The sequence below is a fragment of the Akebia trifoliata genome, chromosome 9, assembly GCF_017979445.1.
Source record: "Akebia trifoliata isolate Shusen 1 chromosome 9, ASM1797944v1, whole genome shotgun sequence".
Classification (NCBI taxonomy): Eukaryota; Viridiplantae; Streptophyta; class Magnoliopsida; order Ranunculales; family Lardizabalaceae; genus Akebia; species Akebia trifoliata.
Genome location: NC_141383.1, coordinates 14,713,296 through 14,785,384, shown reverse-complemented (window position 1 = coordinate 14,785,384; position 72,089 = coordinate 14,713,296). Strand labels below are relative to the sequence as shown.

The following is a 72,089-nucleotide window of genomic DNA, read 5'->3' as shown; positions in this document are numbered from 1 at the left end:
ACCTAAATCACATCATCTTCTTAATCTAGTACCATTCAATTCATGACATAATCAAGTCCAACCCAACTCCTAAGCCCAATAAACCTAAATTAATTCCAATGCAACCCAACCTGAACTACTAAGCAATCCTAAGCCCAAACCCCCTACTCAAATTTAAAATCATACTTATGATAACAACCAATCACCATAAAAATCAAAGAACATTAATGAGAAACATATGTCACCAAGACAATACACCCACCATCCTACTCTACATCCTTATATCTTCTACCTATTAAAAAATTCATATATTCTTCAATTCATTACCTCATGTTCCTCATCACCCTACATTATTACATAAAAATTCAAATGTTCTTCAATCCATCATCTCATGTTCCCCATGCTTCTATCTTGTTGATGGTTATTATCTTCGTAAAGTTGTTCATCTTTAATAGATTTTTTAAATTCAGAATTCTTTTTATGAGTGAGGATTCAATCTAGTGAGTGTGAGAAAGATGGAAAAGACGAAAAAGAGAGAGAGAGATATGGTTCTCTTTTGTTGTTGTTTGAGAGAGAGGTCTGAGTTAAGAGAGAAAAGGGGTATTGTTTAAAAAAAATTATAACAAATGTTTACTTTTAATTTATTAAAATTTATGTAATAAAGTTATTTACAATTGGCTCTAGAAGAATGTGTCCATTCGATCTTGTGAGATATGATGGTCTTAAAAACTTGGTTCCTTAAATTAAAACGATTCGATGCAATCGTCTTGTTGAAGTGGCACACTCCAATCCTTAAAAAGAATTACTATAGAAAAATGGACTAGAGGGGATCTGCCTCCCTTGTTTATAGAGTATTGATTTTTTAACTCAACCTGACAAAATAACTCAAAAACTCACTAATGTGGCATATACAAGAATAATAGATTTTTTACCCTCGAGATATACAATTACACACGTTTATGGAGATCTACAATTTTTATATCTCGAAAGAAAGGTTTGCAGTTTTTACACGTATCACGTGAGTTTTTGAGTTAGTATGTGAAAGTTGAATTAGAAAATCATTACACTTGTTTATAGAATAATGATTTTCTATCTAAAAAGTCTTCACTCAGTCAATAATCGGCTACGTGTGACAAACATGGCAGCATAAATCTATTTTTTTTATACACAAATACACGAGGTGATTTGCATTTGTGTATCCCAACCAAACAGATCAATGATTCCGTGTCTGTAACATTAACATGTTAGGCGAGTATTGACTAGGTGAAGACTTTTGGTTAGAATATTATAAATCATGTCGAAGACGAGTTGTGAAAAAAAGTTCACCTGAATGACATCATACAGCTGTCGTCATCACCACTGAGAACTATTTTATCATGAGAGCCCACTTAAAGGAATGAAAAGTCTATGGTGGCTAATGCTTCTTTGAATGGACATTATTTTCGGTATACCACCTTTTTTACTTTACTTAAATAATTGCATGGAGTGGGTAATCTCCTTTTTATTTTATATTATGGGTGATTTAGACATAGGCCATTACATTGTGATAAATATGGCATGCTCCATTGATCAGGTTCTACTCGAATACTAATAAGGATGACCTAAATACCTTTGATCTTTAGTCAAAACTCCCCCAAATGCATCGATCATCTTTAACCTCCAGATATAATTTTTTTTTTTTTGTTTTTTTTAACCTTTGCTTTCAACCTTACAATACTCTATCCTTTAACATTCCAACCCTCAAGAACAAAATAGGATTTTATGAAATTGAAAAAATGAATTTTACGATAGAAAATATAGGACTTTCTAAGAGAAGCTGAAAATGAAATTGAATAGATTTAAATAATTTTAAGAGATATTAACGAAAACTTGATCAACTTTTGTTAAAATTACGATTCTAACTTTGTTCATTTTAATTACCAAAATGTGAACGATGATGATAGTGGAGGTTTTAAAGTGACAATTTCGTAAGTTTAAAGTGATCATCTCACAAGTATCAAGTGACTATCTGGTAGGTTTTATTATTTTTACCTAGATCATCACTATACAAACTAGCGAGATTGGGGGAGGGGGGAACAAGTTTGTCACTTTAAACTTGCGATCCTATCACATGAAAACCCTACAATTTCACACTTTCATGTTTTAGGAATTAAAATGGGCAATTAGCAAGAATCATAATTTCGTCAAATTTGTCTCACAAAAATGGTAATTTATCCAAGTGGTTGAAGAGCTTGAAGGTTGTTGATTTTTGGGTGAAGATTATAAATAATTTTAGGCTTAAGTGTGAAGATGAGGGCATTTAAGTCGTTGTACAAAACTATTTTAGAGGAGACTGAGATGAAGGGGGTGTTATCAATTTAAAAAAATAAAATGATTTATAAAAAATACCAAACCATGGAGGGTCATATCTTACGTCTGAATAAAAAAAAAGTAATATAAGAGATACCCACGTCCCATCAATTTAGTCTTCTAAATAGACTGCTGAAAAAGACTTAAATACCCTCATCATCAATCTTTTCCCAAAAACTCTTGATTTTTTTTTTCCATGAAACATTCATTTTCCTCAAATTGTTCAATCTATATCATATATTTTTTTAATTCTACGTATCCTTATCTTTCAATTCACTGTTTTCAAATTGACATTAACCCTTTATACAAAATCTTCTATTTTCCATCAAAAAATGTGTAGTTTTCTACTTCACCAAAATTTCTATACTTGTTTCTTCTCAAAATTACTCATCTTCAATCTATATGTTCAATTAATTTTCATCTATTCAACCACATTTTTAATCCTTCATTTCCTACCTTGCATTAACCCATTGTCGAAAATCTAGCTTTTTCTACCCAAAATTTTTTAATTTTAAACTTTTGCAAAAACTATTATCTTGCCTTAAGATTTGAAGCTTGAAGTACATAGTATTAGTCTTAAGGCTATAAATCTTACCCAAAGAGATTGAATTAAAGATCTTAGAATGTAAGTCCAAGATGAGAGAATTTAGGTCATTTTTATAAGGGAAAATGCTAGGCTCTCCTTCAACATGGTGATGTTTGGGATTCTTACGAAAAATATATCCCCTAGACTGAGGTTAGAACGATCATTTTTATTAGTCTCTCAAAGACCATCAAGATCAAAGGAGGCATATAGTTTGAAAATAGAAAAGGCATCTCAAATTGGAATAATGCTAAAGTGACCTCAAGTTGGAGCCACATATCGCACTTCTAGACATGAAAGTGTATGAGAACCATAGATGCTTTTCATAGAAATACAAGTGAAATGGTTCATATCCATAAGTACGATATGAGATTCCAGTTTGAGCTCACTCTAACATGACTCATTTGTTAACATGTGCCCTAAGGAGACACACATTACAGTACATTTAATACACCGGAGAAATTAGGGGTGTCAATGTATAGTCGAAAATCAAATTCGAATTTGAAAAATCAGATATTATCTAAACATTTCGAATATCTAATTTGATTTTGGATAGTTTTATTTGTTCGAATCCTTATCAGATACAAATTCGGATATTAACATTTCGAATCCGATAATATCCGATTTGAAATAATATATAATATATATTACTTTATTTGATTAATTTTTTATATAAATAATATAATATATATTATTTTATTCTATTTATTTATTACATAAATATTTTAACATATAATAAGTTTTTTTTAATATTGAAATATCAGTTTGACAAGGAAAAATTATGTTTTTTTATATACAAATTATTTGAATTCAAATCAGATATTATCAGATATCTGATAGGATTATCGGATTTGAATTCGGATAGAGTTTTAGAACATCCTTGATGATTTAGTGCTTTGAATTGGGTGTTCTAAGTAAAATTTGGTGCAGAAATAGAAGAATTATATATATATTTTTATATTTGTTTTCCTTCTTTCTAAGTCAAGCCAAGTCGCGTGTGAATCAACCCTTCTTCTTTGAACGTTCCAAGAAAATACAACTCAGCGCGTCTGGGTCCCTCTCTATTATGCCAATAAGAGGACCTCTCTCTCCTCTTTACATCTCACACTCACTCTCATCCTTCTCTTCATTTCTCTTCTCTTCTCTAAGTTAATTTCAAAATGAAGCTAAATCTTCCCTTTTTAACTCATCTCGTTTTCTTCTTCTTCTTCATCCATCTTCCAACATCTTTATGTGCCAATGATAATAACTGCAGTCTTTCATTCAATTGTGGAGACATCGTAGGCATCACTTATCCCTTCTGGGGAAATTTCCGACCTGATTATTGTGGCCACCCCAAGTTCCAGCTCACATGTCAAAATAATTTCACTCAGATTAAGATCATGTCGGAAACTTATCGGGTCCTAAGTATCGATCAAACCGCTAAAACTATGAGAATTGTCCGAATCGATTTCTTATATGGTTTTTGTCCTTTAAAATTTGATAATGACAGTCTCGATTTCACTCACTTCGATTATACTGCCAATGATGGGAATCTCACCTTGTTCTACCATTGCACTTCTGCGATTAACAATTTCCGTTACCGTTGTCAGGAAAATAAAATGGGTGCTGTTTACGCTTTTATCGGGTCGGATCCTATGAGTCTGCCCCAAAACCTTCCATGTGAGAAAAGCATAGTTTCGGTTCTGCGATCAGCTGTGGATGATAATTCTTCTACTCTCAATACAGTTTTGAAGGAAGGGTTCGATATAGAGTATGTGGTGGACGATGCAATCTGTAAGAGATGTGTGGATTCGGGTGGGGGATGCGGATATAATTCGACTTCGCTTAAACCCATTTGCTTTTGCTCTGATCCAAAGAGCTGTACTACTACTTATGCAATCCTTCCTCCTCCTAATTCCATCAACAATCGATCAGGTATGGATCTAAGCACAACTCATCTTAAGTTAATTTCCTTCAACTACCATGCATGGCATGGTTTTTAAACTCGGTATTACGTCTCGTCTCGTTCAGCTCCAATAACGAGTTGACTCGGACGATACGTTTTGTCTCGTTCGACATTGAGACAATGGTTTTTAACCATTTAAAAAATCTGAAAAATTCTCAAAAAATTTAGAAATAATTTCTATAAAAATTAATCCAAAAAAATATATAATTAAAAAAAAAATCGATTTGGGAGTGAAAGAATTGAGGGTTGAGGCTTTAACTCGTTTGTATCGATTAACTCAGACAAGATTTTGAAAATCTCGTCCGATACATCTCGTTTAACTCGCGAGTTAAACCATTATTGCACTGTCTCGTTCGTATCACCCGAGATAATTGAAAATATCGTCTGAGATAACTCTCTTATCTCACGATATACGGTTGTCTCATAACACTTTGTGAGTTGGTTTCATTGGGCTCCGATACCGACTTAACTCAGACGATACATCTTGATCTTGAATGAGTTTAAAAATCATGATGCATGATTTCAAATCTCGTTAAAGACCGAGCCATGTCCTAGATGACTCACTTGAGTCATCTTAGTATCTTTCATGAAGGAGACGAATATAGACCATGGTTTTTAAACTCGTCCGAGACCAAGACGTATCGCCCGAGTTAACTCGGTATCAGAGCTGAACGAGACCAACTCACAAAGTTTTTTGACCGATTTTTACGTCTCACGTACAATTTTTTCGGGTTATCTCACGAGACGTCTCAAATGTATCGAAAAACTCGTCCGAGACAACTCGATATCAGAGCTGAACGAGGCGAGACGCGATACCGAGTTTAAAAACCATGATATAGACAAACATGGTGTCTCAAATGTGCCATTTCTCGTGAGATTAACGAGATGCTTTGGATGAGATTTTGAAACTCTGATTTCAGTCATTTGGAATTTTCTATATTTTTCTTAAAATAATTTTTTTTCTTTTTAGCATTTAAATTATATTTACTAAATAAAATATGATTTTTTGACAAAATATTTTCTAATCTAACTTACTTTTATACAAACAATTTATAATTATTTTCATATAAATATATTTGAATAAATAATTGTAAATTGGGTTAAATGGTTTATCTCATCTAAGATGAGTTCTGAGACAACTCGATCTCGTTTATGGACGATACGAAACATCAAACGAGGGGTATCAATGGGGTTGGGTTTGGGTCGATTTCATGTAAACTCAGAATCAAACTCGAACTTAAACATCGATGTCGATTTCGGGTATGAGATCTTTGGAACCATAATCGACCCAACAAATACCCAATACCAATTAGGTACTTGTGAAGATAAAAATAAAAATAATAACAATTTAACTTAATTACTAAGGGTTGTTTTCCTTAAATGGATTACAACATTAGCAATCCAACACCGTAGTCCTCTAAATGTCATCTTAAAACTCAGATTAAAAAAGAATAAAATTAAAAACATTTTTACTGTCTTGATCCAAGATTTTAAGAATGGACAACTACTGAACTTCAATCTAACTTGTTTTAAAATTAAACGGTGAAAAATAATTTTTTTTAAATATTTTTTTTCTAAGTAAATAGAAATTTGTTCTCTACAACTCTAAATCATTGAATCATGCTGTTTTATATCTCAAGGTGAGTCCAAGGACCCTTAGTAATGGTAAAATCCTTTCTCACTTAGTAAGACTAGTCGGATTCTTCTATTTGTTTCTATTGTTTGAAGTTCGAATGACGTGTTTTAATCTTTAAAAGAATTAAAGATGATTTTTAAAAAAAAAAAAATCTGACTTAGAAAATAGAAAGTGTTGAGATTAGAATTAAGTTAAGTTTTTTTTTTTTTTTTTTTTTTAAGATATTGAATATTGAAATATTTCTCCATAATTGGATAATCGGGTAATTGGGTACCATTAACACCCTACACCAATCCGAGTTTAGAAACCATGCTACCAAGATGGATGGAGTGAGTCATCTTGTTATCATACTATTGAAACAGATGGCAACACCTTCTCAGGCTATATTCTCACGTGACGAGATGCAGGGGCGGATTTAGAGTGGGGGCAGTGGGGGCACTTGCCCACACAAGAGTTTTCAAATTCCATGGAATAATGTGCTATTACGACAGATTTCATTAGCGGATAAAGAAATTTATCACTATTACCCCCACAAATTTTTTTTCCACTCTTAATTACCCCCCACAACTATTTTTTTTCACTCTTAATTGTCCCTACAATTTTTCTTTTCTACTCTTGGTTGCCCCCACATGAGGAAAATCCTGGCTCCGCCCCCGACGAGATGACTTGAACAATATTTTAAAAATCTTGGCCGAAATAGCTAAAATGTGACTAGAATTAAAAGAACTATAATTTTTTCCACATAAAGTTATAATCGTAAAATCAAATTAATGATTTATCTCGTCTATCGAGATGAATCATCGGGAGACAATTCGATCTCCTCCACGAACGAGACCTTCCAAAGCGCACCCAAATAAAAGTAATAAAATACTATTAAATAAAAATAAAAAAAATTAAAAAAACACTTTCCTAAGTCAAAAAGGTTTACTGACCACATCTCCTTTTGGAATCCAGAATCATGCTTGAATTCTTTAGTCTTTAATTTTTTTTGGGTGGGGGTACTTACGAGAGAATAAACTTTACATCGATTCACACAGTGACGATGTGGATGTATGTAAGGAGTTATAAATGATTTTCATCGAGATATGAGTAAATAATATTTATAGTTCTTTGCTCACCTCCACGTCAACGATGTGGGAATCGATGTCAATTTTAATGTTATTCCAGCACGACTCAAATATTTTTCAACCCAAAGTGGAAAATCTCTCAGGACTAAAATTTATTATGTGAAAATGTGAAATAGTACAATTGAAAATCACATTCGTTGAGCCACTTGAAAATTACCCAAAGGACCCTTGGAGAGGGACATCTTTCTCAATAGCCCCTAAGTTTTCAGTAGTTGCTTGGCAGGACATGTAGTTAACTTTTTTTTTTTTCTAAATGGTCCTTAGACCTCATCTCCAATGGTTCTCACGATAGAATGTTCTAACCATTCGAACTCATCGTTTTCATTCAAAAATTGAATTTTTGACATCTTAATCGAGTTTTGAACACTCTATTCTATCATAAAGGATTTTTTCAAACATTTAGAAGATGTATGTGAAAAACTATGATCTTTTCACTTATTTTTTTCTTAATTTTTATATGAAAATCGACAAATAATCATTTTTTTGGTTGAAATCATTTAAATTAGTCGTTATCTCAAGTTTTTAGTCAATCTTTCCATGTATTTTAATCGAAAAAACTCAAAAATTGAAAATGAGTGGATTTTACCAATGTCAAGTTTACCACTTTTTTTATTTTAAAAAATGGTGAACTCGACAATAATTAAAAAAAAGCGTCGAGTTCAATGATAAATAAAAAGTAGTGAACTCGACAGTAAATAGTGGTAAGTTTGACAGTAAAAAATGTGAATTAGACACTAAATAAAAAAAACGTCGAGTCCAACAGTAAAAATTATGAACTCGATAGCACGAGAAGCCATTAAGAAAGAAAAAGTTTATTAAATATCCTGTCAAGTTAACACGCAAAACTGAAGGACTATTTAGAAAGAAACCCTTTCACGAGAGTCCTCTAAGTAATTTTTCCAATTTTGAATTACTAATCATATTGCATGAACATATAAGTTTGAATTTAACTTATTCATGCTTGAACTAACCCTATGTCTTCTTAATTGTTTTGCAGAAGATGTACAAAAGAAGGCCTCCAAAGGTAATATATCTGTTAAAGTCATTTCTTTTATGTTGATTCTCTTTCACCTTATTTTCTTACTATCTTTTTACTTCCATAATAATATATAACACCCAAAGAAAAAAAATATTTAATTTTTGTGGTCGTTTCTTTTGCCTATAGGTTCATCGAAGCATGTAACAGTTGCTGTAGCTACAATCGTAGGTGTATTATTTTTTATAGCTACAATCGTAGTTATATTCTGTTGTTTGAGAAGGGAATGTTCTTTAGTTAAATTGGTATTCGGGAAGAAGACGGGTTTAGAGGATTTGGGTCCAAAAAGTTACAAATATTCAGAAATCAAGAAAATGACCAACAACTTCACTGAAAAATTGGGCGAAGGAGGTTATGGTGATGTCTACAAAGGAAAAATAAATGATGATACGGTAGCTGTGAAGGTGTTGAAAGAAATGAAAGGAGGTTTTAAAAATGAGATTGATACCATTCGTAGGACTAGTCATGTTAATATTGTCACTCTGAGAGGTTACTGTATTGGAAAGGAAAAAAGCGCTCTTATCTATGAGTACATGCCCAATGGATCTCTTGAAAAATTCATATTTGGTGAGGAATCATTACAGGAACGTTCTCAACTCGGATGGAAGAAACTATATGATATTGCAGTCGGCATTGCTCGGGGATTAGAATACTTGCATAATGGTTGTAACTCTCAGATTCTACATTTTGACATAAAACCTCATAACATTCTCTTGGATCAAGATTTCCATCCAAAAATCTCTGACTTTGGGCACTCGAAACTATGCCATGAAAAGAAGAATACAGTGTCAGTAGAGCATGCTAGAGGAACTCCAGGGTATATTGCGCCAGAATTGCGAGATCCAAAATATGGAAAAGTCACTCGTAAGTTGGATGTATATAGCTATGGAACGATGGTGCTTGAAATGGTCGGAGGAACAAAGAACCTTTACTTAGAAGCAAACGCTAGTGATACATATATATCAACATGGATCCAGAAGCGTGTTGTTCAATCTGGGAATCAAAGATTGCTTCAAGTTATGACTGAAGAAGATACAGAAATTGTAATAAAGATGAGTGTAGTTGGTTTTCGGTGCATAGAAGAAGATCCTTCTAATCGACCTGAAATGAGAAAAGTATTGGAGATGTTGGAAGGAAACCTTGCAACATTGCAAACTCCGATATTGAAGATGTTGGAAAGTAACCTTGCAGCAGTGCAAACTCCACCAATGCCTCCGAAATAAGATCATTCTTCTATAATGTATCTCTACTTTCCTTCTTGTGCCAGCAAGTTTATATCTTTTTTTCTTCTTTGTCCTTTGTTTTTTTTTTTTAGTGGCAGGGAGTGGTTTGTCTATGCTTGTTTTGGTAATTCAAATAAACTACTATAATATCGTCTTGTAGAACCTTTTATCGTCTCTCCAGTTTCTTGTTTTAGGGAGAACAACATATCGAAATCTCAATGTTGCTTCCAATTACAATCAATTGGCGCTACCAACGAGCTAACTGAAGTTGACAATAACGCCTTTGGTTAGTTGAACTTAGGAGACCACATCAGAGCATTTCTATGAAATAGGTAATGTGAGAAAAAAAATGACACATCAAAGTGTCATTCCCTTCCCAAGAGTTGTGAATTGCTCCTAAAGTAATAGATGCTCTAAGAGATCGATAATTTGACCCATTGAACTCTTAGAATTTGAGGGAATTGGAGCTTCTTTGACGACTCATACTCTACGTCGGAGTCATTTGTTGGTAGTTTTGAATTTTAGCTTTCCATCTCTTTCTTACTTAGTTTCTGATTTTGCATTGCAAATGAATGTTTCCGTTTTCCACGCTTGGCATTGTTGGAATCGTCATTGCAAAAATTATAGCTGTCTAATAAGCTCTTAATTCATGCAAGCATATTTGCAACGGTTCGTTTCTCCTGCTTGGCATTGTTGGAATTGTCATTACAAATATTCTAGCTCTCTAATACGCTCTTAACTCATACAAGCACACATACGTACGAGGTTGCTATCTTAAAAAGAGACGAGGATAAGAAGAAGTATAATTTTAATATTTTCATGAAAAATGAGAGACGAAAAAAATATCCACATGACTTCAATGAAAAAAAAAAAAAAAAAACCCCATGCCTCTAGTAAATGTGAAAGGGGAGACTCAAAGCAGTATCTTGAATGATTTTGAAGCTTTTTTTTTTCGGTACATTTTCTAAAACCCTTACACTAATCCATAATATTAAACTTCAACATATTTCTAGGAAATATTTCCATTTTCATAAGTTCCAACACGAAATTTAACCAACAGTTTTTTTTTTTTATACATTTTGATGGAAATCACTATTCATTTCACAAAATATTTAAACGAAGAGTGAATTTCAACCGAAATATCAAACTTTAAGTATTAAATGCAATATTTTAAGTTATAGTAAACATCGACCGAAATATTCTTTTTTGAAAAAAATCATAATTTCCTTTAGAAAGAACTTGGAAATTACACATTGCATTTACTAATAAAATATTACACATAACATTCATCCGTTGGTATAAATTAATTATGATTAGTTAGTTATCTTATCTATTTTATCTTAATTTAATATATTCTAAGCATATTAGTACGTCTATATAAGCACGTAAATAATTAGCCATGTTTTAGTTAATTGGATTCATTAGCAACTCATGCATACTTATTTAAAAAAATATGATATATAATGTAGGAAAGAATTTCTCACTATAACCGTACCTTGGCTGCCTTTCAGGATTAATTTTGAATTGGCGACACCTTCCTCTTGACTTCCGTTCTTTTGCTTGACCTTCTTTCTTGAAAAGAAAAATCTCCGATGCCAAAGTTAGATTATACAGAAAATCTCAGGCTTTTTTCTCTTCCCTTCTCTAGGTTCGAGGTCATACCTCCACTACATGTTGTTTCCCCCTTTCATAGAGCCTTTTTCCCCTTTCTTCTCCACGTCCTTGTCAACTTTCCTTCTTTGAAAAGTTAAACGTACAATCCCTTAAAATTAGGGATATCTCTAAAATCTCGCATTCAAAACCCCATGATTCCAGGGATCCTCACGCCTTATCCTCTAGCGTTGTTATTATCCTTTTTTAGTTTTGACCCGACTTATACTGACTTGGGAATAGGGATAGCCGAACCACAAGTGTACTTCCTACCTATAATGCATTCTCCTATTATTAGGGATTTTACTCCTCCACATATAACAACAACGCAATTTAATAGTTTATTCATTTCAATAGTTTATACATTAAGTTGTATGTTGTTAATTTATAATTCTTATTTCCATGTAACAAAATATTGTTGTTCTTCAGTTTCAGACTCCATATGGTTTTTTAATGTATCTTGATGACTTAATGGGTGTGTTTTAATGCCCATTTTATCACTCACTTCTTATAGGGTCAACAAACATTTCTTCAATATTGCCATCATTTCCAAAAATTGTATTAATTTTCACACTAATCGAAATATTTTCATGAAATATGTCCATTTCCATACTAACCAAAATAGACAGCATCCATTTAGGCAACTTTCAAATTAAGAGAGATACTATTGACACCCCAACTTTAATTTATTACATCCCATTTATAAAATTAAAAATAAATAAGTGAATGGCTTAGACTAAGTAAAACTTGGGGTGCCAATAGAAACTCTTGGTTCCTTTGCTAGATCTTTATTTTTTGGGCTTAGGATTTTATATGAGCCTGATCATAATTGTAAACCAGTAAATGTGCTTGAACGAATGTTATAAAGTTGAGATTACAATTTAAGCCAAACATTCTTAATATTTGAACAATATGTTAACTGGGATGTGATAAATAATTTAAGAAATTGGTGTAAAAAGTAAAAGTTGGGGCACCGATAGTAGCTCTCTAAATTAAATATAGTTATAGTTTAGTGATGGATAAGGGAATGCAGTAATTACCATACAACAGCACTCCTAGTCTCTTTTGGATTTTAGTGCTTAACATTGTAACTTTGGTATCTTTTTCTTCTAAAAATATATATATATGAAATGTTCAGCACCCTAAGCTTTACCTTACACTTTAACAAGTGTGTTTTGTCCTACATGGGTCGAAGTTTTGGATTAGGCTGATTTTTGGTGAGGATGCCTCATAACCCCATAAAAAATGGTTTCCAAAAAATGGATGGTCCACGAGTTTTCAACTCATAACCATGGGACTAAAAATTTCGGAATGGGCTGATTTTTGGTGAGGACGATCTACTAATCATAGAGATCATCCTCACCAAAAATCAGCCTATTTCAAAACTTCTAACCCATGTAGGACAAAACACGTTTGTTAAAGTGTAAGGTAAAGTTTAGGGTGCTAAACATTTCCTATATATATATTATAGAAAAAAATGATACCAAAGTTACAATTTTAAGCACTAAAATCCAAGAGAGACTAGGAGTGCTGTTGTATGGTAATTACTGCATTCCCTTATATACATACATATGGGTAGTGTTCAATGGCAAACTTTTTGGCAAAACATTTTTCAAAACATGAGTTAGAGGTCTTGAAATGAGCTGATTTTTTGTGAAGATGATCTCTACGGTGAGGAGATCATTCTCACCAAAAATCAGCCCATTCCAAAACTTCTAACCCATGTTTACAAGCTGAAAAATCGTGGACCGTCCATTCTTTGTAAATTGTTTTTTATGGGGTTAGAAGTTTTGGAATGGGCTGATCTTTGGTGATGATGATCTCCTCACCATAGAGATCATCCTCACCAAAAATCAGCCCATTCCAAAACCTCTAACTCATGTTTTGAAAAATGTTTTGCCAAAAAGTTGACCATTGAACACCCCCTATGTATATATATATATAGGGTCCTGTTCAGCACCCTAAGCTTTTCCTATATATATAGGTCCCGTTCAGCACCCTAAATTTTACCTTACACTTTAACAAACGTGTTTTGTCCTACATGGGTTAGAAGTTTTGGAATAGGCTGATTTTTAGTGATGATGATCTCTATGGTGAGGAGATCATCCTCACCAAAAATCAGCCCATTTCAAAACTTCTAACCTCATAAAAATGGTTTACAAAAAATGGACGATCCACAATTTTTCAACTTATAAACATGGGGCTAGAAATTTTGGAATGAGCTGATTTTTGGCGAGGAAGATCTTCTAACAGTAGAGATCATCCTCATCAAAAATCAACCCATTCCAAAACTTCTAACCCATGTAGGATAAAACAAGTTAGTAAATTGTTGGTAAATGGTTGGGTGCTGAACATTTCCCATACGTATATGGGTCCCACTCAATGGCTAACTTTTTGGCAAAACATATTTCAAAACATGAGTTAGAAGTTTTGGAATGAGCTGATTTTTGGTGAGGAGATCATCATCACCAAAAACCAGCCCATTCCAAAACTTCTAACCCCATCAAAAATAGTTTACAAAAAATGGACGGTCCACGATTTTTCAACTTGTAAACATGGGTTAGAAGTTTTGGAATGAGCTGATTTTTGGTGAGGATGATCTCCTCACCGTAGAGATCATCCTCACCAAAAATCAGCCCATTCCAAAACTTCTAACTCATGTTTTGAAAAATGTTTTGCTAAAAAGTTAGCCATTGAGCACTACCCTATATATATATATAGGGTCAAACATTTTGGCAAAACATTTTTCAAAACATGGGTTAGAGGTTTTGAATGGGCTGATTTTTGGTCAGGATGATCTCTACGATGAGGAGATCATCCTCATCAAAAATCAGCCCATTCCAAAACTTCTAGCCCCATGTTTACAAGTTGAAAAATCGTGGACCATCCATTTTTTGTAAACCATTTTTGATGGGGTTAGAAGTTTTGGAATTGGCTGATTTTTGGTGATGATAATCTCCTCACCGTAGAGATCATCCTCACCAAAAATCAGCCCATTCCAAAACTTCTAACTCATGTTTTGAAAAATGTTTTGCTAAAAAGTTTGCCATTGAACGTGACCCATATAGGGTAGCGTTCAATGGCTAACTTTTTGGCAAAATATTTTTCAAAATATGAGTTAGAAGTTTTGGAATGGGCTGATTTTTTTGTGAGGATGATCTCAATGATGAGGAGATCATCCTCATCAAAAATCAGCCTATTCCAAAACTTCTAATCCCATCAAAAGTGATTTACAAAAATTGGACGGTCCATGATTCTTCAACTTGTAAACTAGGGTTAGAAGTTTCAAAATGAGCTGATTTTTTATGAGGATGATCTCTTCACCATAGGGATCATCCTCACAAAAAATCAGCCTATTTCAAAACTTATAACCCCATCAAAAGTGATTTACAAAAAATGTTTGGCACCAAACTTGGCAAACTTTAGGGCTGCCGAACCGCTCCCATATATATATAGGTCCCGTTCACCACCCTAAGCTTTACCCTACACTTTAACAAACATGTTTTATCTTACATGGATTGGAAGTTTTGAAATGGACTAATTTTTGGTGAGGATGATCTCTATGGTGAGGAGATCATCCTCACCAAAAATCAGCTCATTCTAAAACTTCTAACCCCATAAAAAATGATTTACAAAAAATGGACGGTCCACGATTTTTCAACTTGTAAACATGGGGTTAAAAATTTCGGAATGGACTGATTTTTGGTGAGAATGATCTTCTAATCATAGAAATCATCCTCACCAAAAATCAGCCCATTCCAAAACTTCTAACCCATGTAAGACAAAACACGTTTGTTAAAGTGTAGGGTAAAGCTTAGGGTGTTGAACATTTCCCAATATATATATATATATATATATATATATATATGAATTCAATGTAATAGTAGGACAGTAATTACATATGACCTAGCTAAAAGACTGAATTTAATTATTATTTCAAGATAGTTACTATTGCCACACCAAGATGTGTGATAATATTTGGTGATTTAAATATGAATTGGGGTGGCATTAGCAGAAGTTGGTATGGCAATAATATCTCTCTATCTAAACATGAAATAACCCTACATCAGATACCACAACTCATCTTGCATTATTTGCAAATATTACACATACATGGGGTGCAGCAGCATCACGTTGTGATTCAAATAATTGCATTTTTTTTTCCTAAAAAATGGGGGCCTAGTAAAACAAAAAAGAAACGGAATTAAGAACATTTATACCACTTTAACTCCGCTTGGGCGTTTTCCTTCCATGGCATCCTTCTTATTACGGCAATCTATACAAAGAAAGGGGCCTTCCCAAGGCTTCGAACTGGTGGAGAAGATGGAACCAGCGTGAACAGAGATACCCTCACTTGGGGCGAGGTCTACTTGGCAAACAGCACACGTGAACAGACCAGATGTTGACTGCCCCACAGACGAGTCGTTTCCCAGTCTGCACCACATAATCAAAATATGAATTTAGAATATATAAAAAGTTTTAGCTTAAATTAATTAGAAAACAAATGTTGGTCCTCGATACTGTCTCTTTACAAGTTTGAACAAATTATAATAATTTATATGGATGACCGAGCAATCGCTAACAATCTTCAAACATGTGTAAAACTTAAAATAAAAAACCAAGTTGAGGGTCATGTGCATCTAGTAAGCTTTCCATATCATATATAAAATTATAGAACATAGAGAAATATAGGTGAAACAGTTGATGAAAAATATATAAGACCAAAGAACTATGTATAATTCACCAACCAGGAAAATAATCTTAACATCAAAAAGAAATCATAGACGCAATATTTCAATTATATTATATCTTCAAACATAGATTAAAACTTAAGATAAAAAATCAAGATAAGCATATAGTTTGCAATCTACATTTGGAGACAAGAGTCTGCCTTGAATAAGTTTGTTGTTCTGTTATCTCAGGGCTGCGAGTTCTAAGTGCTCCTCCCGACCAAAACCATAGAAGCATGGTTCTAGAGTGGAAGCGTCATATTAGTAGAATTGGTAAAAAATTTCCCTAACTTTTATTTGGTTTGACCATCCAAATAAGTGTTTTGACTTTGAAGTTAATATACTTCTCAAGTCTTCACCTTCCAAAACGGTTCATAAATAAAGAAGCTCTTTAAAAATAAAAAGACTATATTTTGTAATGTATCACCTCAGTTGAGAGACCCCTATTCCTTAGCATCACATGATGCTTTTTCACTAAATTGTACACAAGTACTTAGAAAATGGGAGAACAATGAAAAAAAATCTCTGAAATGGGAATCCCAGAGAAAAAAAGATGAGTTTTGAAATCTCTATCTAAAGAAAGGTACAAAATGTTAAATCTTCTTTTACATTGGATTTTACGATACAAACACGATTAGGAACATATTATGTAAAAGAATTGAAAGAGAAAGAAAGCAAGGCTCAGTCAGCCCTACTACAGAACATAATCGAGGCATACACTTCTAGACTCAGTATGGCTTGAGCAACATATTTTCCAATCAAAGCTTAAGCCTCAAAATTTAACCTTTGCACCTTGCTAGGGGGGCTCATACATTTTAAATCAGTTTAAACCCCATAAACAGAAACTCTTCAAATAGTATGTATCAAGGGTCTATAAAATCTCATAGCCAATTCTAGAAATGACATGTATGTAATCTGTAAACCAATCGAATAATGCAATATAGCAAATTCCAGCAGAACGAAACTCTAAATCCTAAAATATGATAGAAGATTAAAAAAACGAGCACGCACTAAAATGAGAATCCAAAATTTACAAATCAATCTACATATTGATCGGAGCTATAAACAATACTAACCTTTCTGCAAGCATCGCCGAGCCTTCTTCAAATAGTTCTTCCACAATACCTACAGCTGATAGCTTTTTTGCTAGTTTATTAGCAGAATCACGAGACCACTTCCTGAAGATAAGAGATCTAAGTTTGTTTTTCTTTTTGGGAGGGGGTGAAGGTGGTATCGAATTATCAGGAGGAATTATGTCAACAACAATGCATGTCGTGTCATCCTTTAGCCCCCTTGTCCTCAACGCTTCCTAAGAATGACCCACAAATGTAATCAAATAAGTTTCCATTTATTGAGTTGATATAATCAACCGTAACCAAACCATCAAATCAAAAGTCATGAACACATTCATGTGTCATTCAACTATGGGTGGCAATCTTAACACATCCCGAAATTAATGGGTTTGGGTCGAGCTTAATTGGGTTTGGGTCATAATAGGGTCAACCCGTCTAAAAAGATTATTAAATGGGTTGTTGTGTCTAGGTTAGGGACGTCAACATGCTTAATCCACTTTGACACATTGTGCCATTAACATGTTTTAAATCATGAAACATAGGAGGTATCTCAAATATCAACAATTATTTAAGGAAAATTACCCTTTTTTATTAGAATTTCATAATACACTTTTTTTCAATTTTTTTCAATTTTTTATAAAATATAGAGGGTGTTTAAGATACTTTTCAAATAATTAAAAGTTAAGCTTTTAGGTTGGGAAAGAAAAACACTTTCCTTACTAAGTTAGTAAGGAAATTTCCAACTACATTACCTTGTGGCATCCAAAAACATAATCTGATGCCAAAGGGATGTAAGGAGAAAATTCTAAGTACTTTAGAATTATTTTTTTTCTAAAAGTACTTAATATATATTTCGTGATAGATATTAGTTTATGCTTGTGTGACTTTAATTTTAGTAATGGTAATTTTTTTTCATGGTGGAAATTAAACTTATTTTTTCCACTTAATCTTATAATTTTACTGAATGAGTTACATGGGTCGGGTCAAATTACCTATTTAATAATGTGTAGGGTTCGGATTCAAGTTTTTGACACAATTATTAAATGCATCGAGTTTGGGTTGGATAAATGTTCAAAATACCGTTATCTCAACACAACACAACTCAACCCATTGCCACCCCGACATTCAACAGAGATTATGCTTCAGAACCTAATATTAGCTGGTTCGTGTTAATTAATTAATGAATACAAGGGGGGAAGAATATGTGAAGAGTTTGAATCACCTTAACTACTTGCCTAGCAGCAAGCTCTGCAGGCAACCCACGGCAAGATTTTGCCGACATCTCTGAGGATAGTGCATCCCAAATACCATCAGAAGCGATTATAAGCCTTCCCCCTGCTTTTGATAGCTAGTTTACAGACAGAATGTTATAATCTAGGACTGATAGATCTTAAAACTAGATAATTTATAACGTAGTATAAAAGCTAGAAAGCTCAAAATGCTGCCTATCATAAAAATGTCGAATAAGATCTGAAGATGAACAAATAGAAAGTATAAGCTACACAAATCAATACCTTCACTTGTTTAACGTGTGGTATTGGAACTATAAACTCTCCAACGTCCATATCTCCAATTGACCTCGAAAGGCATAACCCCCCTGGCCAACAACGGAGGGGACCTACCTGAATTTAGAATAACAATCATGAATGAGGTTTTTACCCCTCGATTAAAAACAAAAAGCAGATAACTGCATTTGAGATTTTAATCAATTAAAACTACAAAACTAGAAATTATCTCACCTCAGCACCACCCACAATGCTGAGCCTCCCAACTTCTCCACCGCTTGCAGCCACTCGCTCTCTCCTGCAGTTGCAGGAACAAACATTTTAAGTGCAAATCCGGATGGTAAGTAATTAAATGAAATAGGGGCTCCTAAAAGCTACGCACTCCTCCACATTTTCTTCAAGCCTATGATCAACAGTTAAGATGGAAACAGCACCACCCTGAGTATCCAAAATGCAACGTGAGTCTCCTACTGATGCAACTGTGACAGTCCACCCATCAATGATTACAAACGTAACAGTGGTTCCAGAAGTTTCTCCTGGCAATAGAAAGATTATGAAAGTTTGTGTCAGATTTTTTTTTCATTAAAACTAAGGCTGCAAACAATAAAGCCAAAAGTGAACAAAATTTAACCCCATGCCTCTGCTTTGGAATTCCTTGTCGGTCTTCACAAACCCCGCAACTAATGCCCGAGGTAAAGCCTGAAGCCACTCTTCCATCCCAAGCCCACGAGGAATTGCACTTAATACATGATTTAACAAGTTTTCCCTCGTGAAAATTGCTGCCGCGTTCCCATTGTGACCATCAAAGATCTGAAAATAGTTCATCATATAATGAACCACTGACCATCAAATAGATAGGGCAAGAAAGCAACAAAGAGAGAGTATGTCAAAACAAATCACTTAACATTACAATAATGGAAACAAACAACATAATTCAAAATACCCAGAAAATAGGCAAAATGTTGTATGAAACCAGATAATTATCAAGCCAAAAAATTAATAACATCTAAGTTCAAATGAATAAGAAAATTTATAGATGGTACTAGAAACAGGGGAAAATTCTTATCAAAAAAAAAAAAAAGAAAGGAACAGGGAAAATCAACTAAAACCAATATTGAAGAATCAAGAAGATATGTGGTACAGATTACAATTATGCAACGAAGACGGCTAAATATTTAATTTCCAAATCCAAATTACTTGTTAGAAACCAAATATCTAAGAAAATTTACCAAGCTTAAGACTCAGATACTAGGGCTGCAACCTGGGGTGGGTTGGAGGGTAAACCCAGGCTCAACCCAGGTGGTAGAACCCTCAACCCGACCATCGGGCCTGAGTTCATTAACCCAAGCTCAACCCGAGCTTGAGCTTTTAAAATCAAGTTGAGCTCAGGTTAGCCCAAGTTACCTAATTTTGGGCTGGTTGGACAGGTTGGGTTTGTTGAACAACCTTAAATTCATTTTGATCAACAAATAAATTGAATATCTTAAACAAGAAATACAACATAAAAAATAAAACCACTAGTAAAAAAAATTGCATACAACTTTTAAATCCATCATTGAAAAATATTTAGACAAACCATTATATAACTAAATCAATGCCCACGTTAGTAATATCCAATTGTCCATAATCCATAATAATAAGATGAAATAAAAAAGTTAAAACTGAAAAAAACAATCTTTTTTTTATAGGTAACTAAAAAACAATCCCGATGATGCTTCCCTTCACTCCTTAATCTTTAATATCATTAATAAAATGACTCTTCATCTTCAAGAAATATATGCATATTATATATAAACATATATAGCAATGGACTCAAATAGAAGGAAAAGTTTAAATTCTTTAGTTACTATTTATTTATAGAGGAAGAAAGAATTAAAATAATAATACTCTAGAAAAAAATAAAGATATATAATTAATAGGAAAATACTTATGTATTTTGTATATAGCATCGGGTTCGGGTTGAATCAGGTTGCTAGAACCCTCAACCCAAATTGAGGTCGAGTTGAGATATTCTAACCCAAGTTCAACTCATCTTCTACATAATTGAGCCCAGGCTAGTCCATCAATTGAGCTAAGCCCAGGTTGAGTTCGGGCCAATCTGCCTAAGTTGTAGCCCTGTCAGATACAAAGGATATTCACTATTTTTGTACCAAAATCCAAAATAAAGTAATTCACCAACGGAACTTAGAATTTGAGAACTGGGCTTAGGGCAGTAAAATGTATTCATCTTACCCTAATGTCCATGCTTCAGTACATGTCTAATAAGAACCCAACCAATACACCAAAAATACCTAGGTGCCAATGGTATGGAAAGTTAAGCCCATATCTCTTTGGGGTCATAACATACCACCACACCCTACAGCCAACATGATGTAGGACAACCTAGATTTGTTTGATTCTAAAGTTTTTCTACTTGGGAAGGTTGGTGGAAAAACAAATTAGTGGGTGATGAAGATTTATGTTTGAATCCATTACTGTTGGCTTGATTTGCGTCCTGCGTTACAACATCTATGGCACCCCACCCTGCATCAACTTTCACTCTAGTACCCTTATTTTGGACACCCGGTCGCCCCTTCCACTAATCCCCTAGGTAGGGGTGCAACTTAATCCTATTCAAACTGGGAACCGAACCGAACCAAACCATGAATTTTGGACTGGTTTGGTTCCGTTTGGACCAACTATGGGTTCGATGGAAGGGTTAAAAAATTGAGGAACCAATTGAGCCGTTTCGATTCTTGGTTCAAGCTTTGTAACAAATTGAACCAAATTGAGAACCGAAAATATGCTTCGGTTATTAATATAAATTATATAATAATATATTACTTCATTGGAAACATAAATGAAAAGGAAATTCAAAGTCAAACTCTCTCCTGTGTCATAATAATATAAACTTTAAATAACAAGGTCAAATCACTCTCTCTCTCTCTCCTATCTCATAATACTATTACTTTTTTGGAGACTTTAAACAAAAAGGACAACGCTCCCTCTCTCTCTCTCTCTCTCTCTTTCTCTCTCTCTCTCTCTCTCTCTCTCTCTCTCTCTTGTGCAAGGCTTTATAAGGTGCTTAGGTGAAAACCCTAGAATAGTTTGCATTGCAAAACCTGCTACGGCTGCCTTTCAACTCCAGTGAGTCAGCCACTCTAGCACGACAACATATTCAAGTTCCCTCTCATGGTTTATGGCAACCCATTGAACTGAACCAAACTGAATTTATTTCAAGCTTCTAGCAACCCATAGAACTGAACCGAACCAAACCGAATTAAGGTTGGTTTGGTTTGGCTCGGTTCGGTTCTATTGCAATTCGGTTTGATTTTGGTTCTCATATAATAGAACCGAGTTAGGTCGGTTCGGTTTTGATTTGGCTCCAAACCGAACCGAACCAAGTTGCACCCCTACTTTTGGCATGCTTCACTCTCAGACATGGTTTTAAAACTTGTTTTGGCATCTTGAGTCGGCCATGAACAAGGCCAAGTCGTCTCGGACAAGTTTTCCGATACGTTTGAGTCGTCTCGTTCAACAATGAGAAAAATGAACTATGGTTTTAAATCTCATCTGATACATTTGACTTGTCTATCTGTCTCGTTCGTAGACGATATCATGACATATCAGACGAGTCGTCTCAGTCTCGGACGAGATTTAAAACCATACTCTCGTACCCTTCTTTTTGGGCCCTTTCCCAAGGTCACCCCTTCCACTAACACTCCCTATGCACAATTTGTAGCGGTTTTCACTATGATACCCCTCTTTTTGGGCCCTCAAGCAACCCTTTCCCCAAGTCACACCCCCCGAGGTTTGAACCCGAGACATGGTTCTTCTAACTCTAATACCAAATGATTTGAACAAGGTGTAAGTAGTGCATAAAGTTAAGCCCATATCTCTTTGGAGACTCATAATAATGTCATTGATAAACAAATCAAGAATTCAGTGAAAACGAACAACATAATTAAGTTATCATGTCATCTATGATGGAAACAAATCAATTAACAGAGAAATAAATGTCCCATACCGCAAAAACAGAAAAAGTAGACGAAGAATTTCCTGGAACTCGTAAACAATCAGTCTTCATCAGGAAATAATCTTCTCCCTTTCTTGATTGTGCAGCGTACCCATATCTCACACTCGGCTTCTCCATCTTCTCACTCCTCATCTCTCTACTAATCAACGCAGCTAATGGAACAAGATTTTGATGATGACGTCTCCCTTCTCCTGACGCCATATCAATCAGATTTAAAGATTCAAAATCTTCAAATTAAACCAAAATCCTCCCAAATATCAAATGCTTGATCTTAGACAATTATTCGAACCCAAAATAACAAGATCAGGTCTTGGAATTCCACACGCCACCATCACAATCACAAACATTAAACCCTAAAATTTCTCCATCTTTCTTCGTGTAAGCAACACAAATCCCCCAATTTTTTATCTATGGATGAAAAGAGAATCGAAAATTTGAATTACGCCGAATCAAGCCTCTCAAACATCAAATGCTTGTTCTTGGGTAATAATTTGAACCCAAAATCACACAATCACAACCATTAAACCTACAATTTCTCCACCCTCCATCGTATAAGAACCACGAATCCCCAATTTTGTGCAATTCAACCCCAATTTCTCTCTCTGACCTGATCTACCGATCAAAAGAACGAGAAATTGAATTACGCCAATTTTAATCTTCGATGTAAGAAAACCACAGAGATCTGGTCACGACGACAGGCAACAAAGAACAAGAAGATGAAGCAGAATACAAAAGGAGCGGAAACGCGGATTGATGACGAGATATGAACTGTAAAAGTTAATAATCTAAACCAAAATCCCCAATTTAAAAAGGAACCCTAGATTTCTTCAAAGCAAACCAGGTCAGATTACTCAACCCAAAACAGAAAATGTTTCTTTCTTAAAAAAAAGTAAAAAACAGAATGGAATTTTGATTCGTTAACGAAAGCGCAGTTTTTTTTTCCCCCTTTTTTTATTTATCCAAAGATAAAGGAAAAAAAAAAGATGCTAGACTGACTTTTTCAACAAAGATCAACCCATCTGAATTAAAGTGATTTAGTACGTGTCACGTGCAAAAGCATATGTAATACAAAATTTAAGATCTATACAAAATTAAATTTTTTTCACAATTAATTAAACTAATTATTTTTTAAGCTTTTAAATAAATAATATACTATTATATCATTATTTAGAATCACTTTAAGTTGTGTTAAATGCACCTTAGAAATGGAAAAAAAAAAAAAAAATTGAAGACAATTTTGACACAAAAATATTTATTTTCAAGGTGTACTTTATGCAACTTGAGATGTGACCTTGGAGCATATATTAACAAAAGGGATTTGCTAAATTGACTTCCTTTGACACTATGCAGAAAACTGCACCGATGCGGCACTGTTTAGAGAATCTTAGATTTCTTTCCTTGTATCTCAAGGTAAAATTTATGGTTCTTTGCCCAATGTGAGCATAGTGTTGAGTGCAAGGAAGTCATTTTAGAACGATTCTTAACAAAATATTTAATGCATTACAAGGATATTTTTTTAAATTTAAGTTATTAATTTTTTAGAATTTTCAAGTTCAATTAAATCCTTATTTTTTAATATGAGAAAATTAATTAATACAATTACAAGAGATGGCCCCTTTCAATTTTATTCATTTTATCAAGAAAAACTTAATAATTTAAATTATATATTGCTTTTACTATGGCAGGAGTTACTCCAAGTATTGCGGAAAAAAAAAATTGTAAAACTTAGTAATTATGTATGATTAAATATTTTAAAAATAAAATAGATAATTTAATGGGTCGCGATTCAAAGACATATAAAACTACAACGTTTTTGTCTTATATGGGCAAAAAGGTGATTTACAGCAAATAGACAATCCAGAATTATTTAACTTATAAATATGGGGTTAAAAATTTCAGAATAAACTGGTTTTTGACAAGGATGATCTCCTCACCATAGAAATTATCCTCACAAAAAATCACCATTCCTAGCCTTTTTTCCCATATAAGAAAAAGCACATTGTAGCTTTATGTGTATACTGATCCTGGTCCTAATTTAATTTATATCATATTTGTATCATTTTATATACTGTAAGTGTCATTTTGTAGTTTAAAATATTAATTAAAGTGATTTTGAAGATAACACGATAAAAGGTATTTGTAATTTTTAAAAAACAAATTAATGTGATTATATGGCTGTCTTGCAAAGGAAGGACTTCTTTATGATTTAAAATTTGTCTGAGGTGATTTAAAAAAGCCCCTTGAAAGGGCTTAGTTAATCTATAATTTATGTTTCATCTTTCGTTTCCTTTTCGCTTGTTTCAAGAAAGATATTAATCAATTACAATCTTTCTTTCTATTAATTCTTTTTTAATTGAGATGTATGTATCCATGGATTTATGTGTCTATATAGTTCTTGTTCATGGATTAATAAAAAAAATTGCAAAAGCTATATTTGTCTCAATTATTTTATGAATCTCTCTCCATTTCTGGATGTGGCATCATCACTCCCTTTGACACAGCCTACACTAATTCAAACTTAATTTGAAAATAATATTTAACATATTAACTAATCGATTACACTAAATTGGATTGTATTTTGCAAATTTTTTCTTCAACCATACCTCAGCATGACATGAGTGTAACCACTCTACAAGAGTTTATATTCTTTTTAAAAAACTAATTGATGTGATTGTGGAATTATATGTTTATTCGTTTTGATGAAAATAACCTTAATAATAGTAAAACTTAAGCCCATGCTTAGTATTTTTTATGATCTTTTGCAACTACATACTTTTATGATTGATGTGTTTATATTTCCTTGGGAAAATCAATGCAAGATTTCAACTGTTTGATCTACAAAGAAAAATGCAAAAAATCAAAAAAAAATTTGTTTATCTTAAAAAAATACTATTTATAATGTAAAAACTTGCCTAAATATTTTCAAATTGTTAAGATCCATAAAAAAATAAAAAAATTAAAAAATAATAAAAAAAATCAAAATCAAAATCAAAGTAAATCACTTATAAAGAAAAAATAAAATGAACACTAAATTAATTAAAAATAAAATAATGAGAGATGTTTAAATTGAATCCATTTTTGAGAATCCAACATCGGACCTCTACTTTTTGTATTCCAATAACCCTCTAAACACATGGAACGAAAAAGAAATGAAGACGAAGGTAAAAGGTTTTGAGAAAGTTGAAGATGTTAAGTTTTTTGGAAGAAAATCTTAAGGATTGAAGATAAATAGGGTTTTGGAGGTGATTGATGATGTTAAGTTTTAGGGAAAAAATCAAGGGTTTTACCCAATGAGATCAACGATGGTGGTTGATCCTAGACTTTTCAGGTCTAATATTGAGATTGAGAGAGAGAGAGAGAGAGAGAGAGAGAGAGAGAGAGAGAGAGAGAGAAAGAGAGAGATAATGAATACTAACTATAATCCGACTTTTCAATTATTTTTTCACTGCAATCAAGCATGCGGGAAACACAACATGACGATAAACACCATTTTGTGAAAATAAGGTATTTTGCCGTTATATAAAACATAGCCTAAATGTAAATGTGTGGGTATTTCTGATTTTTCAAATTTTAGTGTCAATAAACACCTATTCCACATTTTCTCATTATATAGAAAAGAAGACGAGGAGTGCTCGCACCACATACCTTGACATGGCAATAACTAGGGTGTCAATTGAGTCAATTGACCCATTAATTCAACCTAGTCTAAAAAAAAGAGTTTAGGACTTTGATCTTGAACCCTCAAAAGTAGGGTTGGCCTTAAGAAAATTCAATATATTATATCCAAGCAAGGCAAGGGCCTAACAATGCCCAATTTGCTCGAATTAACTGGTATATTTTATATGTATATATTACGTATGGGTAGTGCTCGGAGGCCTTAAAGAGAGCCAAATATTTTTTCAATGTATCGATTATAAGTTTTGGAATGGGCTGATTTTTTATGAGGAAGACCTCTATGATGAGGGGACCATCCTTACATAAAATCAGCCCATTTCGAAACTCTAACCCCATCAAAAGTGATTTACAAAAATCAAACGATCTACAATTCTTCAACTTATAAAATAGGGTTAGAAGTATCGGAATGAGCTGATTTTTCGTGAGGATGATCTCCTTACCATAGAGATCATCTTCACAAAAAATCAGTCCATTCTGAAACTTCTAACCCCTATTTAAAAAAATGTTTGATGCTCTTTAGGGCTTCCAAACACTTTTCTATTATGTATAGATAGATGTATGATTTTCTAACAAAAGACAACTAAAACATATTATAAACAAAAGTTTCCTTCTATCTCTAAGATTATTTTTTCGACGTTGGAGATTGGACCTTATTTTGATTAAAAATAAAATCAAACAACTCAAATGATTTCAAAAAAATGCATTAGTTTATAGTTAGGGCATAGTCAATTTAGGTTTGATAGGAGTACAAGATTGGCCTACATATAGCCTACCTATTTAAGGCTAGGGTTAAGGCTCAACCAATTCTCCCCCTTTAAATAACATGTGGTCCCTCAAATTTCAATAAATATTTTAAATACCCTCATGTTTTCTCTTTGAAGGCACGCCCTCTATGACTCTCGTGAATAAATATGCATTATATTTTTTCAAAGTGAAGTTATGACCCCCTTGATCTCAATCTTTTCTTATAAACTAATGAAAACTTCAATGTCATCGTCCTTATCATCATCTTATTCAAAAGTTGAATATGACTAATTATCGTAAGAGAAAACAAGGGTTTTATGTCATTTTTCATAATCTAAAAGAGAAAACCAAGGTCAAATGGCATATCTCCAATTTAAAAATACGAAGTATCTCAAATATTCTCAAAAGGGCCACGTGGATTTAAATGAGGGGGAGTTAGCGCCATCCTCCAATCAAAAGCTTCGGAAAAAAGAACAAAAAAAAACCACTGAACTCTCAAATTTAAATTGTGATGATCAACTTTCAAGATTATTTTTATTTTAATTTATCTTATGATTCTTATGTTAGGTTTATTTTCACCCTCTCTCTTTCAACGAATCTATGAGAGTTTGAAGATGTTTTCTCATCTAAGTATAAATCCAAGTTGAAGAGCTTCATCACAAAAGAAGAAATGGAGAGAGGGTGGATTGATTAAGAAGTATGGTCATCCACACTTCAAACACTATTTTATTTTAGGCTCAGTTTCCATTGACTCAAGAAAAAACATGTCTTGACATGTAACTGTAGACACTAAATCAAATAGTTGACACCTATCCTCTAGATAAGCATCAATAGGTTACTTATGTATTATCGGGATACATATAAATTCGAACCATTCGATTGTTACTTAGTTTGAAAAATGCTAGAATGACACAAACGGAGACATAAGGGTGACAAAAATGATGAGGTAGCACACACATAACCGTAGATGCTTTTTACTTGTATCTCATGGAAAAGCATCTACAGTAATGTGCACTACACCACATCATTTTGTCACTCGTGTCTCCGTTTGTGTCACCCCAGCACGACTCTACTAAGTTAATTGATTTTCTTAATTTGGTTCACAATTTCTAATTTGTCACTCACAAACCTGATTTGTAGGGGTAGGTAGAAATATAAAATAGTTGTACTCACAAATTACTTGCATGCGTTCATTATATTCCACGAATGAACTTAGAATGTTTTGTACCCCAAATTGATTCGGTTCATACTTGTTCGTAGTTCAATCTAGTCAGAATAAAATGAGTTCGACCTCTCCCACCCTTATTGCCTAGGTGTTTTTGACGTAACTACGATCAAAGTGCAATAAAGACACTTAGAAAATTGGATTTTGTATTGAAAATGCCTTTTTTTCAAAAAAATATATACATATATATTTTTTTATCAAAATACCCTTATATGCTTATTCCCAAAGTGTATTTATCATTTTATTACACTTTAATGTGTGCCCTAACCCATTAGAATATACAAAATGACATCAGAGACAACTAGGATCCAACCCCCAAAAAAGGGCAACTTGTGAAAGGACTACCACACTCCCCAAAAAAAGATGTAAAAGTTGACAGAGATTGGGCAGCTATGGACATAACAAGAAGGTATGTTACAATCCCAAGAAATAAAAGCCTACTTCCACTCCATTATCACTTTAACTACTATTGATGTGTTAATTAGGCTTCTATCAAAAAAAAAAAAAAAGTTAGGGTTTGTGTTTGGTAATGATGAGTACTTGTAGTTTAAAATCTCATTTTCTTTAGAAAATCAAGCAATAGAGTTTCGTTATCTTTATAGAAAAAGTTTTTGTCTATGTTGTGGTCGTGATACAATAATAGACTTATTGGGGGACCGCATTAGAATTCAGAAACTCTACTTTCTGGTTTTCTGCACCACTAATAGATTGCACTTTGTGAAAAGCTGACACGTGCTGAGTCTCTCCATGTGTTTCTTTAATTATATCATATATACAGCCCCACAACGCACTTGCTTGTATATCGTGTGTAATATAATTCACCCACATTTGTTAGAGTTAATTTTGATACATATTCGTCCATCAATAATTTGATATATTATTGCTAAAGTTCCATGTTGAAGTTATAGATACTACTAATGCTTGTGCTATGCTTGGTGGGGCTATCATGAAAATCAGGCTGATTTTGATGATCTCTAGGTATTGCTTTCATGTCATTTCTAAATCAAAGGCTTCATGAAAGGTCCATCATTAATGGATGGATTAGTGGCTTGTTTCAATGGGTGACCATGGGATTAGTCCCATTCAAAAGGTGGGGTTACCCATAATATCGAGAAAAAAAAAAATGTCGAAGTTACTTTGCAATGTGTCAAATCAAATGAGGTACGAAAGCCTAATTCAAGCATACGAGTTATAAATACAACTATGATATTAATCGGATTTTTCAGAATGTGTATTTGGTCTATCAAACCCAATGATAAAATTCATGATGTGGAATGGTTAGGTTTTCAAATTGGTAAGTACTGATTCCTTGAATTCCGTGATCCAAGTACAAGTTGTTCAACAAACTAGTACAATTCGTGGTTCGATCAACAGGAACGAAGCTAATACTACTGATTTAGCTCATTTTCAATCGTAAGAAAGAGTTAGTTACTCAATATTTAAGAGATCTCCCATGATTTTAAACTCCGTCATTTCCCCTTAACTTCATATTCTCTAATGGATTTTCAATTGAAGATGAAATGCTAAAACCATGTTCAATATTTTACAACTTAATCAATGATAAAATGACCAAAACACCCTCATCTTTAATCTCTTGGACAAATTTTTTCTTTTATCCTCAAGATTATATCTTACTTCAACCTTCAAACTTCAAGAAAAAGATAAGATTTTTTTAAAAAAGGTAGAAGATTGGAATTTTAAGGAAAACAAATCAAAGATTTTTATTTATTCTTTATTTTACAAAGGGTTAAGGTGAGATGAGCTGGAGTCGAGGATGAAGAGATTAAAAATACTTCACCATTGAGGTTAAAGAGTTAGAATTACTCGATAGATTTTTTGTAGAAAAAATCAAAGGGTTTTTAATCAAAAGTTGAAAAGGAGGGCATTTAAGTCATTTCTTATTAATCTATCAGACAGGAGGAGAAGACTGAGGTCAAGAGGCATGGCATCAGTTTGAAATATTCAGTTAAATTTTTGGAGGGCTATATCTAAATCACCCATAAAACCCACTCATCGTATGATGTTGGGATTCAGATTGGTGGGCCCACAAATTTGATAGGAGTCCATCATCTAAACGTTATCTCTTCTAATGTGGTACGTCATGAAACAGTGGATCTAAAGCGAATGAGTAGCAGTTTCTACAGCTGTAATTGTTAACACGTACGTGGTCAATTTATTACTATTTAATGCGATAAGAAACATCATGCAGGCTGTTCATGCTCACGTGTACTTGGGAGGACTTTGAAAATGAAAGCTTCTATTCTATTAAAACACCTACTTTTATTTATAACATACCAATTTATAAAATTATCAAATAATTTGCTGATAGATATTCTAATTTGAAGGGAAGATATCATTGATTAAAAATGTTAAAAAATAAAAATATTTTCTTTAAATTTACTAACGAGATTGTACTTTTTTTTTTATCGATAAGATCGTCACTTTAAAATCAAAGATATTTATTTTTCATATTTATTAGTAAAATTCATCAATTTGCTGATTTTAAATTAAAATACCAATCAGTTAACTCGTTCGAAAACATATTTTAAAATTAAAAATGAATAGTTTATTAAAATCAAAACGGACGTTTGGATATGACTTTTTGAGGACTTCTAATTCTTGCGAGGAGTTAAAAGTCGAGAAATCACGTTTGGATAAGCAATTCTGTCCAAGAGTTATTCCGTGGAAGAGCAAAAAATGATGTATGTGAAGAAGTTAAAAAAAATTGCTCTTCAAATTACTCTCGTGGAGAGCAATATTTACAAGTTAATAAATAAGGTCGGATTTCAAAAATGTCCCTGATATTATTTTTTTATTTTCTATGAGGATATCCTCCACATATTTCAAAAATACTTTCTCATGATATTGGTGGGACCCATGGATAAGTCCAAGGACATACACATCAATAAAGTTCTCCCACCTAAAGCTGTATAAGTTATTATTTCTTTAGAATTTGATGGAGTAGAACGACGTACACACATTGTTCGATCAAGAAATACATGGGCCCACGATTTTTTTAGTTATTTATTTATTAACAATTTAACTTGTTAATATTTGATTTATTCATTTGTTTTATTCTATTTAAAGTTGACTTAAAATTATTAGTTGAAATTTTTATTGGTTTGATCAAATGTTTTATCTTTTAATGTATATTAAACCTTTTTAATTATTTGATTAAGATTTTATTTGTTAATTCAAAAAAATTATTATTAATTTAAAGTTTTTAGAAAATTTTATTGGTTAATTTTTTTATTATTTTCTCAAGATTTTTAATTACTTGTTAATCTAATATTTACTAGTTGACTTTGGAGGTGTATGGATATATTTATACATGTATTTCAAGAGATGATAGGGGTGACAGGTGCAAATTTGAGACATGTCTTATATATATATGTGATATGTGAAAATATCTAATTTTTAAAGAAGGTGATGTCAATTATATATATATATATATATATATATATATATTAATTTTGAGTATACTTGGGTTTAAATGCATATTATATTAATATTTATAGTTAAAATGTCAAAAACAATACAGTTTGAAGACATATTATAACACTAAAAGAAAAAAAAACAATAACAAGTACAATATAAGGGTATTCTGATCATTTTTTAAAAATCAAGAGAAGTCAGTATCATTCCCAAATACACTTCCAACATAAAAGTACTTATGTTAGTACTTCACAAAGTTGATTCCCAAACACCCTTTTAACACAGGAGTACATCTCCAACTTCGTCAGAGAGTACTCCAGCTCCTGCTCTTTGACAGAATACTTATATTTCTTATATCCAAACATACCCAAAAATTTTGCAAAAATTACTTGTGACCTTTAATTTCAAAAAGATTGATGAGTCATAAATAAAAGTTGGGGTGCCAATAATATCTTATAATAATAGTCACTTTCATCTCCAGCTCTGATGGTCCCAATCATCCTATCGATGGTTGTCCCTTTTCAACTATATCATTAGCAAAAATGTATCAAATACAAATGCAAATCAACTCAGGTAACAATGATGAATGATGATAAACATGTACAAATTAAACCCCCAAGGGTTAGTGAGATGGCCAAGCCCATGTCTCAGTACAAGTATAAGAGCTATGAAATGATTAAGCTCTAACACCAAATAATAATAAGCATGAAAAGGCAAGTGGGGGTAACTAAATTAGTTATATTACTTTAAATTAACATATTTTAAAAATTATAAAACTTAAATTAATGAGGATGTTAGAAGAGTTTTAAATAAAATAAAATTATTGAGTAATGTAAAGATCTCAAGGAAAGCTTTATAATAATGATCATATATATACTTCAACAACAGACAAACTTACAAATTGAAACTTATGAATTGTTTTAGGTTTCAATTTACTCATTGTTTAAGACATTTAATTTTCAATATTAATGAACGACGTTTAACAAGATTTATTTTTAATTAATTATTAATAAAGATATTGATTAGATTATTTTTCAAATGGTTTGCTAATATATTTGTTTTTGAATTAAAGTTCCAACTTGCCAAGTTGTTAAAGTCTTTAAAATCATATTTTCTTGGGGATATAATTTCCATACCATGTTTAATGCAAAAATATATACCCTTATAAAACAATGGAGGTTAAAATTTGAAATACTACACGATTCCTGATTATTTATTTATTGCATTTAACGATGAAATACTTAAATTTTATGTGAGTCGTATTTTATACTCTTCTGTCTTGAAAAATCTTATAGAATTTGTGTTTTTGATTATGATATTATTAGATTATATGATTAATAGTCAGTGCAAAATGTATTTTTCATGAAAAATTATTGGTTTAATAGATGTGGGCATTATATGTAGGGAACGGATCAAGGGACATGAAAAATATGTGTAAAAACAATGTAACATTAATAAATTTTCAAAATATGGGTTAGAAGTTTCGAATTGAGCTGATTTTTGGTGAGGATGATCTATATGATGGGAAGATCATTCGAAAAAGAAAAAATCAGTCCAATCTGAAACTTCTAACACCATTAAAAGTGATTTAGAATGTGGACCGTCGATTTTTTTGGTAATTTTTGTCAATAATTTGTAAATCACTTTTGATGAATTTAGAAATTTCAAATTGAGTTGATTTTTTGTGAGGATGATCTCCTAATCATAGTGACCATCCTCGCAAAAAATCAGCTCAATCCAAAACCTTTAACCTATATTTTGAAAAATCATTATTTTTACATATGTCCCATGAACCGCCGCTTATATGTATAGTCAGTACTGTTTTGTTGAATAAAGAGAGACACAAGGGGTGAGTGTTTTTATAAAGTAATATAGATTTTACTTTTCTCTTTTAATACCCTCACATTAACAAAATGAAAAGTAACTTTTTTTTCTTTTTAAAAAATAACTTAAAAAATTGTTTTAGTTAAATAATTAAGGTGACGAAATGAGCACTCAGATGAAAAGTTAGTAAATCTCCAAAATTATGAGTATATATTATTCTTAATTTATACTCATAATTTTCAAAAATAAATTGAAACTTACATCTAAAATTTTGAAATTATAAGTGTTGTCCTGTATTAGTTATTCACTTTAACAAATTATCGTAATGGATAGCAATCACAATTTAAAAAGTTAAAAATAAAAATTCAGAGGTATGTTAAAATAGGTGAGAAAAGGGTATTTTTGATACTTTAAAAACTTTTGTCAAGGTAAGGGGCATAAAGAAAGAAAAAGTTCACTAATTGAACTATCAAGTTACCACCCAAGAGTAAAAGTGGGGTGATTTGTATAGAAAAAAAAAAAAAAAAAAAAAAGCTCTTGTGATTAGAAATGAAAATATCAAAATTTTCTCATTGATAATATTAACATGCAAACATTTAATTCTTGATCGTTGTATTATGTATTCCAATCATTGGATTTTGTGTTAGAACGATAACGATCATGTATTTTTCATGAGTCACCCAATCCCAACCAATACATACACATACATTACTTGACTTAAAAAAATGGTGTATGAATCAGTGTGACACATTTTGTTGCACAACTTGCAATATAACTATCCCTTATATTTTGTGATTCATGAGTTATTAAAACAACGCTTGACTTCCTTGGTTTCACATTTTCTATCTAATGCCAATTTTGCTTGGTTGATCACTCTTTTAAGATTATCAAACCAATTCTTTTGTCACTTCATGGGGCACATTATTTGTAGCTCAACAACCCAACGTATTTTTGGCCCTTCCCTTCTATAGTTTGATCATTGGTTTCTAGCTGTTGGATTTGAGTAATGTTGGCCACGTGTTCCCAGATCTTTTCTTACTACTCTACCCGTTATTCAACCTTTCTCACCTTCCGACTTCCAAAATACCATGTGAAAACCCTATGATTGGACGATCTATATGGAAATCACCAAAAAATCAGACCGATCATCGGTTTGGATTTGAGCAAACACAATGAAATATTGATGAATCACAACAATGTAAAAGAAGAGCTACCTTGAGAGCATTGGACTATTTAAATTATAAATATAACCATAGTTGCTTTAGAACTTTTTAACAAGTCTTAAAAAGACTTTTTCACATGCAATCTGATTCAAAGCTTAAGGGAACATGAAGAATGAGATAGGCATTCTGATCTTTTTTTTACATTTGGTCGCTTTCATAGCTTTGACGACTACAGGGTGCCTTCTGACAACAGGAACCAGTAGGTATATACATATTTCATGGCCTTTGTCCAACCTGTCTAACCATCAGAAGCTGAATTTCCTGGATTCACTGAAAGTGTAAAAGACCATTAGTTGAAATCACGAGTGTGAAAAACAAGAAACAACAAAGAGACAAACTATCGCAAACAAGGATTTACGTGATTTGGCAGTGTGCCTACATCGATGGAATAGAACAAGAACAATCACTATTTTCCTGCAACTCTTCCTAGCGCCAACAGAATCCAAGACATCTCATACACAAGTTCAATAAAAAAATGAGAGACAGTAATAAAACCTATAGGAAACCAAGACCGTGAAACTATAACACACCCATCTATAATTGGAGACAACCGAAATGCTTGGTGTCATTTGGTTCACCATTGTAAAGGCCACATCCATTGAAAATCTTAATTTTGGATCAAAATAGGATCAAATAGTTAAATTTTCAACTATAACTAATAAGCCCCATAATACACCACAGTCAACAAGATAACTAATAAACATTTAATTTCATCAGGAATGCAAACAATAGATTCAACGCAGTTCGACTAGTCTAAGAAAAAGATTCAGCTAAATTTGTGTACATAGTGTGAGTTACATTCTCTATTTCAACCATAAACGGATTTGGCATTACAAAGTGTGATCATGCTCCATTTGATGTTTTCTATTATGATGAGGTAATGCATCATTAGAGATGCATATTGTAACTTATTTGAGTTGCTCTTCATAAGTTAATTACCAGACCAAGCCCTTTCTTCTCCTATACCTTTCAACATGGTCAGTACTCATCCGTGACTTCTCAGGTTTGCTCAACTTCTTAGATTTCTCAAGTCGACTATCTAAACTGTTTCTAGAAACCTCGGGACGATCTGAGCCCACTTCAGATGCATCCGAGTTTCCAATTTCAGACGGTTTACTGTTATCATATTCCACCTTGGTTCTTTTATTGGAAGCTTTTGACTTACCAACGGTTGACACAAATTTCTTCATGTGTTTGATGTATTCAGGGTAAAGTTCGAGATTGCAATGCCCACCACCATTTATCCAAAGAGGTTCATACTTTTCCTTGCTAAGCTCCCACAGTTGCTTCCCATGGGTGCAATCAACAACTTCATCCGTCGTTCCCTGAAGAACATATATGAATTTAACATTAAGTTCAAAAAATTCATACAAAGAAAAATAAAAAAGCTGCTCTTGGCACCCCACCTTTTACTTGTTACTTCCAATTTCTTAAATTATTTATCACCCAATTAAAAATTAAAACATTCTCTTCAAAAATTACCAAAGTTTGGCTCAAATTAAAATTTCAACATTACAAAACACTATGACACTTGTTCAAACAAAATTCAGTAGTTGTTTACAATTATGATTAGGCTCATAAAAATCCTAAACCCCCAAAAAATATAATTCTAGCAAACAAAAATGAAAGAGCTTCTATTAACACCCCAACCATTCACTTATTTTCTTTATTATTAATTGGGGTATAATAAGTAAAAAGGTGCCAATAGCAGATCTCAAAAATAAGTACATGAGTAGCTAACTAAATATGCTTAATCTCTTCCTGATTATTGTTATTTGACATTTAGCAGTGACCAGTCTTGACATACATTTTTGTTTTTTTTTTTCCGGTTTTGAAAATGTTATGCTTAAAACACATTTTGTACCTCTAGTGATGCATTTTTAGTTTTAAACATGTTTTAAAAAAATGCACACAAACATTTTTTTTTAGGCCTATGGTTTATTTTTATGGGCTTATCGTTGTTTATGGTTTAGTTCATAAATAGTTCCCAAAATTCCTTAACAAATTGTTGCAAAGGCAGTAAATTTGAATTTTAGATCCCAGTCCCCATATTTCCGCTCCTTATAAACATTGCGTGTATCAATATAAGGATGGATGTATGCATTACTTCTGATGATACTTGAAAGCCATTTTAGATCCTGATGAAACTCAAATCCATCTTTGAGAATATGAAGACTAGTGAATATTTGATTCACCAACTGAGTGATGTTGTCTATAGAAAGGACCAACACATCTGATAAGAAATGAATAACCTACCTTGGGTGTAGTAAGAACAGTCGAACAAATTTCCATTTTCTAAGTCCATGAGCCATTGAGTTGGACTTAGCACAATATGTTTTATTTGCACCAATTTCCAGATTTGTAGACCTGTTGATTTTGTAAGTTATGCAACAAAGGTCTTTCAAAAAGTTTACAGAAATCAATTTTGTAATCACTATTAAAACTTTGTTTAATAGCAATTATTCTCTTTTTCTTCTTTGATTTCTTTATGTTGTTCATCGTTAGAGAAAGGCTCATTCTCTGATTCCTCGGAAGTAGCATCACCAGAGGATGTACCTTCTTTATTAAATAGGGATCTCGACCATGGTTTTATTGTCAAGAAATTCTTGGTCTTCTTGTGGCTCTAAATGATCATAATAGCTGGATGGAGGGCAAATGTAGGTTTTAAGAGCCACTTTTCACTCTCAAGTCCCTTGTACAACAGGAGTCTTCCATATAAAGTCCTCTAATCCCTTCACCATTTCTCCTCTTTATTGCTCTTTTATTTTCCATTGTCATTTATAATACAATATAATATCCCATGTGATTCACCCATATATCAGTCACCAAAATCTGCGACTTCTTGAAAAAGTCATGAAATTTCCTTCACCAATTTAATTGCAAGGTTTTCATTAAGTCTCAACTTTTACAAACTTCACAATTAAATCATGAACTTTGTGATTAAATCGAAAATAAAAAATAAAAATAAAGATGTGCTTGATGCGCTAGCAAGAAAAGATGACTACTGATGAAGTGTTAGATAATGATGATGCCAATGAAGATAACATTGATGAATCTTAACTTACACTCATGATTGTTATCTTTTTATATTTTGAACAATATAAACCTGGATTGTGTTGTAGACATGTGGTTACTTGTCATAATTTAATATGAGGTTTGGTGATTTGTTATTGTAATTTAAACATGGTATTTGATTATGTAAGACGGGAACAACTCCTAGAAGGAACAATTACAGGGTCCTAACCCTAGCTCAATTTTTTTCAATTCTACCGTATTTTTTGAAATTTTCCCTTGTCAACTTATTCCTGAACCCCGACTTGGTGACTATACCATATATCCATCATACCATCTATACATACCACCTATCCATCCATCCATATCATAAAAAGGGAATACAAAAAATTACAAATTAAGCATTCTCCAAACCTAACACACCGTTCACATCAAACTCATCATTCTCCTTACCTACCATCACACCAACAAACAAACCATAACTTTCTCTAAACATTCCTGTCTAACCATAAAATAAACATTACTCCTTACTTATCCATAGGATACCTACCTATCAGCCTCACCAACTTTTTACCCAATTACCACACCTTACATCTCATAACCTATCCTACTTTACCTACTCCACCACCATCCTTTATTTAAGACTCCATTTCTTCGAAGTCCTCAATAAGCCACTTCTCCTCCATAGCCAAATTAGCTTTTGTAGCCTTAGCTTCTTTACAACCTTTTAGCCTTAACCTTCCATACCTTTCTTTTTATACTCACTACTACGCCAGTTCACTCCTTTAGAATCCTATAGGTCTCACTCTTAAGCCTCTCTCTCTCTCTGCAATGCCCTAGAAATTTATTATGTATCTCGAGGAATAAATTTAATGAAATTGATCATTTATTTATCAAAGTTGTGATATGAGAATGTTTGAGTCAATTAAGTCTTGTCATTAGATTTAGAATAGCCAAGAAACATAGTTTAGTGTGAGCCTAATGTGATGGTTTAAGTTAGTTGCCCCCAAAAAAAATATTTTAAAAGAAATTATATAAATATAAGAAGTTAATTCATATTCATATAAAAGAAAACACACCGTCATAGAGAAGCTGAATCTAAAACTTGTTTGTTCTTTGACATTTGATTTAAGTTTTAATCTCGGTAGAAAGTGAATAAATATCGGACTAGTTCAATAAAGATTTAGATCGTCGAGTTCAAAAGTTAAGAATAAAATTCAAATAGGCAGGGAACTTTGAAGTCATAGATTCGTTTTGAAAAAATGATTTTGTTTCAAAGAAAATAAATTATTTTGAAATTTAAGTTCAATGTATGTACTTCAACAAAATTCATGCATGTTATATTAAAAATTTGCTATACCAATGTTTATTCATATTATATGAGGTTTTGGTTAACATCGAGCAAAGTGTTTTTCTTTAGAAGTTTTCTCCTTTAAAATTGGTTTTGAATAAAACCAATAATGTTTCTTATTACTAAACTAATTGGGGTAATCGAGCAAGGCTCTGAGGTAAATCCAACATAGTTTATGATTAATTAAAAATTTGTTTTAATTAGCCATTTAGTCTACAAGTAGAAAAGTTATTGTGGAAAAAAAATATTTTGGAAGACTTTCATAACAAAAAATATAGAAAAACTACAAAAAAATTATTTTGTGATTTCAACTAATTGAACATGAGAACCGTTTTATGAAAAAACTGATTATTTGAAGCTCAAAATTTTCACTATGATTTCAAGGATAGTTTTATTAATTTTGAAAATAAAATTTCGAATTCTGAACTAAAGGGAAAAAAATGATTTTCAAAAGAGATGTTGGTTGGTTTATTTTAAAGTCACATTGGAGGTGTGATCACTTGTTTGATGGACTAAGAAGGGAGAATGTGATTCTTAGTTGAGTGTGTATCTGGAGAGATCACTCAGTGTAAGTGAGATATTCTTCGGCTTATGTCGTGTAAGTCACGATGAGAGAAAATGTTTCGGCTTATGCCATGTAAGGAACGAACTGTGAGATATGCTTCGACTCGAGAGTTATGTAAGACACGAACGAGCGAAAGAGAACGATTCATTTATGAAAATACTTCAACTAGTTGCCGTGTAAGACACGAAAGGAAAATGAAAGATAACAAGAGATAGTTCATCTAGCGCCGAAAATAAGTTTGTACAAACAAAAATTGCACTTCTCCCCAAAATATAGCTCGTACAAACGAAAGTTTGGTTTCACCCTAAAAGTTACTTTGTACATGTGAAACTTGTGTTTCATCCAAAAGTCAATTCGTACAAGTGAAAGTTGTGTTTCACCACGAAAGTCAATTCATACTATCTGATGCGCTCATTTTGAGAGATAGGCTGGGTATTCAACTCATTGTCTATTTTTTTTTTGTTTCATATTTTAAAAAAGAATTTTTTTTTACGTTTTGTATAAAGAAAAAAGTTTAATGTTTTAAAAAAGAGAAAATTTATACTATAGATTATTTTAATGATCTATTAAAGAGATTGTAAATGCCTATAAACAATAATTTGCCGTGTTACTTCCGAAGTGACACATTATTATAGGATAACAATTGCGATGTCTAATTTCTTACGTAGTATGTGATAAATAAAAACACAACATCATAGTAGGAATCCAAGAAATTCCTTTTTATCTTTAATAGCAAATAAGATGTAAAGATAATTGTATAAATGATAGAGTTTTACTGAAGATCGCACACATGCTAGATTGACATACATAATATGGCTAATCAATGGTCATTAATAGTCTATACTAGTCAGGAAAGAATAACCAACTCAAAAGACCCATTTCTTAAGGCCTTGGTCAACAATCAATTTGAGCTAAAAGATTAGTCAACCAAATATGGCAACGACTGGCCATAGAATCAAGAACTAACAATGGAATTCTGCAACGATGAAGTATTTGATCAATTGTATATCAACTAAGATGTTCACATCAATCACACCCTCAATTCTCTATTATGATACTCAATTATTATGGGCTATATTATGAGTTGATGACACATTCTAGTATTTTTAGGTTTATGACAATATTTTATTCTGTTTTATTTCATAATTACTTGAGAATTTTTAGAATTTATTTATTATTTTAATAAATCTGCATTATTTATAAATGAATTTGTATAATTAATCTGCATATTAGGACTATGACTTAGAAATGTGTGTTTCTTGTTGGATAACTTCCCTATTATTCACCCTACCACTCATCTCAATTTCACGAAATTCCAGTGATTGATGATCAGCTTTAGGATTGTTACAATTTCTGGATTAGTAGTTTGTGTGTTGTTGGCATCAACAGGTAGGGTAGATCAATTTATATTGAGAAAACAAGTTAGTATATATTTGGTACCATATACCAATATTTCTTTCTGTTATATAAATAAAAGGGAGTTGTGAGTTAGAATGTTGCTTTTATTTACTTATTGTATCTGCTGCAATGAATGGTATCATTGTTACATGTGTTTATCATTGTATGGAAAATATCTCACACCTCAAGATTCTAACACATGGAATGCATGCTAAGATTTTGGGACGTGATACTCTCTCTCTCTTCCCCCAACCTCATTCTAGCATCTAAATCTCCTTTCTCCCCTTCTTGGTATCAGAACGACCAAGATCCTTAGCGCAAACGAAACGTGGTTGACTTCATGGTTCTCCCTCTTTCTATTTATGCCTTTAATTTTACTTCTCTTTCTTTCTGACAATTTTCTTTATCCATCACAGTCATGAACTATTCCTTTTTAACTTTATCCCTCTCAAACCTAAAAACCATTGAGATAAAATTTATCACTGTTAAGCATTTCAAGAAACCTTCCTCTTTTAATGCTCTAGAAATCTCTAGATGGTTATGTTAGTCATCACACTTGTGGTTGTCAATTCCATGACATTTTTGTTTGAATCATAGCCACTGTATCCGTGACTCATTAGTTAGATCAAGTCAAAGTCCCAACCTTTAACGGAACCTTCTAGGTAAATATTTGTGGTTGTACCAACTTCTCAAGGTAAAAAACCCCTTTGCACATCCTTATTAGAGTCCTTACACTCATTTTCTCCTTAGGCGAAATGCCTTTGAATAGAGTAAAAATTGCTCTGTTCAGTGACGTGCCACCTATTTCTTGGCTAGCCGAAAAACTTACTTCGAGTAATTGAACCAACCTTTTGTTTCTTTTCCAGAGAGTACAAAAGTGGTCTTTGAGGCATCAACTACCTTCGGCTAACCGAAGGTCCATCCTTGACTAACCAAATACTTACTTTGGCTAACTGAACGTAGTCATTTTTTAGCAGTTTGAGCTTTCGACTAGCCAAAGAAATCCGTTTCATTCAAAATTTATAAATTGGATCTTGACTTCTTTGCTCATTTTTGGTTGATCAAGGAGAGAGCCCTAGAGACCTCCACTTGCACAAACTCTCTCTAGCCTTCTTTGCCCCTAGGAACCCTAGTTTCCACAAAGGCAAACCCTTCTTCCTAGGATTGATCACTTTCTTTACACACCTTTCTTTTTTGTTGGCATAATCTCATCAAGCATTCAAAAAACATCTTAAGGAGTTCTCTAGAAAAGGTGGAAGTGAAGGATTGTATGATGCTTTGAAGATTCAAAACTTTCCAAACTACATACGAAGATCATTCACCAAGAGGCAATAGTCTTAATTTTTGTTTTTCTTTTTAACCTCTCTTGTTCAAAGTTTCATGGTTTCTTAAGGATAAAACGAAGCTCTAGGAAAGATAGATAACATTTCAAGAGGTGTATTGGGTTTAGGTTTCCCAAGTCCGAAACCTCGGTAGTGTTGGGAATGAATCTCAGGTTAAGGTTTTTGGTGAACCTAAGCATAAAACCAAAGTGTGGTATGTAGTGAGTGATGTTTAGGTTTGTCATTTTCTTAGGTTAAATATCAATTGTAAAAGGTTTGAGATGAACCTTAAACCTCTTGTTTAGTGGAATACCAAGGCCCTAAGTAAGGTGCCCTTAGGAGTGGATGTAGGAAAGTTGCTGAACCACTATAAATCTTGCTTGTTGATTGTGGATTGAATTTCTTAATCATTTGTAGGTAAGCATGATTAATTTCCACTTTGTATGCCATCTTAATAGTATCCATATTGCAATGCTTGAATAATTAATCCATTTAAAGATACCATGTTTTAATTTAGCATGGAGATTAGCTCTAGCTAGTAGAACACTCACTTTGGCCTACCTAGGTGGCTAGAGAAGGACAAAAATTCAGAACGAATTTTAAAAGTCCTATTCATCCCCCTAGGACTGGAACAAGGTTCAAAGGAGTATTTCCAATTGGTATCAGAATGGGTTATTCTTAACAATTTAACCATCTAGAGTAGATACTAGTTCTTTGAGCTATGACAAGATTTGAGGGTCAATTCGTCTCTCATCCCCTTTCTTTGATGGTACAAACTACACCTATTGGTAGGCTAGGATGATGATTTTCCTGAATTCCCTCAGCGTAACAGCTTGGCATATCATCAAGGAGGGATGGGAAGTTCCCACCAAACAAAATGAGAAATTACCATCACAAGGCCTAAAGAAAGAGCTAGATGGACTGAGGGGGAAGAGCTAGAGTGCTGATAATATGAAGGCTCTTAATTTCATTCATTGTGCTCTATCTCAAAATGAGTTTAGGAGGACATGCACATGCTCTTCAACCAAAGAAGCCTGAAACATCTTGGAGATCACCTGTGAAGTACCACAATGGTAAAAAGGTCCCAAATCCAGCTTCTAACCTCACAATTTGAAAATATTAAATAGAAGAAGGAAATATTTACACAATATATATGGAAAAAAAATTGCATAAATACATATGAGATGGGGTTACATGGACCGAAGGACCACTTATCCATATGGACCACATGTCCACGTGGCACCCAAACACAATCGGGTGCCACATGTTTATAAAGCATACAATTCTAAGAACAAAAATAAAATAAAAAACAACTTGTTTTCATCATTTGATTTCATTTTTTTAATTTGGGAGTTCAACAACCATCCATTTTCATAGTCTTAAGATTGAAACAAATTTTTTTTCAAACCTAATCTAAATCCTAAATTGTATTGGGGGGGGGGGGGGGGAGGTGTCATTTGGACCTATGTGGCAGTCCACATGGCCCAAATGAGAGGTTTGGTCCAAGCTCTACTCATCCTTCAGTCCATGCAACCTTTTTCCTATATATATACTAGATTTTGTTCATGCCTATTGGCATGGGCATCCTCTTTGTGGTTAAGTGGTAGAAGAGGAAGGCAATAAAGTTGGATTATTATTGGAAAAAAGGGAGAGGAAAGACAATAAATAAAGTTAAAGGAGTATTCTTGGAAGAGAGAGAAGAGAAAAGGTAATAAAGTTGAAAGTTGAAGGGGAATTATTGGAAATGAGGGTAGAAGAGAAAAGCAATAAAGTTGGAAGGGTATTCTTGGAAAGGAGGAAAAGAGAAAAGGCAATCAAATTGAAAGTTGTCATCTGGATGCATTATGAGATTAAATCTCAACTATTCTTTATGATTTATGGGGAGATAAAGATGAGGAGATGATCGCCTTGTATATATATGGGGAATAATAATGTCCAAATGGGACGTTTGCATCGTCCAACTCTTTCAATGGATGATAGCCTTTAAACAAACATCAATAAAAAAAACAACATTTAAACATGTTTTATTTATAAGGGCAGTCAATCTTTTATTTTGAAAATTGAGTTGCCCTTCTAAATAAAATATGTTGAAATGCTTTGAAGGGCATCGACAGTTCACTAAAAGTTGGGCAATGCTAACATCCTCCATGAGCACTTGGACATCATCATTCTTCATATATACATTAATACAATAAGGCAAAACTGTTGTTTCCATCCTTATTCCCTTACAAAGAGTAGTTGAGATTTAATCGAATAATGCATCTTGAGGACAACTTTCAACTTTATTACCTTTTCTCTTCTCCTCCTTTCCAAGAATACCACTCCAACTTTATTATAATTCCTCTCCTACCCCCATTTAAAAAATACCCCTTCAACTTTCAACTTTATTGACTTTTCTTTTCTATCATTTTTAAAGAATAACTCTTCATTTTTATTGTGTTTTCTCTTTTAACCCCACTTTCCAAGAATACTTTATATATTGTCTTTCTTCTTCTTTCCATTTTCCAATAATACTTATCTAACTGTATAGCCTTTCCTCTACCCCTTTAACCCCAAAGAGGGTGTTTGTATTGGTAGGCATGGGTAAAATTTAATATAAAATGACGATTCTCTCACCATTTTTACCCCCCCAACCCACAAAAAGTAATTGAGATTTAATCTCATAACACATCGCGAGGACAACTTTCAACTTAATTGCCTTATCCCTTTTCTCATTTTCAAAAATACCCCTCCAACTTTATTGCCTTTCCTCTTCTACACCCTACAAGAATACCCTTTCAACTTTCAACTCTGTAGCATTTCTCTTCTCCCCTTTTCCAAGAATACCCCACCAACTTTATTATCATTCATTTTCTACTATTTTCCAAGAATACCCCTTCAACTTTATATATTACCTTTCCCCTTATCCCACATTTTTCAATAATGCTAGTCCAACTTTATTGGCTTTCTTCTTCTACATCCTTAATTACGGGTGTCAATGATAGCAACTGAAAACTCTGGTTCTGGATCATATTTTCAATATCCAATTAAAGTTGGGTCTTGATAGATATATCAATATTTTATGTGTCATAAGGACATCTTTGTAATTTTATTTGTTTTCTAGTTTTATATATACCATGGTTCATAATGAGAGAGTCAAGTTCGACTCTTCCCATATTCTCCTTTCTTTTTTTTTTCTTCTCTAAACCCCAATATGATATTCTACATGGTATCAAAGCCACTCTAGCTGTCAGATTTTGATTATCTTTCCTCTTCTTCCGTATTTTCTTCTTTTCTCTATTTGGAAAATTTTGTCAATGTCGTTAGAAAATATCCATAATGTGATCATAGATCAAAGGATTTTCGTCAGTTGTTAGTGGTTAGTTGTGGTGGTTAGGTTTGAGATTGTGTTTCTGGCCTTTAAGGTACCCTGCGATTTCATTTTCATGGGTATTGGAGTTATGCAATTTATTAGAAAGGAATTTGGAGCCCTACGATTTTATCTGGAGGGGTTTTAAAACACTGCAACTTCACTGAGATATATTTTTCTTTTTTTTTCGGAGGTCTTTTGCACATCTTGGCTATAAGGAATTTGTGTCCAAAAGATTTTTCAATGGTAGAAAATCTTTTACGAAAATATCTGAAAAAATTAATTTTGTGGGGGAAGTGCTGAAAATTGAAGAGTAATTTTGTTGATTCTCGGGCAATAATATGTTTCATCATAGAGCGAAAGACTATCTAGGATATATCTATTGATTTGGTTGGAACCAAAATGACTTCCATTCGCTTAAATGGAAATAACTAAATATAGTGATCGAAGGATGTAGAGATCTTTTTAAAGGCCAAAGGTAAGAAATCTCATTTAACAAAGGCGAAGTCTAATTTTCTTAATGAAAAAGCCATTGAAATGTTAGAACAAGAAGGTAATCAGATCGTTACTTGGTTGTGGAACAGTATAGAGCCTCAAATTAGTGCTAATTTTATGTTTTTGGATACTGCGAAAGAGATTTGGGAATGACTGAGGTGTATGTATTTGGGATCCAATAATATTTACCTGAATTTATGAGACCACTCAGTAGTATTTCTCTTTATAGTATGATGATAAAACTTGGATCAAACCTTCGCTTCATTGATGTGTATGTGTGAGGAGTTGAATCAATATCAACCCATTTCTAATGATATCCTTAAAATACAGAAGCAAAGAAAGGACATGAATGTTATTCATATTCTTTTATCCTTCCAATCAGAGTATGATGCAATCAAATCCTAGATTTTAGGAAGTCCTGATCTTCTTTCCTTAATAGATGTTTTCTCCAAGCTAAAGAGGATCATTCTACCAGACAATGGCCAACTTACGAGTGATCGCTTTACTTTAGTTAATATTAGAGATCGTGGTGGTGGTGGTGGTCACATAGATAGTCATGGGGGACATGGTGGTAGTCGTGGAGGCAGAGGTGGTAGTAGAAATTTAGGGGGAGACCATAGAACTCAAAAGTGTACCGAATAACACATTATTGACTTTTGTTAGAATCTTCATGGGAGACCAATTGTCCCTCAGGCCTCATTATCTTCAGCTCTGGATATTATTCAACCTACTATTTCATCAAACCAAAGTATAGAGAAAGAATCCATTGTCCTTTCTCGAGAGAAGAATGACAAACTAGTTTCCAACTCATCAGCAATTGCTACTTAAGCTCAGACAAGTAAGGTATGCACTTGTTTATTATCATTTATGAGTCCCTGATCATTGATTTTGGTGCATCAGATCATATGAAAGGTAATTCACACCTTTTATCATCTATTTTTCCATCTTCTTGTCAAAACGTTAAAGTAGTTGATGGGTCATTTTCAAAAGTTGTTGGGTTAGGAACTTCACAACCCAATCCTAGTCTTTCTTTATCCTCAGTATTCGATGTTGTCAAATGCGATCGCATATGCGAATATGCGACTACATATGCCATTTCCAAACTATTTTTCGCATATGCTTTACCATTGCATATACAAAAGTATGCTATCTGCACAATATGCGAGAGCATACATTTTGGACACAAATTTTTTTTTATAGCATAAACTCATTTTTCTCTTATAAATATCCCACTTCTACCCCCATACTCCTTTTACAACATCTTTTCTACCTTATATTCCCTTTCTTACCCTTACAAAGCCTCCAACTACTAAATCTAATTACACTTTCTAATACATTCTCATATAAATATAAATATTCTCTAATCTCTACTTTACACTATTACTCTTAAAGTTCAAGTCTCAACTTAAGTCACTTTCTCACTCTCAAGACTCAAAAGAAAAAGAAAATTACTCCACATTTTCTTTTCTTTTCTTTTTTTCTTTTTTTTCTTTTTCATTTTTTTCCTTGCAGCATATGCGATGTGCGAAATGGCAAATACGAACATGTGCTGATCACAAATGCTATTTAACAACATTGTCAGTATTTTATGTTCCTAAAATTTCGTTTAGTCTTCTTTCTGTGAGTCAATTTACAAAGAAATTGGATTGCTAAGTGACATTTTCCCTTCTCACCGTGTATTTCAGGATCTAAAGACGAAGATGATTGGTGGCGAACTTGAAATAGATGGTCTGTATCTTCTCGACAATGCTCCAATCCTAACAACTCTTCATTCATCTTCTAGCAACTCTCAATGGCATTATTGACATTGTCATTTTTTTTCGTATTTTACGGAGTCTAGTTAATGTTTTAAATAAAGACTTCACACTTAATTATGAAGTGTGTCAGTTTAGCAAACACCATCAAGTGTCTTTTCCACTTAGTGTGAGTCCTAGAGAGTCCAGTCCTTTTCATTTGGTACATTCTAATGTATGGGGCCCTTCCCCCACTATATTTTGACTTCATGCTTAAATATTTTGTTATTTTTGTGGATGACTATTCAAGGAATAACTATTTAAGGATGACTCAGTTATTTTTAATGAAGGACCGTTCTGAATTGTTTAACATATTTCAAATGTTTCATATGGAAATTCGAACTTAATTTGGTACTTCTTTATGCATTTTACATTCTGATAATGCCAAAGAATTTTTTTCTTGGTTGTTATACTACTTATTTGGTCTCACGGAATCATCCATCAATCATCTTGTGTTCATACCCCTCAACAAAATGGGGTAGCTGAATGTAAAAATCGTCACTTTCTTAAGGTTGCTCATGCCTTTATGTTTCAAATAAAGGTTTCCAAATATTCTTGGAGTGAGGCTGTGCTTACTACTAGTCATCTCATTAACCGTATGCCTACTACTATCCTTGATGGTACTTCTCCACATCAAATCTTATTTCCTGGTCTGTTTTCTAAGTCGTTGGGAAATGATAGGCTTACTTTTCTATGTAACAAGCGGAGATTATATGATATATATATATGTTCTCTAACTTCAGGGAGAGTGGTAGATATATCAATATTTTATATATGTGCCATAAGGGCATCTTTGTAATTTCATTTGTTTTCTAGCTTTATATACCACGGTTCATAGTGAAAAAGTCAAGTTCGACTCCTCCCACTTTTTCCATTCTTTTCTTTTTTTTTCGTCTCTAAATCCTAATATGATCTTCTATAGGTCTAAAAGGGTCTGAACTAAATAAGAACCAAACCCGATTGATTCTACCTGATGGGTACCCACAAGTACCTAGACCTAATTTGTTTTACTAATTTTTTCATATTATAAATGGTTGAAAGTTTTTGTACCTTTTAAAGTTAATAGATACTACATAAATTTATGTACTCTAATTTAAAATGTCTACCTTCCCTATAAGTTTATTATTTGTAAATAGACTAGAGTTTAGCTTTTGAATATGTAATTATGCTATTGATGTTTTTATAGATGGCACATTGTGTTCTTGAAAGAATTATTTATTTATTTATTTATTGCAATAATTTGTAAATAATATATATTTTTTCATATTTTATGATGAAAACATAACTTGCGTATAAAGAAAATAGAACATGCCATCACTTAGAGATTTTTTCCTACCATTTATTAAGAACCCGAATCGATGGGTACCCGCGGTTTTTGGTGGTTTCACTTGTGATTCCACTAAATTTAAAACCAAAACCGAAACCGACAAGAACCATAACCAAAAAACCCAGGATGGTTTCAATCTTAGAAACCTTAGGAACCAACCCATCGACACCCCTACGCTTAACCCCAAAGAGAATGCATGGGAATATATATATAGAGTGTGTGTACTCCCATTAGTGGGGCCCCATTTGGATAATAATTTAGACCAACCAACCATATAGTGTATTGTCAATGCCTTGAAGACCATCATAAAAAAATTCCTATCCATTCTAACATATTTTAGACCGTTAAAACATGACTTGAATTTGAAGAATTTGGACTGTTCATTCAAACTGTAAAATTTAAGGCAGTTTTTTAATGTAGTTAGCATAGTTAGAATGGAATGATTTTTATCAATGACGATCTTCATGTTGCAAATGAGTTAATGTACAGTTGGATCATCCAAAATGTCATCCACATGGACCCCACGAGAGGAAGTACAAACAGAGAGTAAGTATATTTTTTTATTGGTTAATATAGCCTCTCCCCCCCCCCCCCCCTCCTCTCTCTCTCTCTCTCAAATTGTCAGATGAAGTCTCATACCAAGAAAAGATCAATAATACCAATTCAGACAGTGAGAGATACTCAGGAAAAAAAGGGAGAGAGGGAGAGATACAATCAAAGACCAAAGAGCAAACAAGATGGGATGGTTGAAAATACAAATAGGGAAAATTATAAATACTTACATGGATTACCAGAACTGGACAGCTCACCAATCCAATTTTTTCAATATTCTGTAAATCAAAGGAATTAGCTCCCATGTAACACAAAAAATGGGTATAAGACGAGTTACTAATACATATATATATATGTGTGCGTGTGTGTGTGTGTGTGTGTGTTACCTTGTAAATGTCGAACCAATATGTCCGCTTGACAGGGTATAATACTCTCAATCCAGAGAGAATTGGGCTATGTAGAACCACAGCTCTCAAGTCTGGTAGGCGTGTAGCAAGATCAAGAGTTGGACCACTTCCAACTGATTGACCATATAATATTATTTCCTCATCTTTTGCCCCATACTGCTCCTTGAGGTAATTATATGCTGCCTCAATGTCTGCATATGTATTACATTCAGTGGGCTGTTTCGAAGGAAAAAAGCAAACCGTTAAGCCAAGAGAAAATATAAATGACATTAATAAGAATATCTGCTTTCAAACTATCCATAAAGATGCAAAATGTTTTTGGAGTTTAACATAATGTCAATGATTCATTCAAAATGATCAAAGCTCATTGGCAAATCATATAAGAAACTTAGATTGATGGACACTGAAACTAAATAGTATATGAAACTGAATAAGAAACTCTTCATTTAAAAAGAACTCTTAACATTAATAGAAACTTACATTCTAGAATAACATTAAGATGTGGATTATATGTAAGAATAATGGGTTTGGCTTTTTTAGAGGTCGTGGACAGTCTCTAGAAGATGAACCACAGAAGCGAAGTGAATATATTAGATCTGGGTTCCTTTCTTTTCACAATTCCCAGATAATAACTTCTCCAGGTACTCTATAATATACCTTTTTTTCTAAGAAAATCAAGGCATAAAATTAATCCAACTCCAAACCCATGTCAGTTGGGATGAAGGCATCTTAATCACAAGTTCCTAAAAGGGAGGCAATGTTCGCCTATTATGATCAGGATGGTGGTCATGTGCCTCAACCGTCTGCCCACCGCCTTCAGCAAAGAGGCCACACAGGTCCTGGGTATGTAAGAACAACCTAACACCAAAAAGACGTGGACTGGTACTAGCCAATCATGATTTGTCAGAATCATCACTGTTCTAACAGGGTAGGGGAAGCAACGGAGGTGATTTTGCACCTTAATATATAAAGGAGATTGAAAATGAAAAGAGGTATGTAATCTCTTAGAATTAACCCCATTACTCTGCCAAAAATTCAGAGTGACTTGGTCATCAGAGTGTATTTCTAGGTATGTTGTCGAAGTTGCAATTAGAATCAATCTCATTACTCATTACCTATAATTTTCAGGATTTTGAAGTTTGAGACTTTTGTTTCGGGCACCAAGCATTTTTTTTTCCACATGAGGAAGGCTTTAGTCAAGGAGATCACACCTAGAAACGTGAATTTAATGTCAGATGATTGCCATTATTGAATTATCAAGCACCTTTTCCTAGACTTTTCTACTAGGTAGCTTTATACAATGTAATCATGAATTACCTAAATGGATAACGTTCGGCATGTTAGAAGTTTACAGAGCCAGGGTGTTCTAGTTTAAAAAAAAAAAATACTTTTCCAATTTTTAGTCATATATCACATCTCTCTTGCACACATGATTCTAATTCAATGAAAATTATGTTTGGAAATATATAAAACAGAAATTACAAGGGATACAAAAAGACATTAAATCTATTGTATGTGAAGGATATCATCTTTTTCATTATATATGACTTATTGACACATATATTTAGATGGATATGAAGAGTCAAAAAGATAATATCAACAAAGGACAAACTGTTTTCATTGCAGTGAGTTAGGAAAAGGAAATTCTAAGCATCTGACCTTCCCCGTTGACTGTCCATAGCCAGAGTAATCATATCTGGAAAAAACAAATATCGAAGAGTCAAAGAAAGAAAGTAACAAACATTATTTCTTTGAATAAATGGTGTATATCTGTATGTGTTTGTGCAAATGTTATGTGCTAAGAGGGACAAAAATGAAAATTCTCCAAGATATCATGTAAATTGAATTAAAGGTTCATACATAATGTATCAAGCTCCAAGTTCAATATACAGTTATTAAGCACATGCACCATACCAAAAAGACTAATAATAATAATAAAATAAAAAAACCCCACTCGGTAAAAATTGACACTCCCACTCCAGAATCCCATTCCCTCTCCTGCTTCCAACTGTAAAATATTTCAATTTCTAGTTTTTTATGATGCTCCTACTCCCAAGAGCAGCTTCCTAGCACATCCAGCAACTAAAAGTCACTCTCCCATGTCATGTATTTACGAGTCCAAGAGCCAGACTCTTCAAACACTGTGTTTGACACTTGATCTATGCAATTCAAATGAATTGACCATTTTACTTCATATATTGCTTCTTCAATGAAAGGATGTGAATGAGAATTAGGATGCCAGTGGCTCAAATAAATAAATAAAAGAAAAAAAGAAACATTTAGAGGAGTAAAGGGTCGAAGATCCAGATCCCAACTTTGTTAGCCATAAAAATCAGAAAGAGAACATTCATATACATATCTACATACAAATATATTTATATACAATACACGTATTATTTTAACTAAACTAAATAATTTGCAATAATATCTACATGCACGCAACTATACTTACAATGTATCATATCAAATGAATTCTTCTTGATCAGTGATCTGTGTTATTTGAAATATACATCTTTTTTATTTGTGTTATTCTTACAAGATACATAATTTACGCCATAAAATTAGTTATGATCATTTGCAAAATTGCAAGTGATCATATTCTTCATTGTTTTATTTTGCTCTTAACTTTTTGTAGGGATGTGTGTCAAGGTGGGTGGGTGTGCACAAACAATTCAACAAACCTATGTGAGGCTCACACCAAGATGAATCAATGCTGATTTATGGGGAGGATAACCTACTGACAACCAACATCATCACAAAAATCAGTTCTTGACTCATCTCCATTTGGGCCCCAATTACCATTCCAAAAATCATCACCATAGTGTGAGTTTTTCTCTACCTGTCTAGGGCAGATATTACTATTCCAAACCATCCATCCGATAAACAACCCTCTCATTGGTCATGTTGACAGTGCTATTGTTTGCTTCGTGCCATTTTTTTGTGAAGTTAATTATTAAAAGGATGGATGAGACATCAAAAATGCATACAAGGGTGAGAGTAAGAAATCTTCTCACAATGAAAGAAAAGAGAGAAAACACAAGGATATAACAAATATCAGAAGATAGCAGCTTTAGTAAAACACCAAGACCTCAAACTGAATTATCCTCATGTCTCGATTAATGGAGGACTACCTAATGAAATGGTCTTCACCTAGAGAATTACATTCTCTGTTTTATTCTCCTTGGCCTCAAAAGTCCTTTCATTGTGTTCTTTCAATAAGCTCCAACAAAATAAAAAGGGAAAAAAAGTTTCAAGATAAAGCAACCACATTGAGAAATGCATCAGAATACCACCCTTTCTATCTAAGCAAACGAATGCATTGACATCTTTAGAGAAGGAACCCTGCATGAATAGAACATGGTCCACCATCTCATCATTATTCTTGCATATCTCACCTCTACTCGGGATGTTCAACCTTCTTCTCGGTCCACAATCAAGAGTTTTTCGCATGATGAGCTGATCCCACACCAATTTGTCTAGAAAAGGTCGATCAAGCTCATTAGATACATAAGACGGGCTTCTTGAGTTGGCAATCACTCATAAAAGATTTTAACTGAGAATTTACCTTTGGAATCACGGTTCCGTATTTCTATATATTCAACCTCATCTACAATTTTAGCTTTATTAAGAGCTTCTAAGAAGGCCCCAATCAAGTCAATTTTCCCAACCATTGGTGTTTCTACGTTATTCACCCTATCATATATTTTTTTCCCCCTAGTTGATAAATTCAAGCTTCTAAAAGTTATTTCCAAAAATAACTTTGCAAAATGATGCTAAAACCCTTCATTTGTACCATGAAAAACAGGACCCTTGTCCTCAAGTGCAAAATCACTCAGATCCCAAATTGTATTTCAGGCAAAACATATCCATCTTATGTGCATGAGACGTCCCATTCGGCAATCTCTCCAATATATATTGTCCAATAGACCTTTTTTCGGGAAGGGTACATCACTTTATAACAATCCGAAACATTTTGCATCCCAAGGAAATTGACAACATGTTAATTCTATACAAAATGCTCATCAAATAAAAAAAATACTATATTTGACTGAGAGTTTATCTTGACAACCCAATGGACACATTTAGAGGCCCATGATACAGCACATGATGAAAATAAGAGGAAAATATTTATCTCCTATAATAATGCTAGAACATCTGCCCCATTAGATTCCTTTCTCTTCAAAATCTCTTCCATTCCACTACAAATACCATCCAGGCTGGGAATCAAAATTAACTAACCACCCATCAAGATCTAATTTTGTCCATTAGTTAACCAGTTTCTTCTATGAAAATTTTACTAAATCCTTACTCCTCCATGTAGAATCACTCTTCTCCAACTTGAGAAAGAAAGAAGCAGAACCCTAACAAAAAATTTAAAATGGATTCCCATCTCAGTAATTTAAGTTTTATACTCTTGAAAGCTACCTTCTTCTATTTTATCAATAAAAAAGTACCTTGACATCAATCTTGTTGCGGAAGCTACATTACATCTCTTTCCAAACACTCCACCACCTAATGAAGAAGATCCTTGAGAATCCAAACAATTTACTAACACATTTTCTTGACTTTTTCACTTGGGCTTTCCCCCTAATTTTGTTTCATCAATTTTAAGTCATAGCAACTTCGAATCAAATATATAATCTTAGAAATCATAACCATATCCTAATTCTTATTGAAAATTAAAAAATCAGTCGCAATCCTCCACTCTAGTTTTGGCAAATTAATGAATTATTATTAGAGCAGTGGCATCAAAATCATTGCACGCTGTATTATAGTTACATGTTTTATTGCAGAAACCAAATATAAATGAAACACAAACATAAAATAAGTAAGTGTCCGATGCAGACATGATCAATACTGTTCCCAAACAGATCATACCAAAAACTAAATTCCCATTAACCTTCAACCGAAAAACAATTACCAAATTAAGCATGAAAAATTTCGAGATTCATGAAAACCAACCCAAACAAAACGTATATCACAGTAAGCAAAACCTCGGAAACTGAGCTATAACTGAATCTTTAAACTCATGTAAAGATAAAAGAAATTAAATTTAAAATTTTAGTAGAGTTACCAAACAGATCATACCATGAACTAAAATCCCATTAACCTTCAACCAAAAAAAGAAAAAAAACAATTACCAAATTAAGCATCATAAATTTCGAGATTCTAGAACAAACAAAAAATATATCACCATAATATAAACCTAAAAAACTGAGCTTTAACTAAATCTTTAAACCTAAATTGAAATCCATAAATAGATTAAAACAATTGAATTTCAAACATTAGTGAAGTTACCAAACGGATCATACCACAAACTGAAATCCCATTAATCTAACTAAAAAATTACAAAATTAAGCCCCATTAAATTTGTAAATTCTAAATGAAATCAAGTAAATATCTCAACATTTAAAACCCAAGAACAGACCACTAAATGAAACTTTAAACCATAATTAAAACCCATGGATAGATTACAAAAGCCAAAAAATATTAAAAAATTACCCCATAAGATTGACGCGGAGACGAATACTTAATTCATGGAAGAGCTCGAACATCTGACCCAAATCGGCCGCATTACCATGCGAGTAGAGAATCGTCGAAGTGGCCTTGGGATGCTTCAAATAAAAAGCCACGATTTCGTTTCCTCGTCTTGTACGGATCTTCAACACATCTAAATTATCCCTTCTAGGGACCTCTGGTATGTAAAATTTACCTCCACATGATTCATCAGAGATCATACTGTACGAAGGAGGATTTGGTGGGAAAAAAGCGAATTTTGCAGCAATCGAAGACGTAACCCCACCCATATTCGCATCAGAAACGTTGGATTCATAAATCCCTGTGCCTTGATCTTGAGAAATTGGTGTGAATCGAAAGAAAGAGAGGATTTTTTTTTTTTTTGGGGTGTTAATAAAGTCTCTTTGGTGAGAAATCTTGGCCTTTGGAAGTAAAAGTTTCAGCTTTTTTGGGTTTGCTGTTGAAAGAGAAAGATAGAGAGAGTGGGCCGATGTTCATTGTTTCGGTTTCGTCTCTGGATGTAGAGAAATAGTATTTGGTTTTTGTCGTCTTTGCGGCAGCGAATCTGTAGGGAGCTTTGAGGAGTATAAGGATACACTCTACTATGTAGAGAGACCACATTGAATTTGATGTCTCTATGACGCATCAACCTTTTAAGTCTAACCCATCGTCAAAAAAACTCACCATTCTCAGAATAAAAGACTACTTGGCTAATCCAACGTGATAACAATGGTTAGGTGCCTAAATATTTAACTCATTTGTCAGCTCGTCTCGTAAAAAATAAATATTTGAGTCGTGATAGTATACGACTGACCAGGTGGCATACTCAATCGACTCTTTGACGTGACAAGTTTGGGTCCCGTAGATTTCTACCGATTGCATTTTCTCATAAAAAATTATCTTCCTAGGGAGTTATGTATCCCGAGACATATAGATCTATGATTCTCGAATGTATCCACATCAATGAATCGATTGAGTATGTCACATGGTGAGTCATATTATTAGGACTTTAAATATTTAACTCGTTTTACAAAATAAATTTAAGGGTAATTATAAAAGCACCCCACAAATTAATAAGGGCAACAACATAAACGAATTGTTTGATCTCATATAGGTTAAAAATTTTAGAATAAATTGAGTTTTGGTGATGACGATCTCTATAGTATAAAGATCAACCTCACTAAAAATCAGCTCATTTCCAAACTTTTAATCCCATCAAAATAAATTTAAGAATCGTAAATCATTGTAAATCAATTTTAATAGGATTAGAAGTTTTGGACTAGACTGATTTTTAATGAGAATGATCTTCATATCATAGAGATGATCATCGTCAAAAATCAATTCTTTTTGGAACTTTTAACTCACATGAAACAAAATAATTTGACTATAGTGTGGGTTACCCTTATTAATTTGTCTATCCTAAATTTAATTTGAAAATGTTCTGTTGTAAGATCATATTTCTATTTAAATAATTATTGTTTAAAATTTTAAAAATAATATATATTTTTAAATATAAAAAACCAATTGACAAGAACTGACCGACATCAAATCTCAGGTGAGTAAATGAAAGGATGACTCACATGGAAAATCTGGCTCATGTACTTGATATTTAACCAAATTCCAACTAAGCATCTCCATCTCAAACAATTTAAAAATCCATACCAACGTTAACAAATGATTGGGGCAAGACATTTCTGTATAGTTGGATTTTAAAAGAGTCTCGTACGATTTTTGAAACCATCACATCATTGCCTCCTCTAAAAACTGAACCTAGTCATCAATTTTTAAAAATCTGGTATTAGAAGACTAGACCGACTGTTATATTACCGCATCAATATATAGCTACGATACAATGTACTGACAACACATCATCCTATTAAAAAGTATTCTTTTAGACTTACAATACATTGGAGCATGGTTTTAAAACACGTTACGTCTCATCTCATCCATGAACATGACCAAGTCATATCAGACAAGTTTTTCGATACATTTGAGTTATCTCATCTAACAATGAGAAAAATGAACCTTAATTTTAAATATTTTTGATACGTATGACTTATATGTCCGTCTCGTTGTGGATGATATCTAGACATATCATATGAGTCATCTCGGTCTTGGATGAGATTTAAAATCATGTATTGAAGTGATAATATAGCATCCCTTTAAATTGTTTAATGTGTCAACGTTTTGTCCAAAGACACCATTGGCTACCACATTTATATAACGAATAAAATTCTATGAACTTCCAAAAAATATAGAATTGAAAAAAGTGAAATTTTCACCATTGAATTTAAATTTAAATCTAAGAATTCATAGGCCGTCCATTTTCAAATTCAAGATCTGATTCAAAAAATAATTTTTATTTTAAATATTTTTTTTTTCCAAACCCAATCTAGACCATAAACAGGAAGATTGAGTTGTCATTTGAACCAACAAAGTAGTCCATTTGACCCAAGTGTGAATCTCAGTGCACGCTCTTCGAGGTTTCTCAGTCCAAGTAACCTTTTCCTATATATATATATATATATATATGGGTCCCGTTCAATGGCTAACTTTTTGGCAAAACATTTTTCAAAACATAAGTTAGAAGTTTTGGAATGGGCTGATTTTTGGTGAGGATGATCTCTACGGTGAGGAGATCATCCTACCAAAAATCAGCCCATTCCAAAACTTCTAACCCATGTTTACAAGGTGAAAAATCGTGGACCGTCCATTTTTTGTAAACTATTTTTGATGGGGTTAGAAGTTTTGGAATGGGCTGATTTTTGGTGATGATGATCTCCTCACCATAGAGATCATCCTCACCAAAATCAGCCTATTCCAAAACTTCTAACTCATGTTTTGAAAAATGTTTTGCCAAAAAATTAGCCATTGAACGGGACATATATATATATATATATATATGAAATCTGTTTCGTTTCATTTAGATTGATTTGACTCGTCAAGTTTGGATCAGGGTTATTGGAGTTAAATTGGACATGGAGATACTATCCAACCCAAACTCCGGAACTTAAGCCCATCTTGTAGCACACTTTTTGGGTCCACTGACCCATGAAGATTTGGACCACTAAGCCTAAACATTAAATTCTAAATTGTGTCATAAAACTTTTCATAGTTGAATCTAATCAAAAGTTTATTATAGATATTTTTCTGGCTACTAGATCTAATAACTTCAAATCAATGATAATGAGGTGATGTTTTGTGTGAATCAATCGAGAGCCGGACCAAATGTTAATAAGGCCAGTAGGTCCAAACTAGAAAAAAAATAAAATAAAATAAAAATTGTTGGGATGTATTTATAGGAAGGGATTCATTCTAATTAACGGTAATTCAGATCAATTGAAATAGACTCGAAAGTTTTCATGCATGTTTTGCACTGTAAACATAATTTTAAATCTTGGTTTTGCATCCTGTATGGTTCATGTACAAAGTATCTCAATATCTCAAATGAGAGAAGAGTTTTCTTCAAATCCAAAAATGAGAAAGAAGAAATAGAAGAACAACAACAAGAAGAAAATGGCAGATCTTGATTATGACATCTCATCTACTTCACGAATGATATTTAGATGACTTAGGTAAATCATCTCAATCTCGAACGATTTTTGAAACCATGATTGCGAAACTATCACCTCATTGGCTTGTCTAAAAACCAAATTGAATTATCACTTGTTTAAATGCCCAGAATTCGAAAGCTCTATGTTTTCAAATTGGGCTATTATATTATATACCATAGTACAACTTCTATGCCCCAAAGTTGTAATGTAATGACTACACATAATCCTAATATAAAATCATATAGTAAGTCAAAGTATTCCTTTTAAAGGTTATATAACCATATCATTTATTTAAGGTAAGATAATCTTGAAGAACCCCTTCAGATATTTTTGTCAAAATTAAAGATACTCCTGTGTTTCCAAAGTGATGACATACCCCCTTTGAAATACTGTCTATTCTCACCTCATGAATTTATATATTTTTATTTCTTTTTAATCAACGTGCGATAAGTAAAAAAATTGGGGTGCCAATAGAAGCTCCTTAATTTTACAACTTGATTGAGTCAACTTGGTGTTGATGAGGTGTCTAGTGTCTATAGTTAGGAGTGATCGTTTGCTCACATTCCAAAATCTGTTTGACATATGGCTCAGATGACATAAACAGAAGAGATAAAATTTCGCTCTCATGCCTGCATATCCTCTGCCCACAAAATTTAGTTTTAAGATTTCAGACCCAAATAGATTATCATATTGTCAATCGAACACCGCACACTTCTAGATTTCATGAAAATTAAAAAGACTAGTTTTCGAGCTTGAACCAACGTGTTGAAAAATGAACAGCTACCAAGCACCCAAATTTAAAATTGAACTTCACCGGTGAAAAATAATTTTTTTTTTTTTTTTTAATTGATAAAATTTTGTCCTCTACAACACTGGTAATGGATCATATCTTTTTATTCCAAGAGGTGATCTAATCAAGAAAATTTCGTTTTTCCACGGGGATCAAGAGAGAAATTTTCTCTCAAGTTGCTTACGTCATCTACGCCATATGTCAAATCGAGTGTTGGGTTGTGAGCAAAAAACAATCTACAATTAGAAAGCTCAAAGTAAAAACAGAAAAATTGCTAAAAAGAAAAAAAAAATGATTACCTGAAAATTGAAATTGTGGAAGGAAAGACAAATTGCAAACAATCGACCTAAATCTACTCAATATTATCTGTGATCAAACTTTTCAACCCAAAGGAATAATAATTGTAAGAGCTTCTTTTGGATTCAAGTCAATTTTTTTTTAAGATTGGAAGTTGGCTTCATCAAATTGGAGTGGCAAAGTTCCTTTCCTATTTTCATCAAGCTCTATTCCATATGATTGAAATGGAAATGCATCATATGGCAAGACATGTTGGAAAATTTGACGATGGAGGAAGAAAATTAACTTCTAGGCTCGAAAAGATTCGATCTCTTTTAGACAAATATTCTCCCCTACTGGTTGAACCAAAATACACAAGGGATCGACGAACAAATGCCTTCAAGATACAAAGAAGCCTTACACTCAATATACTAAATCAGATTATGTACGATCTGATTTAGCCTAGAACACTCGAAAAAATAACAAACTGATGATGCCTATATCTTAAGCTTAGAGAGAGGAGAATACAAAATTTTTTGGTGAAAAAATCTGAATCCTGGTTGGCTTTTTATAGCCATTTTTGTGTCTGTTGACCAAGAGTCATAATATAATATCTCTTGGTCTAATAGCCGTTAGATTGTGCCTTATCTGAGATCTAACAATCTAGATTGCACCCTATCGAAGGAATGTGTCTCATGTCCTTTAACTAATACATTTTAGTTGAATCTGTTTGATCTAGTGGCTCTGATAGCGTCCAATCAGTTGTCATTTGATCTAACAGATCCGATCATTTCTGATCAAGTACCATATCGATCCATCGCACTTGATCATTCTGATCAGGTACTACCTTAATCCAATGCATCGAATCGTTCTCGATTTGGTATTATTTCGATCCATCGTATCCGATCGGTTCCCGGTCGGATACTAACTTGATCGTGCAGTGCTGATCGTACCCAATCCATCACACGTGACGGATCAACCACCATCGTTGGATGGTTTCGTATCCCGAAAACTTTAAGGCTCCCCAGCTCCTCGCGATGATGCGTACGTGCGAAGTGCAAAGTGCTCCTCAAAGCGCTCAATGCGCTCTAAACGCCCAATCACCCTTTCGTACTTCGCACGTACGCGTGCGCGGGTGGTGCTTCGCACCACCTCGAAACACTGGATCAAAGCCTAAAAGTGTGACACAAATACAACTAACTATGTTGGCTATTACTTATAAGGTACACCACTTACTTACTTGTGAGCGATGTGGGACTAAACCTTATATACACAAAAAAACTCAAAATCTAACTTAAGAAAAACAAATAAAACAAAAAAACTATAAAAAAAACTTATTTTATTTTGAAAATATACAACAAATCCCCCACTATTTCAAAATATAAATTGTTGAAATATATATATATATATATATATATATATATATATATATATATATATATATATAAATAAAACAGCTGCACCATTAAATGGCTGCCTACGTACCCAAATAGGAATCAAGCTTCCGTAGTTCTTACAACTAAAGAACGATTAAACGATTACATCAGTTTACAAAAATTTTGGCATCATCGTAGAGATAGTACATAGATGAGAGGTATCTTTTGAATTTGAACCTTCACTTAGTATAAACAATCAGAGCTTTGTCAAGGTGCTGTGGTGAACGTATCTTGAACCAAGGACCTTTAAAGACCAGCCGGATTCTTCACACATACTTTTCTCCATGAGGTTGAGTGTTCTATTTGCTTTACACATTAATGACCATGCGCTATATCCTAATTTCATGAGTACTTTTAGAAACGGTTTAGTTTTCATAGGAAACGGCCTGATTTCCTCACTCATATAGGTAAGTTCACTTGAAGTGATTCTGCGAGTCACTAGTTAAAATTTTAGAACTTATTAATGATTTGCATCCATCCTTTATCTTGCAGAAACCAACACTAGATTAAAAAAGTGGGGTAAATTAGTTCTAGTGTCCTGCTAAACCACTTATTTGACTTGTTTGTACCCATTGAACCTTGTCTATCTATTTCAAGATAAAGGTTGGGTTCCCATCAAAGGTGATTGATTTATTTTATAGACCTTAGCCCCATTCCTTTAGAAGTTTTAGATATCATATCTCTTGGAAGTCCTTTAGTTAAAGGATCCGCTAAATTCCTATTGGATTCCACATAGTCGACTGTAATTACTCCACTTTTGAGTAATTGTCTCACAAAATTGTGTCTAAGGCTTATGTGCCTTGATTTTCCATTGTACGCTTTACTTTTAACTTTGTACAATGTTGCCTGGCTATCACAGTTGATCATTATAGCTGGAGTGGGCTTCTTCCATAATGGTATATCCATTAATAGATTTCTAAGCCACTCTGCCTCTTTACATGAATCTGCCAATGCTATCATTTCTGATATCATGGTAGAGTCCGAAATACAAGTCTGCTTCTTAGATGCCCAAGAAATAGCAGCTCCACCTAACGTAAAGATCCAGCCAGTTGTAACTTTGAATTTGACTCAACATTATTCCAACTTGCATCACTGTACCCTTCAAGTACATTTGGATATCCTTGATAATGTAGTCCATAGTCTAAAGTCCCCTTCAAGTACCTTAAAACTCTAGATACAACATTCCAATGCTCCGTACTTGGATTACTAGTAAAACGACATAACACACCTACTACGTGTGCAATGTCAGGTCTTGTGCAATGCATACATACATAAGATTCCCAATAACACTGGCATATTCTAATTGAGCTTTAGCACGACCAGTGTTCTTGATTAATTTGATACTATGAGTCATTGGTGGTTTATATGGTTTATGATCAAAATGACCATATTTCTTTAAATTGTCTCAATATAATGAGATTGTGACAAACCATTGCATTGTCTTTCCTTAGGATTTTAATTCCTAGCATTACGTCAGCCTCCCCTAAATCTTTCATATCAAAATTAGTAGATAGAAACTTTTTGGTTTCTTCTACACATTCAATGTTAGTTCCAAATATTAACATGTCATCAACATAGAGACAAATAATGACACCAACATTATTTTCAAATTTGCAGTAAATGCACTTGTCAGCATAATTTATTTTGAAACCATAAGATAAGACTATTTTATCAAATTTCTCATGCCATTGAAGAGGAGCTTGCTTTAAACCATAAAGTGATTTAATTAGTTTGCAAACTTTCTTTTCTTGACCAGGTTTGACAAAACCTTCCGGTTGCTCCATATAAATTTCTTCTTCTAAATCACCATTTAGAAAAGCTGTTTTTACATCCATTTGATGGATAACCATTTTATGAATGGAAGCAAGAGAAATTAGTAGTCGAATAGATGATATCCGAGCTACTGGAGCATATGTATCAAAATAGTCTATCCCGTGTCTTTGTTTAAAGCCTTTAGCAACTAATCTAGCTTTAAACTTATTTATTGATCCATCTGCGTTCAATTTCTTCTTAAAAATCCATTTACACCCTATAGGTTTCGCACCTGGGGGTAAATCTGAGAGAACCCAAGTCTGATTAGAAATAATCGAATTCATCTCATCATTAATAGCTTCTTTCCAAAATAATGAATCTCTAGAGTTCATAACCTCAGAAAATGTAGAGGGTTCGTATCTCTCTACATTTAATATGAACCTAGTAATATTCTTGACTTCATATTTATCTCCTTCAACGAGATAAACTAGAAAGTCAAGTCCAAATGTGCGTTCAACTCTAGCTCTTTTACTTCTCCTAGGTTCAGGATCTTGTTGATTAGAACCTGGGTCACCACTAGTGTTAACAGGTTGATGAATCTGTTTAGGTTTTCAGAAATTGGATCATAAGAACTTGACTTAGTCAAATCCTCAAAAAATTCTACATCTACAGATTTAATGATATCACTAGTTTCCAGATCTAGAAAACGATAAGTTAGGCTATTATGAGAATAACCAATAAATACACACTTGTAGGTTCTAACTCCTAACTTTGGTCTCTTAGGACTGAGTTTTCTTACATAGGTAAAACACCCCCACACTTTGAGACGATTAAGATTAGGCTTCCTTTTGAACCAGAGTTCATAAGGGGTAACATTATTTTTCTTTGTTGGAACTCTATTCAAGATATAACAAGCAGAAATAATTGCTTCTCCCACTAACGAGTAAGATAATCCTGAACTAATTATCATAGCATTTACCATTTCAAGTAAAGTTATATTATTTCTTTCTGCAACTCCATTTTGTTGTGGCGTGTAAGGAGCCGTAACTTGATGGATAATGCCATGAGTTTCACAAAACTTAATGAACTCATTTGGATAGTATTCACCACCCCTATCAGAACGTAGAATCTTAATTTTATGGTTAAGTTGATTTTCAACTTCTGCCTTAAAGATTCGAAATTTCTCAAAAACTTCATCTTTAGTTTTCATTAAATAAATATATGCGTACTTTGAGTAATCATCAATGAAGGTAACAAAATATCTATTGCATCCACGTGTTTTACTATTAAGATCGCATACATCACTATGAATAAGCTCTAAGATAGTAGATGTTCTTCCAATAGATTTAAAATATTTTCTAGTTATCTTAGATTGAACACAGGTTTGACATTTAGAAATATTCTCTAAGTTACACTTAGGAATAAGTCCTAGATTAATCATACGTTTAATTGAACCATAATTAACGTGTCCTAATTTACCATGCCATAAACATAATGAATCAACAACATACAAAACAGAAGAAATTTCATTATCTAAATTTAGGCGTATCATGCCATTACAAGAATAACCATGTCCCACAAATTCATTGTTCTTGGACAAGGTAAGTCGATCCGATTCATACACAAGCTTGAAACCTGATTTATTAAGCAGTCTCCTGACACGAGATTCTTAGAGAGTTCTGGAACATGGAAAACATTGAAAAGAAGTACAGTTTTCCAGAAGTGAATCTAAGACCCACAGTCCCAACTCCGAGAATGTTGGAAAGTGAACCGTTTGCCATTTTCACTTTTGTACCTTCACCACAAGGTTCATATCTTGTGTAAAGAATTTTATCATTACAGAAGTGATCTGTTGCTCCAGTGTCAACCCACCAACCACTTTTGTTTGACACAACATGTGCAAGTGAACGAGTATGGGAAACTGTTGCAATCATTGGTTCCTCTACCACTACTGTATTTGTTTCTTTCTTGAATTCCTTCTTTCGATGTCGGCATTCTCGTGCATAATGACCAGGCTTATTACAATAAAAACACTTGCTGTTTTTCTTCTTGTTTTTATCAGATTTCTTCTTAAAGGAGGAAGTTTTCTTAGGTTTTAACCTAAAATCAAATTTCTTGGGCTTATCACCCTCAATCAAGTTAACTTTGGTTTTCTCTATTTCTTCATCTTTATGTTCTCTATTACGAAATCTTCTTCTATACGAAGGTGACGTTGTAGAGATTCCAAAGTATACTTCTTCTCCTCATGCTTCATCTTCTTCTTGTAACTTTTCCAGGATTGAGGAAGCTTTGATATGATAGCTCCCACTTGAAAATCTTCTGGAAGATCGATACCGGCAATCTTAAGATCCCCAACGATTAATTGAAGTTCATGTACTTGGGACAGAACTGGTTTATCGTTGGACATCTTAAACTCAAAATAATTACTAATAAGAAATTTTTGATTACTTGCCTCTTCTATTTTGTATTTGTTCTCCAAGGCTTTCCAGAGATCTTTGGCTGAGTTGATCGTACGGTAGATATCGTAAATCGAATTGGAGAGAGCATTAAGAATGTAGTTTTTGCACAGAAAATCATCCGCCTTTTGTTTCTTACGCCTTTCTTTCAATTTCGTACTGTCTTCTGGAGTAGCCTCAGGAATGAGTTCTAGATCATCATCTAGAACGTAGGCTATGTTAGTGTAGTTAGAAAAAACAATACTTTCTATTGCCATCTAGTAAAGTGTTGTTCATCAAATCGGCCAAGATGAGACATGTCTTGATTCATCATTTGGAGAGAATGAAATGTCGAAGCCTCTATCGAATAAGAGGATATTTGTTTAAAATTGTTGGAAAATTTGACGATGGAGGAAGAAATTTAACTTCTAGGCTCGAAAAGATTCGATCTCTTTTAGACAAATATTCTCCCCTACTGGTTGAACCAAAGTACACAAGGGATCGACGAACAAATGCCTTCAGGATACAAAGAAGCCTTACACTCAATATACTAAATCAGATTATGTACGATCTGATTTAGCCTAGAACACTCGAAAAATAACAAACTGATGATGCCTATATCTTAAGCTTAGAGAGAGGAGAATACAGAAATTTTCGGTGAAGAAATCTGAATCCTGGTTGGCTTTTTATAGCCATTTCTGTGTCTGTTGACCAAGAGTCATGATATAATGTCTCTTGGTCTAATAGCCGTTAGATTGTGCCTTATCTGAGATCTAACGATCTAGATTGCACCCTATCGAAAGAATGTGTCTCATGTCCTTTAACTAATACTTTTTAGTTGAATCTGTTTGATCTAGTGGCTCTGATCGCGTCCAATCAGTTGCCATTTGATCTAACGGATCCGATCGTTATGATCAGGTACATATCGATCCATCGCACTGATCATTCTGATCAGGTACTACCTTAATCCAATGCATCGGATTGTTCTCGATTCGGTATTATTTCGATCCATCGTATCCGATCAGGAACTGATCGGATACTAACTTGATCGCGCGGTGCTGATCGCACCTGATCCATCACACGTGACGGATCAACCACCACCGTTGGATGGTTTCGTATCCCGAAAACTTTAAGGCTCCCCATCTCCTCACGACGATGCATACGTGCGAAGTGCAAAGTACCCAATGCGCCCTAAACGCCCAATCACCCTTTCACACGTCGCACGTACACGTGCGCGGGTGGTGCTTCGCACTACCTCGAAACACTGGATCAAAGCCTAAAGGTGTGACACAAATACAATTAACCATGTTGGCTATTACTTATAAGGTACACCACTTACTTACTTGTGAGCGATGTGGGACTAAACCTTATATACACAAAAAACCTCAAAATCTAACTTAAGAAAAAAAAAAAAAAAAAAAAAAACTATAAAAAAACTTATTTTATTTTGAAAATATACAATAAGACATTGCACCAACAAGATGATAACTCGAAAACTCCAATTACATTACATGTGTGATGAATGGTTAAAGATCAAAAGAAAATTAATTAAATAGCCTTTTTATTGATAAGTACCATATTTATTACAAAAATGTGACACATACGGATTAAAGTAAAAAAAAAAACAAAATAACAAGATGATATAAGGTAATGGATTTCTTATGTGTGTATCCATGGAAATCAAATTTGAAGTGCATTGAAATCCATCATTGTATAAGGAAAGAAGAAAATAAGAGTCCAATTTAGTTAATGGGGTTCCTCACATATTCTAACCTGTTGAGTCAAGTGGTCAAGCTGTATATGGGAACTCAGTTCGAATCTTATTCATAGAGTCAAATGGGGGTTGGTACTCACTTGATTCACATAAATTATATCATGTTAAAAGGGAGTTCATTGTGCTTGCCTTCGAGTCTGATCTGATTTAGTCTAGTGGGATTTGACTTAATTGAAATTTCTGACCTAATTCATTTTCTAAATCCAATTAAATTAACAACTTCATTAATACTCCTTATATCTTTAAAATAACAGAGTCAGGGTGGAGGATTGAAACCCTCCTCCCACACCACACCGCATGTCTCGTTAGAAGCCAAAATCTAAGGGATGCCTAACATTTCATCTTTTTTAAGATTTCCTTGGATTATACGTGGCATGTGTCGAGGTGTGAGAGGAGGGTTTCAATCCTCCACCCTAGGTGCATACAATCTAGATTCCAAGATAAAAACCTCAAACCATTCTTCCATTTCTAGATTCAATTTATTTCCTTCATCGATATCCATAATACATTTAATGAAACAAAAATATAAAACCTCTTCCTTCTTTTCTAAATCCAATTTATTTCCTTCATTAATATTCTTATACCCTTTAAAGCAAAAATCTCAACGGCTCAACCTCTTTTTTCTCCCATTTTCTCTGTTTCAATTCTACAAGTTAATCTACTCAACCGTTAGGAAGGAAACAAAGCATCACTGTGCTGCTATAAGAAGGCCAGATCATCGACTTGACGCTCAATCTTTCATATTTTTTGTTTCTTCTTTGTTTCTCCCAGCCTTCCAAAATTCAAAACCCTCGTTGATAGGATCCTTGGTCTTATGGAAAAATTTGATCCACTTCAAGGGGACCTTCCTCCAAAAGTAATTTATTTATTTTTATTGATTGCCAAAATCACAAACTACAATCTTTAATATATAGAGTTATGATTCCAATGATTTGGAAATAGAGAATTCTAGATTACTAAACTTCCTAAATAAAATAGAAAGTCCTAAAATAGTAAAACTCCTAATTATCAACAAAAGATCCCACAATTAATAAAACTACTAAAATGTATATTCTACGTACCTTAAAATACTAAGGTGCTGTTTGTTAAATTGAAAAAAAATAAGTGTTGAATAGCATTAAGCACTGAAACTTATTAGCGCTAGATTTAAGTGCTGAAAAGTTGTTTGTTTAGATGCTGAATCATGTTTGTTACACATTGTTGAAGCTGGTAAATTGTCTTTGTTACCCTAACAATTATATTATACATTGTTTGCATGTTTCAAATGCCTATTTATTATCAAACACAATAAAATATATTATTTCTTATAAAATTAAAATACAATTCATTTTTAAATAATAAATAATATTCAAATCTTCAATTTATAAATAATAATTTCTATTTATAAAAGCTCACAAATTTCAAATTAAAAATAATAATGTTATACAAGTCATCAAAATTTGAAATCAACATTAAAAGAACTTAATTTTGGATGAATAATTTTTTTATGGAAATGAAGGATGTGTAATTATAAAAGCACCAGTGAGGATGGTTTAGAGATCATCCTCACCAAAAATCAGTCCATTTTGAAATTTCTAACCTGACAAAAATAGTTTTTTTATAAAAAAAAAGGATGATTTACAGTGTTTGAACTTGTTTTGATAGGTTAGAAGTTTTAAGATGAGCTGATTTTTGGTGAGGATGATCTCCTCATTGTAGAGATCATCCTCATCAAAAATCAACTTATTCAAAACTTTTAACTCATATAAAACAAAATAATTTAGTCATGGTGTGAGTTTATTAATTTGTGGGGTACTTATATACTAATGAGGAGATCATCCTCACCAAAAATCAATTCATTTCAAAACTTTTAACTCATATAAGACAAAATAATTTAGCCAAGGTGTGAGTTTATTAATTTGTGGGGTGCTTATATACTTATCCATGAGATATAAAAGGTAATATCTTTTTAAGTATAAGGACTACTTATCCGTGCTAAAAAAATGAAGGGCATACTTGTCCATGTCGAAAAAAGTGAAGTGCTTACCGCTTTAGCACTTTTTTTTCAGCATCAAAATAGTGCTAAATTTTTTTCATTTATTTTTAACAATAAGCGTTGAAAATATATAGTAAACAAACGTGCTATATTGACAAAAAGTGATGAATTTTTTTTTCCAACGATAAGTGCTGAAAAATAGTGCAAACAAACACTACCTAAATAAAATAAAAGATATTTCCTAACATCTACCCCCTCTTCAAAATAACTTATCCTCAAGTTGAAAAATTTTCAAAAGCAATCTTGTCCTTAAATGTGTTCACATCGGCCTCCAAAAGGAATAACTAAGGTTTCTTGTAATGATGTCCTAGTTTGATTAGTTCCTCACAATTAAAACAAAGACCTTTCAATCGTCTCTTCACTGACTCTATCAGGGAAAGTCGATGAATAGGAAAAAGCCCAGGAGGTGACTTAGGCTTAAGAGGTGTTACTTGGCACAAAGAAAATTCTTGGGTTATCTTAACCATTTTTTCTTAGCAAATAGCCAAGTTGAGTACCTAAGTATTTGTGACCTCTAATAATAATTATTATAATAAATTTTAATAATAAATAAAATCTAATGTTGGATTGAGTCAATGTCCATAAGAGTTTTTTTTTTATATATTTTTTTATATTTTAAATGAAGTCTTTGATGAAGAATCAAGGGTATTTTTGAACTATAATAAATTTTAATAATAAATAAAATCTAATGTTGGATGAGTCAATGTCATAAGAGTTTTTTTTTATATATTTTTTTATATTTTAAATGAAGTCTTTGATGAAGAATCAAGGGTATTTTTGAACTTTTATTTTACAATTAATTGGTGGTGGCATGGGTATGTAAATAGTGATAGCTTTTAAGGTAACTAATTAAGTATAATGAGACGAGAGAGTTTAGAAGAATGTGTATGTAGGTAAGAGTGTAAGCAAGTAAGAGCGTGAGAGATTTTTGGAAATAACTCTAAGTTGATTAAAACATCTATCACTTAAAGTTAACCCTTGGATAAAAGACCTAGGACTTAAAATTTGAGAGAAAAAATGGTCTTTCATTCTTACTAATAAGAGAAAATAAGATATTTTCTTAGATAAGAAGACTTTATAAGTTCAATTAGTTACGAATTAATTAAAAAAAGAGATTTTCAAAATCCTCTTTTTTTACCCTTTTGGAGAACTTTACCTAGACTTGGAACTTCATTTTAAGGAAAAGAAGAGTTATAATTTTTTTTAAGATTTAAACTTCACCGTACACAAGTTCGATTAGAGAAGCAAAAAATCACGTATATATTTTATTTATTATTTGAATCAATTCGAATGGATCGATTTAGGTCAAATCGACCACATAAATTTCTAGGAATTTGTTTCTCTATGTTCTTGGTGACATAGATTGATCAAAGACCATTATATGATGAAAAAATTTATTTCTAGTTGTTTTCAAGTCAGTTTCAATTTTGGTTTTGATTTCGATTTAGATTCCTAGAAATATTTTTTCTACTTATTCAGATGCCTCTATTTCATATTTATAACCGTAAGATCTATTTTATTTAATTAATATGTTTATTTAAATATTTAGTGAACTTAATACTTTATTTTATTTATTGAAATAATTAGACTTTATTTTCTTATAAATCAAATTAGAAAAACTCCATCATTGTTTAAGAATCTATGATTTTGGTTACTCTAGGCAGATTGGTTGGGTTAATTTGTAAAATCTGTCAATGACTTGTTATTTGTCTGATTTTGACGATATATATGATATCAACAAAAAAAAAGTCTTGTTTATGAAAATAATATTAGAAAAATATAATAAAATATTTGAATGTGAGGAAACAATTATGCAATGCACAACTATTTTGAAGATTTTTCATTTTTCTAGACAACATAATAGTGTTGACTTCTAATATTCGTCGAAGCTTTGTTAGTAGTTCGTTTGCAACGACTTATATATAAAGAATACCAAGAAGTCCTATTTATAGAAAAAATACCTAAAAAA

General features: G+C 33.0%; 3 protein-coding genes across 5 annotated transcripts; 1 reads left to right on the top strand and 2 right to left on the bottom strand.

Annotated features, from left to right (window-relative positions):
* Positions 1 to 4,035: 4,035 nt before the first annotated feature.
* On the top strand, positions 4,036 to 9,982 carry LOC147394366 (LEAF RUST 10 DISEASE-RESISTANCE LOCUS RECEPTOR-LIKE PROTEIN KINASE-like 2.4). Its single transcript, XM_086454674.1, has 3 exons — positions 4,036 to 4,828; positions 8,620 to 8,646; positions 8,788 to 9,982. The coding sequence occupies exons 1-3, from the start codon at positions 4,072 to 4,074 to the stop codon at positions 9,879 to 9,881; spliced, it is 1,878 nt and encodes a 625-aa protein (XP_086310800.1). The 5' UTR covers positions 4,036 to 4,071; the 3' UTR covers positions 9,882 to 9,982.
* Positions 9,983 to 15,602: 5,620 nt separating this feature from the next.
* On the bottom strand, positions 15,603 to 23,770 carry LOC147394365 (putative protein phosphatase 2C 3). Of its 2 annotated transcripts, none has more exons than XM_086453705.1 (8): positions 22,846 to 23,770; positions 19,478 to 19,649; positions 19,222 to 19,375; positions 19,074 to 19,137; positions 18,849 to 18,956; positions 18,557 to 18,682; positions 17,338 to 17,570; positions 15,603 to 15,965 (listed from the first exon to the last, which is right to left on the bottom strand). In XM_086453705.1, exons 1-8 carry the CDS (start codon positions 23,053 to 23,055, stop codon positions 15,746 to 15,748), a joined length of 1,287 nt encoding a protein of 428 aa, XP_086309831.1. In that variant the 5' UTR covers positions 23,056 to 23,770; the 3' UTR covers positions 15,603 to 15,745. The 2 variants fall into 2 exon arrangements, with proteins under 2 accessions (XP_086309831.1, XP_086309832.1); XM_086453706.1 differs by having other exon boundaries at positions 19,478 to 19,678; positions 22,846 to 22,986.
* Positions 23,771 to 34,956: 11,186 nt separating this feature from the next.
* LOC147394364 (uncharacterized) lies at positions 34,957 to 56,651 on the bottom strand. 2 transcript variants are annotated; one of them, XM_086454682.1, is made up of 6 exons: positions 56,054 to 56,651; positions 52,211 to 52,247; positions 50,531 to 50,767; positions 50,375 to 50,422; positions 35,339 to 36,305; positions 34,957 to 35,250 (listed from the first exon to the last, which is right to left on the bottom strand). In XM_086454682.1, exons 1-5 carry the CDS (start codon positions 56,356 to 56,358, stop codon positions 35,916 to 35,918), a joined length of 1,017 nt encoding a protein of 338 aa, XP_086310808.1. In that variant the 5' UTR covers positions 56,359 to 56,651; the 3' UTR covers positions 34,957 to 35,250; positions 35,339 to 35,915. The 2 variants fall into 2 exon arrangements, with proteins under 2 accessions (XP_086310808.1, XP_086310810.1); XM_086454684.1 differs by having other exon boundaries at positions 36,146 to 36,305; positions 56,054 to 56,645.
* Positions 56,652 to 72,089: the final 15,438 nt, after the last annotated feature.

Excerpts from the sequence above, each read along its gene's own strand:
- LOC147394366 (XM_086454674.1), top strand. The coding sequence starts at position 4,072 with ATGAAGCTAAATCTTCCCTTTTTAACTCATCTCGTTTTCTTCTTCTTC. Across the intron at positions 4,829-8,619 it reads TTCCATCAACAATCGATCAG|AAGATGTACAAAAGAAGGCC; the intron begins GTATGGATCTAA and ends ATTGTTTTGCAG. Across the intron at positions 8,647-8,787 it reads ACAAAAGAAGGCCTCCAAAG|GTTCATCGAAGCATGTAACA; the intron begins GTAATATATCTG and ends TTTTGCCTATAG.
- LOC147394365 (XM_086453705.1), bottom strand. The coding sequence starts at position 23,055 with ATGGCGTCAGGAGAAGGGAGACGTCATCATCAAAATCTTGTTCCATTA. Across the intron at positions 19,650-22,845 it reads CTACTTTTTCTGTTTTTGCG|ATCTTTGATGGTCACAATGG; the intron begins GTATGGGACATT and ends AACTATTTTCAG. Across the intron at positions 19,138-19,221 it reads CTTGAAGAAAATGTGGAGGA|GAGAGAGCGAGTGGCTGCAA; the intron begins GTGCGTAGCTTT and ends CTGCAACTGCAG.
- LOC147394364 (XM_086454682.1), bottom strand. The coding sequence starts at position 56,358 with ATGGGTGGGGTTACGTCTTCGATTGCTGCAAAATTCGCTTTTTTCCCA. Across the intron at positions 52,248-56,053 it reads CTCCGCGTCAATCTTATGGG|ATATGATTACTCTGGCTATG; the intron begins GTAATTTTTTAA and ends TGTTTTTTCCAG. Across the intron at positions 36,306-50,374 it reads GTCCAGTTCTGGTAATCCAT|GGAACGACGGATGAAGTTGT; the intron begins GTAAGTATTTAT and ends TATGTTCTTCAG.